At 36.2% G+C, this 62,031-nt stretch overlaps 9 protein-coding genes and 3 non-coding genes across 16 annotated transcripts in view; 8 read left to right on the top strand and 4 right to left on the bottom strand.

The window, feature by feature from the left end:
* LOC18781208 (protein ROOT HAIR DEFECTIVE 3 homolog 2) lies at window positions 1,986-9,650 on the top strand. The gene is made up of 22 exons (XM_007213588.2): window positions 1,986-2,554; window positions 2,640-2,706; window positions 2,781-2,883; window positions 3,061-3,131; window positions 3,649-3,712; window positions 3,794-3,859; window positions 3,972-4,019; window positions 4,100-4,162; window positions 4,270-4,326; window positions 4,530-4,688; window positions 4,786-4,854; window positions 4,949-5,040; window positions 6,230-6,308; window positions 6,813-6,978; window positions 7,059-7,183; window positions 7,301-7,563; window positions 7,643-7,739; window positions 7,833-8,003; window positions 8,088-8,192; window positions 8,709-8,803; window positions 8,911-9,007; window positions 9,091-9,650. The coding sequence occupies exons 1-22, from the start codon at window positions 2,407-2,409 to the stop codon at window positions 9,382-9,384; spliced, it is 2,499 nt and encodes an 832-aa protein (XP_007213650.1). The 5' UTR covers window positions 1,986-2,406; the 3' UTR covers window positions 9,385-9,650.
* Window positions 13,211-18,832, bottom strand: LOC18780396. Its single transcript, XM_020561270.1, has 11 exons — window positions 18,528-18,832; window positions 18,313-18,362; window positions 18,137-18,200; window positions 17,738-17,786; window positions 17,560-17,628; window positions 16,638-16,699; window positions 15,688-15,768; window positions 14,748-14,902; window positions 14,555-14,639; window positions 14,000-14,143; window positions 13,211-13,565 (listed from the first exon to the last, which is right to left on the bottom strand). The coding sequence occupies exons 1-11, from the start codon at window positions 18,797-18,799 to the stop codon at window positions 13,463-13,465; spliced, it is 1,134 nt and encodes a 377-aa protein (XP_020416859.1). The 5' UTR covers window positions 18,800-18,832; the 3' UTR covers window positions 13,211-13,462.
* LOC18780239 (transcription factor JUNGBRUNNEN 1) lies at window positions 21,043-23,535 on the top strand. 2 transcript variants are annotated; one of them, XM_007213376.2, is made up of 4 exons: window positions 21,043-21,263; window positions 21,373-21,677; window positions 21,896-22,299; window positions 23,366-23,535. In XM_007213376.2, exons 1-4 carry the CDS (start codon window positions 21,068-21,070, stop codon window positions 23,445-23,447), a joined length of 987 nt encoding a protein of 328 aa, XP_007213438.2. In that variant the 5' UTR covers window positions 21,043-21,067; the 3' UTR covers window positions 23,448-23,535. The 2 variants fall into 2 exon arrangements, with proteins under 2 accessions (XP_007213438.2, XP_020417773.1); XM_020562184.1 differs by having other exon boundaries at window positions 23,395-23,505.
* LOC18779481 (multiple RNA-binding domain-containing protein 1) lies at window positions 24,380-30,682 on the bottom strand. The gene is made up of 12 exons (XM_007211290.2): window positions 30,433-30,682; window positions 29,312-30,346; window positions 28,797-28,886; window positions 28,534-28,657; window positions 27,918-28,241; window positions 27,337-27,401; window positions 26,507-26,681; window positions 25,687-25,791; window positions 25,500-25,601; window positions 25,244-25,414; window positions 24,732-24,863; window positions 24,380-24,645 (listed from the first exon to the last, which is right to left on the bottom strand). Coding segments are annotated over exons 1-12 (2,481 nt in total). The 5' UTR covers window positions 30,435-30,682; the 3' UTR covers window positions 24,380-24,489.
* On the top strand, window positions 34,581-43,127 carry LOC18778156 (probable phospholipid-transporting ATPase 5). The gene is made up of 12 exons (XM_020561696.1): window positions 34,581-34,739; window positions 36,752-37,303; window positions 38,005-39,458; window positions 39,556-39,666; window positions 39,871-40,147; window positions 40,266-40,354; window positions 40,464-40,548; window positions 40,942-41,151; window positions 41,257-41,322; window positions 41,717-41,815; window positions 41,911-42,102; window positions 42,303-43,127. The coding sequence occupies exons 1-12, from the start codon at window positions 34,581-34,583 to the stop codon at window positions 42,999-43,001; spliced, it is 3,993 nt and encodes a 1,330-aa protein (XP_020417285.1). The 3' UTR covers window positions 43,002-43,127.
* Window positions 43,550-46,684, top strand: LOC18780818. Of its 2 annotated transcripts, none has more exons than XM_020561293.1 (4): window positions 43,550-43,905; window positions 44,072-44,174; window positions 45,386-45,557; window positions 46,354-46,684. In XM_020561293.1, exons 1-4 carry the CDS (start codon window positions 43,834-43,836, stop codon window positions 46,412-46,414), a joined length of 408 nt encoding a protein of 135 aa, XP_020416882.1. In that variant the 5' UTR covers window positions 43,550-43,833; the 3' UTR covers window positions 46,415-46,684. The 2 variants fall into 2 exon arrangements, with proteins under 2 accessions (XP_020416882.1, XP_007214769.2); XM_007214707.2 differs by having other exon boundaries at window positions 46,351-46,684.
* On the top strand, window positions 54,726-57,712 carry LOC18781496 (LOB domain-containing protein 4). The gene is made up of 2 exons (XM_007212090.2): window positions 54,726-55,464; window positions 56,866-57,712. Exons 1-2 carry the CDS (start codon window positions 55,285-55,287, stop codon window positions 57,208-57,210), a joined length of 525 nt encoding a protein of 174 aa, XP_007212152.1. The 5' UTR covers window positions 54,726-55,284; the 3' UTR covers window positions 57,211-57,712.
* TRNAS-AGA lies at window positions 58,672-58,753 on the top strand. The gene has a single exon. It is a non-coding gene; the product is annotated as a tRNA-Ser (tRNA).
* On the top strand, window positions 58,862-58,943 carry TRNAS-AGA. The gene has a single exon. It is a non-coding gene; the product is annotated as a tRNA-Ser (tRNA).
* Window positions 59,059-59,140, top strand: TRNAS-AGA. The gene has a single exon. It is a non-coding gene; the product is annotated as a tRNA-Ser (tRNA).
* Window positions 59,627-60,731, bottom strand: LOC18778914 (photosystem I reaction center subunit III, chloroplastic). The gene has a single exon (XM_007211923.2). The coding sequence runs from the start codon at window positions 60,439-60,441 to the stop codon at window positions 59,752-59,754; it is 690 nt and encodes a 229-aa protein (XP_007211985.1). The 5' UTR covers window positions 60,442-60,731; the 3' UTR covers window positions 59,627-59,751.
* LOC18778761 (transforming growth factor-beta receptor-associated protein 1) overlaps window positions 61,033-62,031 on the bottom strand; it is a 10,928-nt gene continuing 9,929 nt past the window's right edge. For all 3 annotated transcript variants that reach the window (XM_020562690.1, XM_007214491.2, XM_020562692.1), the window contains exon 15: window positions 61,033-61,814. In XM_020562690.1, the coding sequence (XP_020418279.1) occupies window positions 61,722-61,814 (93 nt within the window). In that variant the 3' untranslated portion in view covers window positions 61,033-61,721. The remainder of the gene's footprint in view (window positions 61,815-62,031) is intronic.

The raw sequence follows: 62,031 nt of genomic DNA, 5'->3' as shown, positions 1-62,031 counted from the left end.
ATAACATCTTCTTTCCTCGGTGCAATAATGTCAACACCATTATCATCACTACTTTCACTAACCATATGTTCGACCGACATATGCCCACTCTCTGTTGCCGGTGCCCTGTGACTTGACCTTTCACAACCATCCAAATACCCTGAATCACTATAACCACCCTTTGATGTCTCTCCACCCCTGTCCATCTTACCAGACCTCTCCATGCCTGAGAAACATAATTTCAAACTGAAATTACATTATACTCTATGTGCTAACATACTTTCTCTTAAAAAAAAACTCAAATGAATAATGTCATGCTATTGCACATACTAAGGTCAATAATTGACCACGTATAACTGTTTCGCAACCAAAAACATGCAATTGCATCAACTCAATACCCAAAATACATTCAAGTCCTAAACCAGAAAATAGGGTTCTTTGAAATCTTACTTGATGTTTCCATACTTTCAAAGCCTCCTCCTTTCACTTCCTTTTGCCACCACCTCAAATTTCGTCGTTAACAGCCAAGGATCTTCAAAATCTTTACAACCACATTATTATTACAAATCCATTCCCCTGCAAAATTTTAATTATATATCACACAATGCCAACAGCCCATACTAAATTACTTAAATCCCTCCAATTTGGTGACCATTTCATCATGGAGGTTGGACCCACCATCAATTTGGTATCTGCATTTCAGTTTCGGGCAACTAGAGAGAAGAGTTGAGGACCTCAATTCTATTACCATTACCTTCTTGCAGATGTGTTTTGCCCAAGCACAGACAGGAGTTGCTAAGGATTGAATTTGGGCAAGCACAGAGAAGAGCTCCTGGAGGCGCTACGGATTGGATCGGCTTCATGTACAGTTTCCTCTGGTGCTGTGACTTCTGTAAGCCCCCCTTCACTTCAGATGAAAGGGCTAAAGCCCGAGTCTCTACTGCTCCGAAAACTCAGTATTCACAGAGGTAGACAGAAATGGGGTCTCACAGAGTCCTCTAGTTCCCTATGTTGTGTTCGATTTGGGAAACCAGAATGGAGCGGACTGGTCGCGTCTTCTTCTCCTCCAAACCTGCCTTTCTCTTTCCTCACATGCCACTCACATGCTGAATCACAATGGCTGAAGAGGTCATTAGGTCATTGAATCTCAGCCATCCTTTTTTAACATGGAACCTCAACTGTTGGATAGCTGGCTGTACCGGTACAGCTGAGGCACCACAGAATTTCCCGAAAAGAATATTCACTCTAACCAACTTAGCTAAGCTGAATGTAAGTTTTATTCTTAAGAATGCAGCACGAGCAGAGGACATTGAGCAAATGATAAAACTGGACACAAAATGAAGCTTGAAACTCGAAGGCCGAGCCCATCACTCCCTACTAGGTTTTACCCAAACTGCATCTTGGCCTTGTTACCAACCAGACTTCATGTGGGCTGTAAACAAACCTTTTCATTTTCGAAGAATAAAAAAGTTGAATATACCGTTAGTTACTTCCCTCGCATGATATAATTTCCAATTTCGAGAGGATTTACTTGACACAATTCGACCTAAATTCCAATTATCTAAATACCATCTAAGTTAATTTCATAAATACTAATCACCCTTCCTTTTAAATTCTTTTTCCTTTTTTCTTACATATACTTTAAATATTGAAATTCAAATTTTTTTTTTCTCATATTTACTTAAGCAGACTTGACATATTAAATTAGGTAACATAAAACCAGAAAATATAGTTACATTATATCAGCGTGTCAAAACTTTTATTTATTAAATTCTTTTAATCATGCATACATCAACAATACCTTTTCACAAAAATAATTATTCTTTTTTGTTTGGACACAAAAGTAATTATTGCTTGTGGATGAACAAAAATAATGTGAAAATTATGTAATTATATTTTTTAAACAAATAATATAAATTATACGGCGGTAAAATACACCGAAGTAAAATTTATTTGACAAGTGACCGATAAACACGAAGCTTTCATTGTAGGAGAGAGAGAGAGAGAGAGAGAGAGAGAGAGAGAGGAGTTAGGTGGCGAATCCAATTCTGCCACCAACGATAATACAAACGAATTCAACGACACATCGCCAATTTTCTTGAAACCAGAAAAAAATAAAAAAATAAAAAAATAAATCAAATCAAATAGAAGAAGAAGAAGAGATCTCGATACTATGAAAAATCGAGATTAGAAATTTAGAAGACACCGGTCCCTCTCTCTACTCTTTACTTTTTTATTTACTCTTTTTGCTCTTCAAGCAAGAAGAAGCTTTACTTACTCAGAAGAAGAAGAAGGCTTGAGTTCAAAGGCAGCATAGAATCTGGGTCGTCTTGCTCTCCAAGTTTATATAAGTCGGCGCTTGAAAGTTGGAGCCTTGAAGGCTAGATTTGGGCTCTCAGAGTTGGGGATTTTGAGAGTATTGTATTCATGGAGGAAGATTGCTGCGCCACACAACTCATCTATGGGGATGGTCAGTTTAACTCCTCTGGGCTCGACAGGTTCGTCAAGGAAGTGAAGCTTGCTGAGTGTGGACTCTCCTATGCTGTGGTTGCCATCATGGGTCCTCAGAGCAGCGGTAAAAGAAAGCTTTTTTACTTTAATTAATTTAATTGATTGAGCTTGAGCAATATTGGGGTAATTAATTGCCTATGAAATCACAGGGAAGAGCACTTTATTGAACCATCTGTTCCACACTAAGTTTAGGGAGATGGATGCATACAGTGGAAGGTTAGCTTTTGTCATATACTCAATCTGCTTTAGAATAGATGCTAAATGTATATATGTGTATCTATTTACTCCAGGAGCCAAACAACTAAGGGTGTTTGGATAGCCAAGTGTGTTGGCATTGAGCCTTGCACGATTGCCATGGATTTGGAGGGTACTGATGGCAGGGAGAGAGGCGAGGTAATCAGCTTTCTGTTAAAATCCCATTTGTTCTTTTTTGGCGAGGGATATAATCAGAGCTATATAATGCGTAGTTCTATTCACATTTAAACTTCTCATAACTTCTCTACGTAAAATGTAGTTGTTCTCAGATTTAATCGCTCTTCATGCTTCCTCTGCAATTCTGTTCTTTTCCAGGATGATACTACATTCGAGAAGCAAAGTGCCCTATTTGCCCTGGCAGTTTCAGACATTGTGCTGATAAATATGTAAGCTTGTTTTTTGGTTTATCTTGGAATTACCTGGCTGATAACGTACATTACTTTGCATAGTTGATGGCCATATATGTAGTGGTTACTCCAATTTATTAGTGGGTTGTAACTTGTTCTGGTAAGTGTTACGTCGAATGAGTAGACGTGTCCATCTAAGATTGTCACATGCATTGGTATCTCGTGTCAGTTTGTTTTAGCAAGACAAAATTGGTTTTCAACATCTATATTCCTAGGAAAGAAGCTTCTGATATCATTTCATTCTCAGTGAGTGTTTAATTAGGACTTTGCCCTTCATGAAACGGGGGCTATTCACATTAAGAACTTTTAATTCAGAGTCCTGAAGTTGATTGACATTTGAAGATAACAGTATATACGTAGGCTCATAGTGACAACCATATACTGTCTACATGACTTCTTATCAGGAAAGTCATGTCTATACATATTTTTTGATTGTACATATACATGTAATTTAAAATTAATTTAAGATATTAATTGGAGATTGGATTATATATAGGTGGTGTCATGATATAGGTCGCGAGCAAGCTGCAAACAAACCTTTACTGAAAACAGTTTTTCAGGTACCCTTGAACCATGTCTTTATCTCTACTATCTATTCATTTAATGTCAGTTAATGAAATTCTGGTTTTGAATGTATATAGGTCATGATGCGCTTATTCAGCCCCCGTAAAACGACATTGCTGTTTGTTATACGTGATAAAACAAAGGTCTGGGCATACTTTTTCAGCTTATTAACAGGATCTATCTAATTATGTTACCCTTGTGAAATATTTTCTTGTTCCATATTAATTTTTTTCTTGTTTGTGGCTGTTTGTTTAGACCCCGTTTGAATATCTGGAGCCGGTTTTGAGGGAAGATATACAGAAGGTAATTTTGTCTTCAACATTATGTTGTTTTTATCCCTTAGTTGTTTTTTTCTTATCTCTCAGATATTTTAAATTCTGCAGATATGGGATGGAGTTCCGAAGCCCCAAGCCCATAAAAGTACCCCCTTCAGTGATTTCTTTAGTGTGAGATCTCTTATATCCTTCTCTACTCTCTGACAGCCTGTGTTCTATTTAATGTCCTCATTAGTCAAAGCTTATTGTTGCTGAGTACAACATTCTGTGACGTGAAGGTAGAAGTAGTTGCTTTGTCCAGTTATGAAGAGAAGGAGGAGAAGTTTAAGGAGGAGGTAACCCCTCTACTATCTGGAGCAATTCGTTATGTTCAAAATCATATTGGCCATTATATTTCTCTTTTTGTGGTTTCCAATTTCTGGGGAAACATAATCGTTTGATTTCCTTCACATCAGGGGAAGCATTTCTTATATTCCAAAGTAAATTAGTTAATTGTAAATTTACTGTGATCCTTACTGTTATGGCCTGTATCATGCAGGTTGCTCAACTGAGGCAACGCTTTTTCCATTCTATTTCTCCAGGAGGGCTTGCTGGTGATAGACGGGGTGTTGTCCCTGCCACAGGATTTTCCTTTAGTGCACAACAGATTTGGAAAGTAATCAAAGAGAACAAGGACCTGGATCTTCCCGCTCACAAGGTTTCTTAGTTTCTTTTCTTCCCATTAGAAAATTATTTGTGGTCTTCACTTCTCATATGCCTATGACATATGCATAATACTTAAATGATTAAATTAGGTTATGGTTGCTACTGTTCGGTGTGAAGAGATTGCCAACCAGAAATTTAATCAGTTAGTCTATGATGAGGTATGTACTCGTTTATCTCCATTTTTGAGATGCTTAGCCTTCTAATATGATCTATAAGGTCTTATTGGTCATTGATTGGATGAATGTTATTTAGGATTGGTTGGCATTGGAAGAAGCTGTCCAAACGGGTCCCGTTCAAGGTTTTGGTAAAAGGCTTAGCTCCATCCTAGGCACCTATCTTTCTGAGTAAGTTTCACTATGGTTTAAATATGTTAGTTTAAAATTCGCAACTGTCTCTGTTTGTTATTTTCTTTTAATTCAATGATGAAAGGAGAGGGATTTGGTGGAACATCTAATTAGGAGAAGAAACACTATCTTTCCTTTCTTTTCCCTTTAGACAGCATTTATACTCTGCACCAATTTCGTTTCTAACTTACAAAGCATTGTTCTTCATTTGTTTCATTGTAAAAAAAGAGACTAGGAAAACCTAATACCATTTAGGTGTTGTTACTTTTACTCTCTTAATTTAAAGTTTTCTTTTAATTCAAAAACATGTGTTAAAATTGAATATATATTGGTGGAGAAAGATATGAGGAAGTACATACACTATTAGATGCTTAAGATCATTTTCTCAGGTTGTAGTAGCTTCACGTGATCTGATTATATTTGCTTGTTTTCAGTCATCCCCCCCGGCTCTCTCTCTCTCTCTCTCTCTCTCTCTAAAGTAGTCATGAGGCTTTTTATTTTGCAACACTCTCATTCCCAGCCATATATATTAGATTTTTTGTCCTGAAGAACCAAGCTTGTGTGCCTTATTTAAGAGCTCCATCTTCTGTATTTCCACCAGCAGAAAGTTAATTTTGTCAAAAAAAATAAAACTTCTCCTAATGTTTGTCAAAAAAGATAAAACTTCTCCTAGGTGATAGTACTTATGGCGCGACAATAAGTAAATTGTTTATTATCCATCAACTGCTTGCAAGGAAGCAACCAAATGCTATGAGTATGATGTAAAGTTCTTAATATTTGATAGGCCAGACATTACCCTGTTGGTTATTTCACACTACAATAACAAAGCAACCACTGTAGCCATACTGCTTTTCAGAGAATAATTCTTTTTGTCTGTGTAGTTTTGGGTAGTATAGTGTATCTCCATTTTATGCTGCTATTACCTTATATTTGGAGTAGTTTTACATTGTCATTGGATTGATCACTTCTTCAAAAAAATTTGGATGCATTTTTCACGTGTTACTCTGTCCACTGGTTTTGGCTTGACTACTAAAACTAGCGAGTAGTGTCTCGGCATTGAGGGATTCTTAACGTGTGTATGTGTGCTTATTTTGTGTGTTTACTATGCATAGGAAGTTTAGTTGTTGGTGTTGTACTGTTTTTAGTACTGGCTTTATTTCTATGTCTTGATCTTGCTTATGAATGATAGATATGACATGGAGGCCGTCTACTTTGACGAAGGAGTAAGGAACTCAAAACGACAATTGTTGGAGTCCAAAGCATTGGATGTATGGCTACTCTCTCTCTCTAATTTAACAGAGGTTGTAGTTAGGTTTTCAGTTTCTTAGACAATTCTTGGAAAATAGGGAAGTCGTGATTAGTGGTGGTTTTTTCATTTTTAGAAGCCTCCGAATTAATTTGTATACCGCTCTACTGTTGACCCCAATGTCAAAATGAAGGGCATGATAATGAAGTGTATTGGCAACATAAATTTTCTCCTTCTGGTAGTCCTGTCAAATAATTATGTAAAATAAGCTGCCAAGCATCATTACTGAAGCTTGACTCCATCTAATTACATACGAGAAGTTTAAAGTGACTATAGAGCTTGCTTGTTATGTAATACTCAAACAGTAACATTGCCCAATCTTTATAGTTCAGATTCTCTTCAAACCCAAACTAATTAATGTGCAGGATGAATTTCGTATCGTCGGTTTTGAGGACTCATAGCAGCCACTGATTTCAATTATCATGCTTATTTTAGCTTAAATCTTGTTTTCCTATGAAATTTCCAGTTTGTTTACCCTGCATACACGACCATGCTGGGACACCTACGCTCTAAAGCACTTGAAGATTTTAAAGTGAGGCTGGAGCAATCGTTAAACAAAGGAGGAGAATTTGCTTCATCTGTTCGTACCTCTACCCAGTCTTCCATGCTTGAGTTTGACAAAGGATGTGCAGGTAATAGAATTTTTGCACGTAATTAATATGCTTGTCAACCAAAAAATCTTTGTTATTACTTATCTTTTATGCTCTTTCAGATGCTGCCATACAACAAGCTGATTGGGATGCTTCGAGAGTCAGGGAAAAACTTAAACGTGATATAGATGCTCATGCATCATCCGTTCGTAGTGCAAAGTTGTCAGAACTGAATATCAATTATGAGGTAATTTTCTGATAATGGAGTAAAGTCTTGGTTACACGCCGGATGATACTTTTAAAAGTTATGCTCATATTATTTGTTACTCAAAATACTCAATTCCAATACCCTTTAATTTTGCAGAAACAACTTTCTGCATCTTTAAGTGGACCTGTAGAGGCACTACTTGAAACTGGTGGAAAAGACACTTGGACTTCAATAAGAAAACTTCTTAATCGTGAAACTGAAGTTGCAGTATCGAAGTTCTCAGCTGCAGTTGCTGGTTTTGAGTTGGACAAAGATACATCTACCAAAATGATGCAAAATTTAAGGGATTATGCAAGAAATGTGGTTGAGAAAAAAGCACGAGAAGAGGCTGCAAACATTATGATCCACATGAAGGATCGGTAGAGAACTAATCAACAAATTTTCTCCTTTTTTTCATTGTCAGTTTGGTTGCTTATCACCTTTGTTAACATTTCTCAGGTTCTCGACAGTCTTCAATTATGACAGTGATTCAATGCCTAGGGTTTGGACTGGGAAAGATGACATTAGAAGTATTACCAAGGATGCCCGCTCCGCGGTAATTATTGGAAACTTTTATGGAAGTATAGTTTATCTGTCTATTTGTGTTTTAAGTGATATATTATTGTATTTTATGATCTCTTTCTTGCAGTCTCTAAAGCTTTTGTCAGTCATGGCTGCCATCCGCTTGGAGGAGAAGCCAGATAATATTGAAAAACTTCTCTTTTCTTCTTTGATGGATGGAACTGTTACCGTTTCATCTTCGCAAGATAGGAGGATAGCAGCTTCTACAGATCCTCTTGCCTCAAGCACTTGGGAAGAGGTACACCATTAATGCGTTTTGGTTTCTCTGTATAATGTTTGTATGGTCAAACTGGTTTCTTATTTAAGGTTAACTTTGAACCAGGTTTCATCAAAGGATACTTTAATTACTCCAGTACAGTGCAAATCGTTGTGGAGACAGTTCAAGGCAGAGACTGAGTATAGTGTCACTCAAGCTATTGCAGCCCAGGTATATTTTTAATTTCTTTTATCATAAATCTAACTTCAGCAGTGTAATTGTTCTTATTATCATTAAAATGGTGTTGCATGAAGAATAAATGGATTTTATTTTTCAATGTTTTGCAAAATTTTAAATTAGGAAGATATGGATATTGGAGTATGCTCTCGCTAAAGTAATGGGCAACTAGTTGTAGGTACTTGGAATTAGGATGTGTGCATTGTCTTCAGATGACATTTCTTTGTTCTTATTTATGTAAATTAGATTTTCTTTAGTACTGAGACAAAAGATTGTATATATGATGTTCCAGAACATATGGAAATCTGAATATTGAAAAGTGCACAAATTCTTGACTTTTTAACGGCATAGTCTCATTGGATCAACTTATTTTCAAGTTCAATGCATTCTTGTTCTACAAAGGGGACCCTAGCATCCTAATATTGTTAACAAGCTCCCTACCTTTATGCTTAGTAGCTCAATCTAATCCGGCAATTTTAATTATGCTGCTGTTTGCTTTTGTTTTTTCAGGAGGCTCACAAGCGGAGTAACAACTGGTTGCCTCCTCCATGGGCTATTATGGCGATGATTGTTCTTGGTTTTAATGAATTTATGCTCCTTTTAAAGTAAGTTTATTAAGAGTACTAGGTTCTCCACATTTGTTAATTGTTTGGATGTCCCTAAAGTCTCTCCCATCTGTTAATCACATGGCTTTTCCCTTCAAATGAAACAGGAATCCTCTCTACCTCATGGTTCTATTTGTTGCATTTTTAATTTCAAAGGCCTTATGGGTACAGATGGACATTGCGGGAGAGTTCCAACATGGCACCGTGAGTATATAATTGAGTTTTTACTGGAATTTCCTTGTTTAATCAGGGTTCTAATTTTAGTTTCCTTTTTTTGGTGTTAACAGCTGTCAGGAATACTATCTATTTCATCGAGGTTTCTTCCAACTGTCATGGATCTTCTAAGAAAACTTGCAGAAGAAGCTCAGGGTAATCCAGCACCTGAAGCACCCAGGCGGCCAGTATCTGTTGCTTCCCAGAGTCATAGAAATGAAACACCTCCGCCAAACACAATATCAAGTTCAATTCCTGAGTCATCTGTGTCATCTAATATCTCGTCATCGGATGGTGACGTCGAATACTCAAGCCCTCCCTTGAGACAAAGGCGACCTATGAATGTTCAAGAAGTTGAACCGTTGTGATGTATATGCTCTATGTTGTCTGTAACCTGTGTATCAAATTAGAATTACAACGCTGTTGTCGCGTTAGTTTTCTTACTTTTTTGATTTTATTCTTGTTCGCAGTTGATGAAATAAATGGGGGTTGCTGAATACCGTGGTCTTACAAAATAGTTTAGCTGTTATTGATGTTTCTAGGTGAAGGTAGAAATTAGATTGTAAAATCTGTGCACCACATATTTCTAAATTTATATGGTAATGAAATATCATTTAAAAACCTTTCGTCTGCTTTCTTGAGAACTTTTTGTCTACTTTTTCGTCTAGTTAATAGTTATTATGCAACTGAGCAGGGAACTTTCTCTTGACTAAAACAACTCTAATTTCAAGCTGACCTGAAAATCTTGACCAAAAAATATTGAAAAGACCACTTTCGTGGGGTTTGAGTTGAGCAAGTCTCTACCATTATGCAGTTGGCCAAAAGGAAGCACAAGTTGTTCATTTGTGATAAAAAAATTTATAAAAAAAACATACAGAAGTGAAACTGGCTCATCTCAACTCAATTGCTATTCCTTAGTTCAAGAAGAGACTAGGAAACCAAAACCTGGGCCCGTGGACAACGTTATGGTCTTTGCTCCCTATACAATCATCTAATTATTGTTCAAGGCGTGATACATACGTTTTATATGAACATGAAATACACAATATTAACATTGTGTTATCTGCATGAAGTTCCGGAACATATGGAAACACTTAATATTGAAAAATGAGCAAACTCTTGACTTGGTAACGGCAAGTAAATGTTGTCTTGTTTTTTCCTACAAAGATAAACCAACAAACAAACTACCTATCTTTACGCTTAGAAGCTCAATCTAATCATGCAAACTTATGCATGATGCTGTTCGCTTTTGTATTCTCAGGAGGCTATTATGGCGATAGTGGTTCTTGGTTTCAATGAATTTATGCTCCTTCTAAAGTAATTATAGTCGTTCAGAGTGTACTGATCAGTTTGTGCACACATTTGTTAACTATTTGGAAGTCCCAACTGTCTTGCCCATCCGTTAACCACTGTGCCTTTTCTCTTCAAATGAAACAGGAACACTCCCTATCTCATGGTTCTTTTTGTTGCATCTTCAAATGATACGCAGCTACGCTGTTGTGCGATGGTTTTCTTTCTTTTTGATTTTATTTCTTTTGGCACTTGATGAAATAAATGGGGCTAGCTGAAATACAGTGGTCCAAATAGTTATGTTTCTGGGTGAAGGTACGTAGAAATTAGAATGTAAAATCTGTGGGCTATTTTACCCAGAAAAAATAAAAATAAAAATCTGTGCACTACATATTTCTTTATATTAATTATGAAATATCATTTCGTCTGCTTTCTTGAGAACTTTTTGTCTACTTATAGCTTCCGCAATCCTGTTTTTTATTTTTTAGTTAAAATTTAGTTAAAAATGCACAAAAACTATTTAGAAGCTTTTTATAAAATTCGAACTCCAATCATACTCCCTAATTTAAGGAGTCATAAATATTATAATTATTTTTTAATTCAATATAATTGGTCCATCTCAATAAAAATAATATATATTAAAAAATAGTTAACATTCATTAAAAGTTTTAAAATATGCACAAAACAAAGGAGTAATAAATTATAGGGAGTCACTAGAAGTTCTCTTTCTCCTCCAGATTTAGAAGCTCTTAGAAGTCTTCCTATTTTAGGAGGTGGATAGAGAGCATAGTTGGAATTGTATTTTTCCAATTCCTCCTAAAATTTGTCCAAAAAAGTGGTTTAGAGAGCCTATTACGGATGCTTGTAATTGTCTAGTTATTATACAATTGAGCATTGAAGTTTCTCTGGACTAACACAGCTCAAATTTCAGACTGACCTGAATATGTATCCATGTAGTGGGTATATTTTGACAAATTGCTTTATACGATTGAATATTTTCTTAGTAGTATTGCTGAATATTGGATTTGGCCTTAAGTTTGAAATGATATATTTTGGCCTTGAATTTGAATGTGATTTTGAGTCACATATTGCATGTTGCGATGTCTGTTTGTTGTTTTGGATATTTTGTCTCTTGCGTTGTGAACGATATCCATTATGTATTGTCCGGTCATCGAGCAGTGTAAGTATATAGTGACATTCGGGTAACTCTCCGCCATTGTTGCAACATGCTGGTGTTTTGAGAAATTAATTTATTTTCGTGTATTATAAAATTATAACTATTTTTACTTAGTCGGGAGAGCAATGTCGTACATGTTGCTCATCCCTATAACTGCATTTTCTTATGCATGTGATGTGAGCCTGAGGAGTTGTGTGGTAAGGACCTAACAGTAGCGACACTTGGTTTGATTTTGTGTAATTTTTGATTTCATTGTGACATGACTCGTATTAAATCAAAATCAAAATTTGATTATTTTGGCCCACCTTATGACTTCCGTTTCCGCAATATTTACAATACTTTATTTTTTTAACTCAAATACCTTACGTTCTATTTAGAATTTAGTTTTATGATACTCAGTTCTAGCATTATAACATTGTGTCGTAACTGTTACAGGGGCGACTCTGAGGGTATACAAGCAGTGGCGGATCTATGAATTTTTCAAAGGAGGTGCAATTTTTAAAAGGCTAAAAATTCACAAAGAACTCAAGCAAGGTCCAAAGTTCAAGTCTAAATCCTTGTAGTGTGTTAAAAAAAGGGCTAAAAATTCAAAAATTAATTTAGACAACCAATGCCCTTAGAATTTAAACAATACTAATGTCATTCATAATTCAAACAAATAAGAGTTCTACGTGTATTACTAATTGATTATAGTCTGTATACTGTATGGAATATCAATTAATATGAACAAAATCAATGCCAGTGACACAATTAGTTTACCAAAATTCATATCAAATATGAACAAAATCCATGTCAATTACATAATTAATCTAACCAAAATTAATACCAATTAATCTAACCAAAAGCACATGTGATTTGGAGGTCACGAGATAAAAGTACATGTGATTAAAAGTTTGGAATAATTTTCAGTGAATTGTTTGGCACACATGAGTTTTTTATGAATTTTTTAAGTTAGGCCAATTGGAAATGGACATGTGTCAGCTTGCTATTGGACCATTTAAAAAAGAATCGAAAGTGAGAAGAGCGCAAAGTCAGTCTTCTTCCTTGAAGAACCTCTACAACTCAACTATAGTTCTAGAAAAATTTCGAAAATTCATAACTTTTGTTGTGAAGCTCCGATTGATAAACCGTTTTCTCCTATACACTCGTGGGATCGAGACCAACAATTTAAGGTAAATATTCAGGGTCTCACACAACAACAAACAAAATAACATTTTTGAGGCATTTAGTCGAACAATTTGTGGGCACTAGCAAAGGGGCAAATTCCGACATCCACAAGGAAGTTTCCGGCGAGGGGAGGTGCAGCTGCACCTCCTTGCTCCTCTGTGGATCCGCCAGTGTATGCAAGTAGTGTCATTGCACAGGACCCTTGGTTTTTGAGAACCCCCGAAATTTGTGTATAATATATATATATATATATGTATATACTGAGGAGCAAATTTTTGACACAAAGACGTTTCTTGATGTGTGATATGCTGGTTGGCTTTTGTATTATAAAGAAGAAAGTGGCTTTTGTTTTTGCTAAATGGGGTTATTTAGGCAGTTGTTTCAGTCCCAGTAACAACATAGAGGATCAAATGGGGTTTTCCTCCGCGCAACTCCAAATTTGGTTATTTTTAAGGTGTAATTAACTTGTTTGCTTTTTCTATTTTGGGTGAAAAAATAAAAAATAAAAACCAGTGGTCATGACTCATTCTAATTAAGCCACTGAAGAAATCCCAAGAATCTCAAATTAATGCCCAAGATGCTAAAATTTTACTACTCTTCACTCATCATCAAGCATTCCTGAACAATTGACATCAGAAGTTGACTGCTTTTTATATTGCACGCAGTAGTTATTAAGAAACTAAAACAGCTATTATAAGGTGAAGAAATTACAAGAACGCATGTAATTCTGTTTTAACCCTTTCACAGATCTCTTTGGGAACAAAAATGCCACTCTGTTAATAGGTTCGCAGAAAACAGAACAAGATTCGATTTCATGACCTTCTCTTGTTGCGTAGTTTAGTGATGGTCAGGTCTGCTCCTCCAAACCCATCCATTGTTGCATTTGCTGAAGGGAACTCAGCTCGAGCCGTCAAACTATAGGGATTAAGAAAAATAAATAATATTAATTAGCCAACTAGACAGAGATGGTGAATAAGAAATCAAAATGATATATTGAATAAGAAATCAAACTTCCTTGTGGACTTTGGTCACAGCATGCACATTTCCGTAATGATACTTCAAATCAGAATACGATTGAATAAAAGGATTTAAAGTAATTTGAAACAGGCAGGAATCTGTTCTGAGCAATTCTAAAATTTTCATTCCTTTTGTTTGCACTTTAACCAATTATTCCAATTTTCTAATCAAGTGCTGAGGATGAAATAAGTCATACCTAGTATTTTTATATTTGGAAAGGACTAATACCAAACTTTTTTTCTCCCAACCTAAGTGGCACGGTTTCATACTGAAACCATCCTTTCAAAACATGCATGCAGACTGGTATCATACTGAAATAAATAAGCCTTCACCTGCTTCTTAAAACAACACATGGCATGCCCACTCGCTCAGCTCCTGCTACACCAGACTGGCTTCCTGCAATAAGAACACAATCGCACACTGGTACTCCAGCATTTTCTGCCCCAGCCCGCAATGTAGCAATGACCTTCTCTAAGCTGGAAAACAATTAAAAAGTCAAATAGAGGTTGGAATCAGTACAAGCAGAAAAGTAATTTGGTGATAGAACAGACAATATATTACCCTAATCAATCATATGAGCAAGAATTAATGGGCCATCTGATAGACGCTAAAATACTCAAATTGAGATCAAGATAAGTCATTGCTAAAAAGAAAAAAATAATAAAAGACATGAACTTGCTCAGCATTTCCTACCATAGAAGCAAAAATTAACTATTAAATATATTCATATCATATGGTGCATTATTTCAGGTCCTCAACGCTAATGTAAGCAGAATCAGACATAAAAGTGACAAGTTTCTCTTTTAAACCCTGAACATCAGAAACCCCATAAAACAAAAATAATAGATAGACACAAACCAATCCTTGAAGGGATCAAATTAGCTAACCTTTCAGATGGGGTAGTATCAATCTCTACATTCAGCTTTAGCAATGATGCAACCTCCTCTGCAATCCTTTGTTTCTCAGCAGAAACTGACCCAGAAAGCAAGAAGAGAGCCCTTTAGTACCCAACCTTCTGCACTGAAAAAATGTATATCACAAAACATATACATGACTATTAACGTGAGATAAAGAACCTACCTGCTTTTATTGCCTCCTTAGCTAGTTGCTCATCCATACCAGAGGAAAATTCGTTACTATTTGCTAATTGGCCATACAAACTCTGATCAACCTCCTTATCTCCAACGATCTTTAGCTTTGAAATTCTTTCCTGGCCAAGCCTTTCAGCAATTGATCTAACATTTATAAAGAGATAATTGGAGTATTAGCTTAGTCCTAAACCATGCATAAAGCATGCTGAACTAGAACTGGTAGGATGGTGGTAAGGATTAATAGGTAGTATCGGAAGTCCATCAAAAGAGACTAAATTCATTAAAGTATTTATTAAGCAGTAGAAAATCATATCTTCATGAAGGCTATGAATGGAACTTTATAAACTACTCAGTTTGTCTCAGTTTGCCTGAGACAAGGTGATCCCTCATGAGCAGGGTCTTGAGCCTGTTGCAAACCTCATTGGATAAACTTGTGGATTTTTTTTATATCTATGTTGTAGCAAGGGTAAAAGTTATAAATCAATAAACCTTTTTAGGCTAGCAACAAGACACTAAGTAACTAGTCGCATTTGTCAGTTTAATCTGTGCTAAAAGCTAAAAATTCCCAGCAGCCCTTGGTAGCCAAAGCGCAATTGTTTACCTTTAAAAAAAAAAAGTTATCCAGCTTATACACGTACGTATGTACGTGTATATGTGCCTGTCTGTGTGCTCTTATTTACAATTTTTTGCAAAATATTATAGTATTTAAGTAGTAAACAAGATGACGTCTCCAAAAGCAACAATGGAAAATTGTATATACGGTCAGGCGACTTTAGAAATAGAAATTTGGAAGAAAAACAATTTGCACTTATAGTCATAGCAGCAGTGCATTTATAACGTCTCCAAAAGCCAGAGCATGTTGGTAATCGTCTAGAAACTTATGAACAAAGATAAACATAAAAACGAGAAGAAAAATTGTTTGTCATTACCTGGCAATTTCATCCCCACTCTTACTATAGGCTGTCAGAATGACCACAGGTATTCCTTCGTTGTATGCATCATCGATAAATCTGCAAATGAAAGGAGAAAACGAGTGTAACTGTTAAATACTCATGGAGAAAAAAGAAATTCACAAATGGGCAACCAGACATGGCATTCACGAATATATGAAACCTCATGAAAACTCAAGTGAAATTATTATCTATAGTATGGTTATTCTTACTTTCTCTAGATTTGGGGTTATCAGTTTATCTGGACCATAAACCAAAGTAATTTCAAATCATTTTGATTAGTCATCGAGAAGAATAAGACGCCTGACATGTCTAACACGTTGTCTTAGCCAAACTTCTGAGAACAGAAGTCTGGTAGAGAGTTTTAGAAATAATATAACAGCACTTTGATATGTGGTGGTGGCCAAGCCAGCTTCAATTTCATATCGTTCCTTTGCCAACATTTTAGCAGGATCTTTTAGCATAACTGTTGATCGTGACATTAGGAAAATTTTATGCTCCATGTATTTGAATATTTTGAGAACCAATAAAAAGGTTTAGCACATGGTTTTGGTCTAAGCTATTCATATCTGAAGAAGTAAAATATCATGTCGAAATTTAGTATCAGTAGTATATTTGGTATATGATCATAAAACTTATAAAATATGAAGGAGAAAAATAAGGTAGCATACAGCATAAAACCCGTTGTGACTAATATTTTACGAATTCGAACAATAATTATGATATTCCAGATAACTCTTCACTGCAATAACCTTCAATTTAAGTCTTAGAAAGCAACATTAACCACAGAACCACATTATATTCCTATGATCTTAGAGAATTAATTCGAAATTTAGTAAAGACTTTTTAAGTTTCAAATGGATTAGTGATTTAGAGGGAATACAAAATTAGATGCATAATTTACAATTAACTAGGATGAGAAAACTTACTCTTCAACTCCAGGTCGTAAAGGTAAACTTTCTGACATCAAAAACTCATCCATCGCAATTTTCTGTAAAAAAAACAAACCAATTATTATTAGCTACTTTCATTATAAATAGGGCAGAGCTAAAAGATTGTGTGATCATATCTCAGTAAATTTGAAGCTTTGCATGATTTAACTACATTCTTAGCCATTCTTTCATCACTGGAATAATTATTTGAACTGAGATAATACCCGAACATCCATACAACACATAATGTAGGTCCAACTTCGTCAGATTAAACAAAATAAGCTATCAAGTGTTACCAGACTTTGTAGTTATCTCGGAGAAGCTATTTCTTTTGTGTAAAAATGATATAATTCACAGGTTCAAGAGGAACATAAAAATTCTAATTCTTAATTTTTCCTAAGCTACTTTAAAGCTATGGTTATCTATATTCGGTCTGCAACTTATCTATATAAAAATAAGGTTCTGTTGTTTTTAAATCAGGATTGCAACTTACCTACCCTGGAAAAATATACAAACAGTTCTCTTAACATAGGAAGGGGATTATAACCGAAAGCAGATTTCATCTCAGACCTGCAATTATAAATTCCGCCATATTTTCGTTTCCTCTATAGTATATGCAACTATATGATCAAAATGGTGATTCAAACACTATAACTTCCATTTGTGCATATCCTGCTTGCCAATGGAATCCTCAACATTAAGGAAGCTTTGAAACGATCAGTGATCAAAAGTTTATCAACCTGGTAAACTTGAACCATGCAGCCCAAGTAAAGCTAATTAAATCCTAGTAATATACCTTTTGTGTTAATGACCTAAGTCTAGACTTGAATCTCAGTTGTTAGATCAGACATCAATATGAGATGCATTCCTAAAACCTAACTTAAGCCCTTAATTAGACGTCATCTTAGATATGAAATACCTTGTTTTGCAGAACCTTTTTCACAAATGACGCCTTCTCACTTGTGGGCAATGAACTAGGCCAACCAGTCTGCAAGACAGATCATTGATTTAAAAGATAAAGATACATAATGAAGGAAATTTTCAAAGAACTACCTTAAGCATTCATACTTTTCAAAGACAACACAAGAGTAACACACCCGATTGAAATACAAATTCAGCATCTTTTCCTCATCACCAGCACTCTTCCTGAAAAATTAGCATAAACTACTGTGAACAACCTTAGGCATAAAAGTTGATAAGACCTTAATTAATCCAAACATTTTCAATTCTTTTTTTCAAACCAAATAAGAAGAAAACAAGACAAGGCATAATTGTGCAGCAAAAAAGCAATCTGAGGCAGAACCTTGTGATTTTCCATATGTAAAAAATTTTATGACCCAGTTGCACACACGGCAATGTTATTCGACTCACTCATGTGTAAAAAAAAAAGCTTGAAGCAAGTCAAGATTTCTACTTTACAAGTTAAATAAATAACTTAAAGAAATAAAAGAACCATGTTTACAGAGAATCTTTTACACATAATTTTTATTTCACACCTCAGGAGGTCCAGATAAACAGGTTCTGTCCAACTTGCACAGTCAAGCCCAAGCTTTCGAAATGCTGACAATATATCACAAGAAGGCACGGTGAGATAAACACATAAAACCCATACTCAACAATTAGCTATTGAATTCTTTTACACAATGTGCATATACTGACTGCATTTGCTCACCAGCATTGAAGGTTTGTCGGTTCCCCAAGCGGTATGCATCCATAAGGACCCTGAAATAAAGACAACGCGTCATGGAAAAGTCTTCAAGAAAATCCCAACACCTATCGAAAAAACGATGCAGCAAACAATAGCTCCAAAGAAACAAGAAAACGCGAACGAGAAAACAAATTAAACAAAATGCTTGAACTCGAAGTAAGAGAAAAAGAAAATGTCACCCGTCAACTTCAAGAAGAACTGCGAGTTTCTGAGATGGATTCTGGTCCTGGGAGCCGGAAATCGAGCTGAAAGCAGTGAAACGATCGCAGTGCTGACATTTTCCCGGGAAAGTCGAATTTCTCGGGAAAGTGGAGAAAAATGGAAGGGCCAAGCTGAGATTGTGCTTGGATGAAGGCCATGAAGCACACAAGTGGGTGTTAATGGCGTTGGCGGGAAGAATGAAGGTTGAAAATGGCTGAGCTCTGAGAATTGAACAAGAAGCGAATTCCATGGCAGTTGGTCTGTTGGCGTCCACGGTTTGTTGATTTTCAGCTGACTGTGGAAGGAAATATCAGCTTTATAGAAAAAGCTTTCTTTGCTACGAAATGACTTTTATGCCCTTATACTCGGGCCGGGTCAACCCGGGAAAAGCTTAATTGGAATTGGGCCTTGGACACAAAATGCTAAAACCGTTGCTTAACAGCCTAACCATCTAACGGAATTAAAAACTAACTAAACACGTGGTTAGCACGTGAGCTAACCACCTCCGACTCCAGCTGTCTTCAGTCAGCAGAATATGCCAAGGTGATGATGACGTAAGCAGAAGGTCATAATTATAGAAAATAAAAATAAAATATTGTACGCAATCAACAATCCTTATCTCGCTACTCGTGTGTTGGAATATTGAATTTGCTAACGTAAAAACAAAATAAAATTTTATGGAAATTGGAAAAGTCAAAACGCATGCCGTCGTTGATCACCTGAGTTTTCGGGAGGACTTGAATGTTAATTATTTTATGCAAACTGTCTCAATCCATAGATTGAAAAAGATTTCTTGCACTGTTTTAATAGTTTTGGTCAGCAAAAATTAAGTTTCTTAATTTGGAAATACACTTCTTTAATTAAAAGCCATCACTCCGGAGAGTTTAATATGACTTTACATGCTCACCACATCAATTCATCCATTTTGTCTTACTACAGCTTTTAACCTGCTTGTCTATGTTAACAAAAGAAAATTCTTTCATTAGTTTTTACGTTACTTATTATCACGTGGAAAGTGAGATAGAGAAAAAAATTATTCATTTCTAACCCTACTTAGACGGCCGTATCTTTTGTTTTTTTTGTTTTTCATTTTTTGCCAACATGGAGACTTAGCAATGGAGTACTGTCTATGACGAAGATGGGATGGCAGATGAATTCAAGGTTTAATTTTCCTTATACATTTTTTAAATTTTTAAAAAAAAAAAAAAGGAACATAAATACTTTAGAAGCTTGGACGTGAAAGATAACAATGCCTTACTATAAACTTATATTATTAATCGGTTAATTTGTGTATAAATATGTGATTTAGGTTTACAGTCTATTAATACATTTATCTCATAAAACAAATAAATATAGCAAAAATACATTATAACTTGGCTATATGTAATGTAAGTATGACTTAAACGATTCATGGTGTGTATGCTCCAACTTAGTTAGCTAGCCTACAAACGTACATTGATTTCTAAAATAAGTTATCAAGAAGACAACCCCCAAAAATAAATAAATAAATATATAGATATATATACCATGAATTCTTGTCGGTTGAGTACATACACCGATCAGAGAAATGAAAAACCAATTAACAATCGGTCAAACAATCTTGGCAGCAGCCACCCAAATCACAATTGGCATGCCAATTAAAGGAAATGAAATCTGTGTATGAACCTACAAGTAATGTTTATAGGTTTAGATCAAAAGTCGCTTAAATGTATCTAACAAAGTTGACCTTTTTTGTAAAGATCCTAATCAAGTTAATTTTTCCAGGTGAAAGATTTTATTCTTCGGTTACATGCATGTGTGTGTGTATATACATGAATAAATAATTTTATATACGAAATCCAATTATTGGGCCTTAATTTAAGGATTTCTTTGTACAATTTAAGCATGAATATTGGACATGAATGCATGGGGTGATGAAAATGACATTAACCACATGTATGAGACTTGGTCCAAACAGTTTATAATAAGGTAATACTAGTAAGACGATGTTACCGTCGCGTGATGTTATTAGTTTACTAATATTATACGGTACTCTAATATGTTTGTCATCTACTCATTATAACACCTAAATTAGTACTATACAATAAGTTCTTTAAAGTGTCTACATTGCATGCCCCGAAAATTTGACAAACCGAAAACCAGTTTCTCACTCTCAAATAGGAAATAAACATAGGGTTGCGGTTTACATAATCGCCACAACTAATAAATGGCAAATTTAGTCAAAATTGTTCCTTTCAATGACTACTCTTCCTTTAATTTAGCCAACATTTTCAAAACCAATACGTCACATTGTTTTATTTCTCTTTCACTTGGTCCAAACATCTGACCCAATTGAAGACAATCATGAGATGATAGTCGCAACCTTTTTGTTCTCCACCCAAAAGTGACAAATTCATCTTTGTCAGTCAAGCACACGACTTTGACCAAAACACTCTCTTCACACTATAAGAAGGTTAATTGGCTTTAAGTCCTCAAATAAATGGATCAGAAAACACCAATAGGAAGAAACTATACGGAAATGGAGGTTCAGAATATGATGAGTGATTCAAACAACATTAAGGAAGATACAAATTTGCTTCCTGGGTATCGTTTTCATCCCACTGATGAAGAGCTTGTGAGGTTTTATCTTCGGAGGAAGGTGGAGAACAAACCCATTCGTCTAGAACTCATCAAACTTATTGATATTTACAAATATGACCCTTGGGATCTTCCAAGTATGCTCCTCTCCGTTTCTCTTCATTTATATTTAGATTTTATGTAGACAACTTCTACTCAATGTTTGTTCATATATATGATTTTGGTTCTCCATTGTTGAAAATGCAGAAGCTAGCGGCATTGTTGGGGGCAAGGAGTGGTACTTCTTTTGCAGAAGGGGAAAGAAGTACAGAAATAGCGTAAGACCCAACCGGGTCACAAAATCAGGGTTTTGGAAAGCCACTGGCATTGATAAGCCTGTATATTCTGTTGGTGACTTTCACAGTTGCATTGGCTTAAAGAAATCCCTAGTCTACTACCGGGGAAGTGCCGGAAAGGGTACCAAAACGGACTGGATGATGCACGAATTCCGCCTTCCGGCTAGTTCAAGCAAGGATGACACTTCTAACATCAAGAACTATACTCAAGAAGCTGTACGTTCTCTTTATATAACATATATGTTAAATAGCTATTAGATTCTCTCTTACTTGCCCGTTTCTTAATTATAAGATATTTGGCATGTTATGTTATCAAAATATGAATTTAGACCACACTTTCAATCCACCTATAATCAATACTTCAGATGCATGTTTTTGTTATTCTCTATATATAAGAGATGGTATAACTAACTAGTTCTTCCATATAATTGCAGGAAGTTTGGACACTTTGCAGGATTTTGAAGCGAGATAATAATTATTCTTGCAGAAAGTATGCATCAAATTGGCAAAAGGCAACTTCGAATCCAAAGCAAATTGTGGCTGACTCAAGTTCTAAACCATGCAGTCCTGAATCGGATATAAGTTTTGGTGCTTTGGCTGCTAATAAGGATCAATTTGAAAGGAGCCCTATTTTCTATAACGGTCATATGTACGAAGGAAACCGATTTTCCGCAGGTGATCAGCTGAGCTTAAAAGGTGAAGTTGATCCAATGGTGAACTCATACATAAGCTTTTCGAATCCAAAAGAAGATGAGATGTTAACATCAGATGGAAACTGGGATGAGCTAAGACCAATGGTCGACTGTGTTCTAAATCCATCACTGCTATATAGTTGCAGGTAGTGGAAACTATGCTCTCTAACCTTGTCGTAGTTAGTGGATTAGAGACCCATAAAGCATGAGGACTACGGTAGGGTTTTGTCTCCATGTTTTTCCCTTTTCGCTCTTGGATATGTTAATGCTTCTCTACATGAATAATATTATAACTTTTTCCATTCTATTAAGATATATCCCGGGGCGGCTAGGTATAGACCCGAAGTTGTCATGGTCCGCCTCCATATAGCACTTTCATCATAGCAGTTTGAACACAAAAAAAAAAAAAAAGTAAAAAAAAAAGCCACCCTAACCTCTTCTTCTTGTTCAGAAGAAATTTTATAAAAAAAATTATGTATCAGGGGCACACATAATTAATTATTATGTTGAAGTCAATGTTTCTGTATGTATGACTTGGATGTTTTATATATGGGTGGGTGGCAAAGGTTGGCGGCCTTTTTTTTTTCTTCCTGTTCTTGGTCCTGTATTATTGGCTTTTAACTTTTATGATCATTTGGCATGTAGCTTGGGAGCAGCAGTTTCAGTTGCACCCCTTTAGAATGGGAGAAGTTATTATTTATTCTTTTGATTATTCGTTTTGATTTTGTTGCGTATAACTCAGTCGCTCTCTTTAGTTTGACTAAATTCGTTCAAGCTAAGATAAAATTTCAATGGATGTTTGGTGGTGAAAAGTTACATGGGGCTATTTTCCTCCCTCTATTACTCAATCAATAGCTAGAAAACCGTGAAATGTTTGTCTCAAAGTCTGTTTTATAAAATAAGATAAGATGGAAAGAGAGAGAGAGAAGAAGAAGAAGAAGATACCACACACAAATACCGGCAGATACATTAAAATTTATTCCAAATGAACCAGTAGAATGATTAGAGTCCAACTCTCACCATTGTGAGTAAGAAGAATATATATATATATATATATATATATATAATTAAAGTTTGTGTAACGCTAGATGTCACATGTACTCACCACATTCTCTGACTATGTTTATGAGACTAATTTATATATATAGGTTTTATTCCTGCCAGAGATGTGGTCAATAAACATGATACTTATATATAATTTATTCATGACAGTCGCTTGACAACTTCCTTCATCAAATCAGGGTTGGCACGTTGGAAAGCAAATAGCTCGTCGAGTGAAATGAATCCGTCGTGATCCATGTCGATCTCCTCCATTCTTTTACGGACTTCGTCTGGTGAAAAAGAGCCAAGTGCCGTGAGTGCATCCGCGAGCTCAGTCAATGAAATCTTGCCATCACCATTGACATCAAAGCGCTTAAACACTCGCTCACATTCAGCCTTAGCACTTTCATCAGCCATTATGTTTGAATTGTGATTCTAGTGTCAAATTTTGTTCGGTTTTCTATTGAATTTGACATGAAAACAAATAGCTGAGAGATTTATGTGATCAATTCAGAGTTGGGTTGTCCTTGGACCCGGTATTATTGCTTAGGAAACGGATCATGACCTAAAAAGAAGGAAACCTTATTGATCTTCGACATAATAAGGGTTAAGCATAAATTATAGGTCTTTTGTGGTCATTACACTTTGCATGACATGACGTGTTATGAATATAAATTTAAAAGAAAAAGTGTTATATTTATATGATTAACTAGTTTTATGAAGGCAAAAGTTGTTGAGGGGTATATAACATTTTTTATTTTATCCTGATTAATGGATTTTTAATTATAGCCAATCAAAGTTGAAGATTTATGCAATAAAAAGTAGCATTTGTTGAATTTATGTAAAACATGTATTAACCCCTCCGCACGCGCTTCTGCATCTGCGAAAGGCTTTTTTTTTTAAATTTAAATTTATTTAGAATTAAAAATAATAATGAATAGTTGTGTCCCATAAAAATAAGATTCATTATTTAATATTTCTTTTGATTTTAATTTTTTTAAATATAAAAAAGTGTAAATTTACCATATTATTCTCATTTAATTAATAATTTCAATTCTTAATGTTTGCATTAACCAAAGACATTTTCTGATATTTTAAATGTTTTACTATTCTCTACATTTTGCTTTATATATATAGATTATATAAAGGAGTGTCTAATAACAAAATTATAATAACCAGCTCCCAAAACTATGCAAAACTGGGGCTAGCTTAACAAAATAAAATGAAATATAACCTAAACAAAAAAGAAAATTACAACTCCGATCTAACACGACACACATCAAGCATCTGAAACCCTAATCAGCAGTCCTCTGAAATTTGATTTTGCCATCGTCCACAGTGGTCGTGTGCTTCCTCTTCCTGGAAAACCCAGTTTGCTCATCTGTGAACTGAGCAGCTGTTCGAGCCCGTAGTTCTTCCAAGCTCTCACCTTCCTTTGCTCTCTCAAGAACCTGGAGTTAACAGGAAACAGTTATAGAGGCTGATTTCTACTTTAAAAAGGAGAACTCACTTGTCTCAAATACTGTCAATGCCTTACCAGATGGCGACCGTACAAATGCGTGCTTGAAAGTGCTTTAAGGGCATTTTCTGCCTCTTGCTTTGTGATGAACTCCACAAAAGCAAAGCCTCTATGCTGTCCGAACTTCATCGGCAAGCGTAAGCTTTTAATCTGGAACATAAAAAGAAATAAAGTCAATTATAGAATCACAATATATTGGTGTACTATGTGGAGATTTATCCTCATACTCACAGGCTCAACAGAATTAAACTGTGAGGCAATAACACAGGTTGTCAATCATGCTATAAAAATCATTTGCCAATTGCCCCTTTTGGGGGAACAAGGGCATGCTTGCGATGGCTAAAACGTCATCTTAGAGCTCAAGGGGTAACATATTTATGGTATAAAATTAACTGTGTAGGAATTATAGTTGATAAATAAGTAAAACGAGGTTTGAAATGACATAGTTTATGTCCAAAATACAATATCAGCACGGAAAACATAGAGGATCCGAAATCTAGTAGTTAACTTGTCAAAGTTTGGTAATTCACCTGACCAAATGGGCTAAATAGCTGTCTGAGGTCTTTCTCTGTAGCCTCAAAGGCTACATTTTTCACAAGTAATTTTGTTGAACTTTTATCCTTGTCAACTTTTTTTGGCACTTCATCTTTCTTGGCATGACAAAGTTGCAAAATAAGAGAGTGCCCATCCAAAACAGTTCCCTGGAAAATGGTAAATATTTAGTTGCAGTGAATTTCCGAAATTGCACATTTTATGCAGATAATTTTGACTAGATTCTGGCTTTACCTGTAAATCCCTGCAAGCATTTGTTGCTGTCTCCAGAGAATCAAACTCTATAAAACCAAAACCCATTGAAACATTCTTCCCGTTTTTCAAGTGTTTCTTTACCTGCACATAGAGATAGAGGGGATATAGAGAAGAAAAAATATATCAAGTAAATAAAAGTAATGATTCTGGCCAGCTGAATAATCACCTTGACACTAAATATTTTTCCCTCCTTCACTTGTTCACTAAAATGCTTTTTCAAACTCTCGTCGGAAGTCTTAAAGCTCAGGTTCTTGACATATAGAGATCGTGACTGGAGGATGTTACACAACAAAGACAGAAAAATTATTAAATTGGGTAGACAGAAAAATAGGCAAATGCAACAGAACAACGAAAAATGGGGAAAAAGGACCCACAGGTGTCAACAATCACAAAACAAGAAAAAGCAGCATAAATCAGGAAAAAACCATACACCACCAGCGTTAAGTTTTTAACAGAAGAATCAAGTTTCGTCACGTGGCACACGCTGTGCTAACACTTAAGTTCCGCTCACATTATCGCTTGTTATACCTAAATTGCACACATTCTGTTCTTATTGTCAACAAGCTAGAATTTTGTCTTCTAGAAGTAGCCTGAATGATGTTTGCATGGATTTCCCTTAGAAGATTAAAACCAAATAAAATCAAAATATGAGCTTCCTATTGCAAAATAGTTGCCAAACTACACCATTTTAAAAATGATATCGTATCATGAATTTGGTCCAGTTACTGTTATAAAAACCAAAATAAAACAAGTTTGGTCACTTAGAAGCCAGCCAAAGATGCTAGTCTCCCAACAATACTAATTGTGTCTCATCATGACAAACAACAAAGAGTTGTGTGCAAAGGATTGTGAGTACAGTTTCTTGAACTGCATTTAGAAAGTAAGATGTAGCATACCCAGTTTGTTTGTGATATGGTCAGATGTGTAGACAAAAAGGAAGAGGAGATAAAGCTAATGGGAAAAAAGAAAAGCATATAAAAACTAACCTCCACTCTATCAGGATCAGCATCCACATCAGATATTCCTTCCACATATTGCTCTAACATAACCTTTTTGACATCATGCTCACCAACAACGGCACTGTTGTTTTCAATGCTCTCAGTTTTTGAACTTTGACTAAGAACATTGCCAGGCGCCCATTCCAAATATAAAGGACCATCCCTGTATCATTTAAAATGGTGGGAAAATGTTTAATATGTGACATAACAGTGTAAAAATAAGAAAGTATTCCAGCTATTGGTAGAAAACAAAAACAAAAAGAGTGAACAAGCCCATCAATTGATGATCAAACAAATGTTTCAACGAAGATCACATAAGTTTTACATAGTGTTCTACATAAGCACCTGCTTTTATACAATAGATAACCTACGTAAGAAACCCAAATATTTATCCATGAACATAATAAGTGGCATGAGGAGTGGGGTTACTGAATGATGGGACCAGCTAAGGTGCTTGAATAGACTTGTCTAGTTGTTAACAACTCAACTTCAAATTTAGTAACTGCTGATTCATTTGGTTTCTTCATATTAGTTTTCGAATCAGTAAAATTTTATTTTTGTGGACATGACGTATAGTTCTGGGCCTTATGGCCATTGGGACTCATTTTACATGTTCCTTGTGGTTGTTGGTAAGACTTTGATCTTGACTTCAAGACCAGACAATTGTCCTTTTGAAAACTTTCAAATCATTGAGAAACTTTCTTTAACTAATACTGTAGACTACCTTGTTTTAAACTGGATAACAAGCTTAAGAGAACACAAACATAAAACAAAGGAACCCAAGCTGCATACAACTTACAAGATTTTGCAACACTTACTTGTAACGCTTGTATGCTAAACCTTTAAAAGCAGCTCGTGCGGCAGCAGGTTCAAGAAAAACAACCTGAAGGATAATAATTCAAGGAAAAAATTAGCAAAGAACCACATATTATCAACACAACATCATAGGAAACTAATATCATTGATCATTAGGATATTTCTTCCCCTCTGCAGTATCAAAAGCTTGAGATAATAAAAGTACATAAGACATCTGATCGTCCAAGTGTCAAAGAGGAGAAGAAAACCTCCAACTAATTAAACAAAACCAAAAGCAACGTGTCCAATTTCATAAAACACCACAAAACTACTCTCTTCTAATCCAGGATGGTCGCAAGCCAAGTCTGGCCAGTCATAATAGATCTTAAATCTTAATGACTCATATACCTTGTTACATCCACCCATCCATCTCTGTAGTCTGAATTATCACAGTCAAGCTGTGTTGCACACCCAGGCAAACTACCAGAAACTATCAGACTACAAGGCAAAAACCTCCACTCCTAAACTTAGCAAATCCACATCCTCTATAAAATAAATCAAAACTAACAAATAGTCATTGATGGAAGAACGCATGAATGCATACCAAGGCCAACGTCTTTGTCGGAGGGAGAATGATTTTTTCCAAACCCCCAAATTTCCCGAACATCTTTGCCAGTTCACCATCTGTAGAACCATATGGCAAGTTCTTAACCAGTAAAACATGGTTGCTTCTTTTACTACCATCAGTTTTCCCAGCAGCAAAATTCTCTAAAGATTCTACATTTACTCCAGCATTTGTAAGAGCCTTTTTTGTCTCTGCAATCACTTGAGTTTCTCCCAATGCAATACGTACGGCGAGATCATCAGCTTCCCGGTCAAGCAAATCACTCTTACTCACCCCATACTTCCGAGCTATGTTCTCAATAACCTATTAAATACGACATGAAAATCAGAAATGGAGCATCATCAAACAAAAACCAAAAGTAACTCAATAAAGCAGGGGGCATCAAACATAATGATGCTATTCCTACTAGAATCAGGGAATCAAGATATATAAAAAAACAATGAAGGTTTTCCACGTACAAGAGAAAAGTATTCAAAAATGATAAGTATGGAGGAGGATGGTAGAACAATCTCAGGACCAAAATAAATAAATCAACATGTTCAGATGTCATGTCTTTCTGGAAACTGTGCGTATACTGCAACTGAGTTTAACATACCGTATCAGACCTCATATACAAACTGTTCCATGCTCTTGTATCTCCACTAGCTTCAGATGCTTTCCTCTCATCCTCCCTTCGTTGCTTGAGAGTTTTTGAACCTTGGCTTGCGGAATTATCAGCCCTATACAGTAAGCAAAGCCAAATTCAACCATAGAGTGCAAGTAGAAAGTCAGGATCAATCCCAGTATAAGAGAAATCACAAAAAAAATTCCCTGGCAAATGAAGTTGGGAAAAGAGGCCAATTGAAGATAACCACTTACCCTAGCTTCTCAGTTGGATTTTTTTGTTTTGCTGGCATAACATGCAACAGTCTTCCTTGGAAAATTGAACCATCTAATTCTTCCAGTGCCCTTCACCAAAAATAGAGGAAAGACAAATCAACAAACAAAATCATGTACGAACCTATATACATACAATTTTAAACATGTATGAACTAGCAAACAAAATCATCATGCACAGGCTCAAGCACCATAACAAATATTAGGACACTTGAATGCAGCAATAAAAAACAAGAAAAGTTCAAGGAAGAAAGAACTGTAAATCCTAAATTTTTCTTTTTGAAAAATAACCTGGATAAACCGGAAATTGAAACAGTTATTTCATAAAATTCTACATCTTGTTGATTTATCAGGACTCAAGGCATGACATGAAACTTGAAAAATTGCAGTTTTCACGAAGGTTGAACTTTTTCATGGATGAAATCATTAAGTTATTGCCACAATACCTCCAATGAAAACAAGAAAAAGCATGTAAGCTTTGAAGCAAAAAAGAGTACCTTTCTGCAGATTCCGGAAGCGTGTAAAGAACATAAGAGAATCCCTTGGAACGATTAGTCTCTTTATCAATAATAAGATGGACCTGTGCATCGCCAAATTTACTAAAGACCTCTTCCAACTCATCCTCTGTTGCTGTAAATGGCAGATTACGAACAAATAGACGACCACTCTCAAGCACCTCTTCTTTCTCCTCCTCTTTCGAAGTGGATAACTCATTGTTCTCGTCCAGTACTTGGCCATTAGCATCTTCTGAAGGACCTTCCTCTCCAGCCTCTTCTTCATAAACTTTACTTTGTTCCTTTGTATCTACTTTTTGAGAACCCTTCTCCTTCTCCTTCTCCTTCTCCTCCTCCTCCTCCTCTTCATCATCATCACTGCCACTGCTTTCTGAATCCGACCATTCAGTCTTCACTCTGCTCTTGAAATAATCCATATCCGAAACGGCATCGTCTTTAGCAACATTGTGCAAATCACTCTTCTTAACACCTTTGTCTACCTCCATAAACACTGGAACTGATTTCTCTTCACTTTCCTTCTTGGCTTTGCCAACTTTCTCAGCTACAGGAGTTACCAACGTGTCGTTTGCCCACAATTTCGACTTAGCCCTTGGCTGCATCACCTCCAAAAACTCATGAAGCTGAAGATCACCACTCTCATCTTTTACCGACGGCTCAAGACTCCGACTTTTAGCGACGACACCTTCCTTCTCTTTCTTATTCTTCTTCCCATCTTCACCCCCTTTCGTCTCCTTCTTCTGAGAATGACGACTCCATGGCCGAGGAATCTCTGGATCCCCAACCTTACGAGCAATCTCACAAGTAATCCTACAAGTATCGAGAAATGACCTGTTGTAGTATTTCATGGCCTCCTCAGATTCGCTCTCTGTACGGAACCCAATGAAAGCGAACTGCCTGCTCTTGCCTTCCTTTGTCCGCATCAGCTTCGCGTCTGTAATCTCTCCTTTCTCCGAGAAGAACTCTCGGAGTCGGCTCTCGTTCACATGCTTGGGCAAATTCTTCACGCAAATCCTTGACCTGAAATTGTAAACCTTTTTTCATGTAAGTACCTGTAAATTTTCCTGGAAACCAAACAGAACGTTGGAGAATAAATTGAAACTCACATTTTGTTAGGAAGCTTCAATTACAGGTCCCAGATTCTTCAACCGAATTGGAACGGACGATGGTGCCGTTTTGTGTCTGATTCTGAAAATCGACTCTATTGATAGGGCAGGGTTTAAGGTACTCGAGCTGTGGTGATGGCGGTGAGGTTTTCGGTTTTGCGGCTTTTTGCCCCCAAAATTAAATTATTTTATTTTATTTATTGGAAAAAAAAAATTTCTTTTTATTTTTTTATTTTTGTTAATCGTATAGCCGAGCGGCTATACGCCGTGTTTTTAAAATTTTTATTCAAATTAATAGTATAGCCGTGCGGCTGTACTCCTTGTTTTTATACTCCTTTAATATTCATTCAAATTAATAGTATAGCCGGTCGGCTATACTTCGTTTTTTAAAATTTTTTCAAATTAATTGTATAGCCGAACGGCTATACTGTTGACATATAGTATATGAAAAGCTTATAGCCAGCAGGCTATACCCCGTGTATTTTTAATTTTTATTCAGGTTATTAGTATAGCTACACCCCGTGTTTTTTAATTTTTATTCAAGTTAATAGTATAGCCGAACGGCGTTACCCAGTGTTTTTTTAATTTTTATTCAAATTGATAGTATAGCCATTGGGCTATAGTCCCTTTTTTTTTAAATCAAACTAATAATAAAGCCGTCCGGCAATACTCCGTATTATGAATAATATTATTTCCAGGGTTATTATTCATATAAAGAATTTAGTAGTTTTCATTTCATATTATTCATTTTCTATATAGCCGCCCGGCTATACCCTGTATTTTTTAAATTACTAGTATAGCCGCCTCTGTTTTTTAAAAAAAAATTCAAATTAATAGTATAGCCGCAGGGCTATACGCCGTACATTTTTATTTTTTTTCAAATTAGTAGTATCGCCGCCGGCTATACTCCATTCTTTAATATTTATTCAAATGGCTATACTCCGTGTTTTTTATACTCCTTTTTTAATATTTATTCATATTGATAGTATAGCCGCAGGGCTCTACTCCGTGTTTTTTAAATTTTTTTTCAAACTAATAATATAGCAGCCCGGCTATAATTCCTTTTTTTAATATTTATTCATATTAATAGTATTTCCAGGGTTATTAATCGTATAAATAATTTAGTATTTTTCATTTAATACTCATATTATACATGTACATACTTATTTCTCAATAATACTTTTATTTTCCTTGTAATATTCGGATAATACACGTACGTATGTATTTTTCAATAATACTTCCATTTTCCATACACATCTTAATGACTTGATAAAATACAAGTTTTTTTTTTTCATATATATAAAGCAAACATAAAATATATGTATGTGCTTACCTTATTTCCTTATTTGTATATTTATCTTCCCTAAGTGGATTACCTTGAGTCACCATACATTGCCTCAGCCTAAGCTAAAAAAAATACTATGTAACTAGTCAATGATGACCTTCCATGGATTCGCCTATATAAGCCGCAGCTAAGGTTGCAAAAATAAGAGCTTGAATACCGCTTGTAAATAATCCAAGGAACATGACAAGTATATTTTTCATATTTAATACACTTATGGACCATATGATTGGTTGAAATGGGCCACCAAACCTCAAAGATGCAGACGTTTGAGCACAACGTTTCATGGGACTTGTATGCTTTGAAAGAGGGCAAACCTTCTTGTATATTAATTCTTGGTGTGTTCATGAATTAGTGATCTTTTTGTTGATATGTTATAGCATCTAACTCGAAATTATTAATTGACAATAAATGAAGAGGTTCAAAATATTAAATTTGGTAAAACTTCTTAAATACCAAACTGAATTCACCCAATGAAAATTTTATGATAACACCACATGACAATATTGCATCACACACATAAATGTTACTCCTAAATAAGAGGTATGACTCTTGGTCGAGTGCAGGGACCATGGTACGAAATCTCATGAAAATGTTACATTTATATAGTGAGACTAGATGGCTCAACATGATTTGGGATTGGGAAGCATTTGGTCCTATCATGTATTTAGGTCAAATTTTACAGCCATACAACTTATGGGGGATTCGGGCCTATCAATAGAAAACATACCCTGAACAGATTCAAAACTAGTTTTGAAAGTTTATTCACATTAATTGTTTTAAATCTTTAGCTACTTTTCTTTCCAACCAATATATATAGTCTCCTTCCATTGAGGAATTCCTCAAATAATTTTATATGAGGAACACCATTTAGGGTGCTCTACGATTTTTTTTTAACGATCCAAACCATCTATTTTTTAGTTCTTCATTTATAGATCATCGTTATAAAAAATTAGACAAATTGAAAACCGTTTAGACATCTAATTGTGTCCTACAAAATTAATGAACACGGTGCTTCAAGAAAGTACTAAAATTTCAATAATTTAATTGAGTAGTCAAATGATATCGGATTCAAGTGATTTTTTGTAAAGATTATTTTTGAGTGAATATCTACAAAATAGACGGTTTGAATTAGTAAAATACAATGCGAAGTAGACCCTACAAGAGTGTCCCTCAATGAAAGGGCTCTCTCTCTCTCTCTCTATATATATATATATATATACAGTCCCGATCTCTTGGACCACAGGAGTCCAAGAGATTATGGTCACCCACCATTGGATATTAATCCAATGATTCAAAAAAGTCAGTCCCGATCTCTTGGACCACAGGAGTCCAAGAGATTGTGGTCACCCACCGTTGGATATTAATCTAATGGTTCAAAAAAGTTTTCTAAAAGGAGTGCAAGAGTGAGTGAACCGTTGAATTTACATCCAACGGTGAGTGACCACAAATCTCTTGGACCCCTGTAGTCCAAGAGATCAGGACTGTCAAAAAAATTTCTTAAAAGGAGTGCAAGAGTGAGTGAACCGTTGAATTTACATACAACGGTAAGTGACCACAAATCTCTTGGACCCCTGTAGTCCAAGAGATCAGGACTATATATATACATGAGCAACTTGGTTCGACATGACTGAAGAGTAGTTTAGGATTGATTGAATAATCCCTGCATTGCAAAACTTTGAGAACATGACTAAGAAGGCACACCTGCATTTGTTCTTTATTTCCTGTTCATATTTCTTCTTACAAATGTAGGTTAGTAATCCTTCTACGCACCGCGAGTAAAATTACATTCCAATATTTCATACATATTTTAAGAAAAATGAAGATAAAAGTTCCCAATGCAACCATACATCTTCCCCTCTTTAGAGCTCCAAACTATGTTGAAGGGAGTCAACTCCTTGTGGGCCAAAATACAGTGACTATATCATGGCAACGACATCTTTTCACCGCGGCTGCTTCCACATCACAAAATAAACTAACAATTTTGAGGAAAAATGGAGGGAATGAGAAAAAAAGGGATAAAAGGAAAGGAGAGGAGGTAGGTTAGGAGGCCGCCAACCCCCAAATAGGGTAGCGGCTAAGACTTTTTTATTAGGGTTTTCTCATGTTCCACAATGACTCCATTTAATCCTGAATAATGCAGTCTTAATGAAAAAGAAAAAAAAATGAAACGTGTCTTTATCAATTTTAACAATCAAGATGGTGAAAGAACATACATATTTTCTTTTATTACCTAACCAATGATGCAATAAAAAAAAAATCCATTTTTTTGGGCTACAAAACAAAAGGCGAATATATATGACATCAAATTGTCGCAAGTGCATGATGTGTCGAGCATCCTTCCATTTCTATTGGTAGCAATAGCATTTCCTTCCCTGCAAATGACCATACTCACGAAGGTCTCAACACTTCACACAAATTGTCGAGATCTTCGTGAGTATGGTCATCTGCCGGGAAGGAAATGCTATTGCTACCAACCTACCCTAAGAGCAGTTCCAACGGGCAACCCCTTGTTCGGGAAAGGGGGGCCTAGGCCTAAAAAGTGTTTCCAGCGGGCAAATTCAGCCAGGGTAGTTGGTGGACTCCACAAGCCTGGCCTTGCCCAAAGGCAAGAATAGCCTAGGCTGTTGTCTGGGTTTGCTGATGTCAACAACGAAATTTTTTTAAAAAATCTAAAAAAATACTAAAAATTTTTAGAATTTTTTTTAAATAAAAACTTAGTCATATTTTTTACTTCCCACACCAAAACTTTATACAAATTCATCTCCTCATATCTCATGTGAATAGTGGTTGCCCTTAGGTTGCCATGGCAATGGGTGGAAACACCACAAGCCTTTTGCAAGGGCTGTCACTATTCACGCGAATAGTAACAGCCCTTGCCTTGCCATTGCCCTTTGTCATGGCAAATGAGTGGAAGTGCTCTAAGGAGGATGAGTCATATTGTGATGTTTACCCTGGATTGAAGGTAACACCTACAAGATATTATTATTTTTAGATAAAAAGGCGATCAAATTTTATTAGATAAATAGGAATAATAGTACAAATGACACAAATTGTAAAATGAGCCATCCCAATAACAATATGGCAGACATGAGTAAAACTTCCTCAGTGACCTGAGCCAGAACGATATCTAGAGAGAGTCATTCTCGAAAATAACTTTTCTATAACCCCTCTCAACCGCTGTAATTTCCCCAAACCTACATGACTCTCCTAAAGAGACTAAGAACATCCAGCAAACTCAACTATGTTTCTGAAATCATAAGAGAAAAAAGCATCATTAAACATGACCAACCTTTTTAGCTCTTAGGTAGTTCATGGCTCAATCCTCTGTTGCACCCTTTGTCTTTCTTCACGAGGTTTGGTTTGATCTGTTTGGGACCCTTAGGGTTTGTTTGAATGCAAATTTTATTTTCGAACACAGCACCGAATCTTATAAATTTATATAATTGATGCTCATATATTCTAGTTTGGCTCGACGTGATTTATGAACTTTTTGGTCCTATCAAGTATATATTATAATTCTGCAATTCAATTATGGTATATCAATGCCAAAGGCCAATAAGAGTCTCGGCAATTGTAAGGCAAGATCATTTTCTACTGGGCTGGGCACGTTAGCCAGTGAAATTAATAGTCATTGATGACGATGGGTTCCAATCATCCAGAGCTTTCTCTTTAAACATATAATTGAATAGCTTAGCTGTATAGACCAGTGCTTGGTGGTCAATTGCTTTTTCTATAATTCTTCACGAACTGATTGATTCACAATCACATGATAATGGATAAAATAATGTTGTGACATTTCTTGCTAGAGCGTTCAGCTCCCTTGAGCTAATTATAATTATAGTTGGATTATCCTCAAAAGATTTCAGTTAAGTGGTATAATTTCAGTTGTAATTAAATTGATGTAAACATCAGAACCAGAGGCATCTGGGTAATTGGATATCCATTTAAATATGTATGTACCTGTTGCATTCGTGGTCATTTATGCTGTGTGGTATTTTGGTATTTTGCAAGCACAATGCAATTGCAAATAAAGCCATGTCCTATGCTTGAAAGAAAAACAGATAAGATGTGGATTAGACTAGTTGGTCAGTGTGTCCATCCCCGTGCACCCGAGTTCGATCCATTCCCCGTCCCTAATGTGCAAAGTTCTAAAAGGTGTGTACATTAACAAGGAGGGTTTATTTGTCTACTAAATGAAAATTACACCATGTCCCTCCAAATTTCCAATCTGATGCAGGAGGGAGGGGGACTGAAGAACTGATTATGAAATTCCATAAGAGAGAGCAATTAGCTTCGGACGGTGCCTTATACTTTAATTGAATCCAAAGCAATACTAACATTATTATTATAATACACAGAGAAGAAGGTCATATAAATGAGGAATTAGTTGTTTTTTTTAAATAATGATATTCATTCAAGAAACTTAATGGGTTGTTTGACTTGTATTGTTAGTCCTTTTCTCACGTATCTAGAGGCATTTTTTACACGATTGAGTGAAAACAAATTGATTGCCTTAGTTTAATCTTTGCACATACCACGCAGATAATGTTATTGTAATCAGAGATTACTTAAATGATGAGAGGAATATGGACATGTTCAGCTTATATTTCAAGTCTAGTTTACTTCAACTTTGAATGGAAATTATATATAATTTGATTCAATTCCCAAATCTAGAGGCAATTCGGCAATGGAAATTATATATTATGTTTTATGTATTTTCGGATATCTCAAAGGTGCAAACAAAGGGTGATACTTCTTAGGTGCAGGAAAGGGAATTGTTGTTAGTGTATGGTACGGCTAATGGAAGGCCTGCTTCTATCTACTTGGTTGATCCAAGAAACTGCAAATCTCAGCATTGGAAGACCGCCTTTTAAAAGCTAGAGAAAGCGAAAGAGAAAAAGACAATTCTCTTGTAGCATTGTTTATTTGGATTTTGATGTTTCCTATGATGAAGGCCAATGTTATAACCAACAGTGCTGGTTCTGTTATGAAAGTCTGTTTGATGAGTGGAAGGGACAGAAGCTCCAGCTTCACTCACATTTTCTTATAGTTGAAGAGAAGTTGGTCTGCAAATGTAAAAGAGTGAAGCTCTCAAATTCATTTATTGGTCAGAAAATGACAGGGTCATCTGGAAGAACAAAGAGGAAGATCAGATGGAGCAAACTGTATTCTTTTGCATGCTTGAGGCCTGTCACTGCTGAGCATGATCCTAGCCAGCAGCTTCTTGGTCAGCCAGGATTTTCGCGGGTGGTTTTCTGCAATGAGCCTCTGCAACACAAGGCTAAACCTTACAAGTATCCCAAGAACTATGTTTCCACAACTAAGTACAATGTTGTGACTTTTCTTCCAAAAGCACTTTTCGAGCAGTTTCGGAGGGTTGCCAATCTTTATTTTCTGTTAGCAGCTGTGTTATCCATCACTTCTTTGGCTCCTTTTACTCCAACAAGTTTGATTGCCCCTTTAGTCTTTGTGGTGGGGGTTAGTATGATTAAAGAGGCAGTGGAGGATTGGCACAGATTCTTGCAGGTAAAACAAACAAATTTTTAGTTTTCTTTTCTTCCCATATGTTATCTTGTATTCATGTTTCTTGAAAATTTTAGCTCCCATTTTCCCATTGCAGAAGGAGACTAGTTATGATTGCAAAATTGTAAAGATGTCAACTAAGGGCCCGTTTGATAACCATTTCAATTTTAGTTTTTTGTTTTCATTTTTTGTACTAGAGTATAGAGGAAACTGAGAGTGAGAATGGAGTGAGGATGGATGAGAGGGGAGGATGAGAGGGAGGAGAAACAAAAGTGAAAACAATTTCAAATAGATTTCAGTTTTTAGTTTTGGTTTTCACTTTTGTCACTCCTCCCTCCCATTCTCCTTTCTCATCTTCCCTCTCAATCCCATCTCCACTTTCATTCTCACTTCCATTCTCCCTCTTTTTTCTCTATACTCTAACACAAAAAATGAAAACTAAAAACCAAAATTGAAATGGTTATCAAATGGGCCCTAAATTTTTCGTTTCAAAATCAACTCCCTACTTCATAATCTCCTGCCTGCTTTAAAATTTAGTATGATCAAGAACCCCTTTAGCTTTCCTGTTCTGTTTTGCTAGGAACCTATCATTTTTCGATTTTTCAAAATTGCAAGGGCTATATTGTTTACTTGTGACACTGAAATTCCAAATATGTGTCTCTGCTTCATATAATATTGATGAAACAATTTATTTTGTCTTCAAGGATTTGAATGTGAACTCAAGAACTGTAAAGGCTCATGTTGGAGATGGCAAATTTATTGACAGATCATGGAAACAGCTTTCTGTAGGAGATGTTGTTAAGGTTAACAAGAATGAATATTTTCCCAGTGATCTCCTCTTACTATCTTCCAGCTATGAGGATGGCATATGTTATGTAGAGACAATGAACCTTGATGGAGAAACTAACCTGAAAGTTAAAAGATGCTCAGAAGCCACACTTGGCTTGATCAATGATCAAGCATTTGGTTTATTCAGCGCTACCGTCCGCTGTGAGGACCCAAATCCTCATCTTTACACCTTTGTGGGGAATTTAGAGTTGAAAAATGTATCATTTCCCTTGTGCCCTGCCACACTTCTTCTAAGAGATTCAAAACTTCGGAACACGGATTATATTTATGGAGTTGTGATCTTCAGTGGACCTGACACAAAAGCAGTAAGGAATTCAACAAGATCACCATCTAAGCGTAGTCGGATTGAAAGAAAGATGGATCTTGTTATTTACCTTCTCTTTACAATGCTTCTCTTAATTTCACTGGTCACTGCATCCGGTTTTGCGCGGTTTCTGAAGTCTGAGATGGTTAAGTGGTGGTATCTTTCTCTCGAAGATGATCCATTCTTTAACCCGTCAAAGCCAGAGGTATCTGGTTTCCTACAATTCATAAGGGCCCTTATTTTGTATGGCTACTTGATCCCCATTTCTCTCTATGTCTCTATTGAGGTGGTCAAAGTTTTACAAGCCATGCTCATTAACAAGGATATAGAATTGTATGATGAAGTTACACGTAAGTCAGTTCAAACCCGGACATCAAATTTAAATGAGGAACTCGGTCAGGTAGGGATGATTCTGTCAGATAAAACAGGAACTTTGACATGCAACCAGATGGAATTTAGGAAATGCTCTATTGCTGGAATTTCATATGGGGGTGATATAAATGAAATCGACCGGGCAGCATCTAAGCGAATGAATGTTGATGTTGAGTCTTATCGTTTCAGTACTGATGAATTTGAAACAGCAAGCCAAAGCGGTGAAATGTTTGAGTTCTCAGTGGGGGACATTAGCACTGAAAAAGCTGTGCAAGGAGGACAAAGACATATGCAGAATTCGAGTGCAGAAAATTCAAGAATCTCTTATGTGGAGGAAGAAGCTGTCATCAAGGGTTTCAACTTTAGGGATGATAGACTTCTGAACAAAAAGTGGATTTATAGGTCCAACTTATCTGATGTGACAATGTTCTTTAGAGTCATGGCTCTATGTCACACAGGCATACCTGTTGAGGAGGATGATCAAACTCATAAGCTAAAGTATGAGGCAGAGTCACCAGAAGAAGTATCTTTTTTAATTGCTGCACAAGAATTTGGATTTCAGTTTTTTCAAAGAAGTCAGTCTGTTATGTTTCTTAGGGAGTTTGATCCTTCCACTGGAAATGAGGTTGAGCGGTAAGTCCTATAATTGATTTTTTTCTGGTTAAGACTATACTTCCTTATAAGTTCTTTATGGTAGCATGGCCAAGCATGATGTGATGGTTATTTTCAGGAAGTACAAACTTTTGAACCTTTTAGAGTTCTGTAGCGCTCGGAAGAGGATGTCTGTTATAGTAAGCAACGAAGAGGGTCAAATCTTTCTACTCTGCAAAGGTGCAGATAAGTATGTTTTCTTCTTTAACAATTCATCTACTGATGTGTTTTCTTCTTTAACAATTCATCTACTGATGCCTGCACCTTCTTTTTCTTTTTTCCCTTTTTTGTTAATGGTGTCTTACATTCCTAAGTATCAGTCTTTTTGTTCTAAGTTGGAAAATCTCAATACTATTCCACCAACTAACTTAATAATATTACTTGTGGTTGTCAGCATTATCTTTGACAGGCTTGCAGAAAATGGAAGGACATACCAACAGGCAACAACTCTACACCTTTCAAATTATGCAGAAGATGGATTCCGAACTCTGGCCTTTGCCTACCGGAAACTTGAGGTTACTGAGTATGAACAATGGAACTCAATATTTAAGGTGGCCAAGACCACAATAGGTCCTGAAAGGGAAGAAATACTAGAGAAAGCATCTGAAATGATTGAAAAGGATCTAATTTTACTAGGGGTTGCTGCTGTTGAAGACAAGTTACAAAAAGGGGTTAGTTATCTCTCTTTGACTGAAATACTGGATGGGCTGCATACGTAAGGTGGACTTGTGTGGCATTTGAATGTGAACATGATCTTTCTCATAGTTGATACTTTCTTGTTTATGTCAGGTTCCAGAATGCATAGATAAACTTGCCCAAGCAGGGATAAAAATATGGCTGCTCACTGGTGACAAGAAGGAAACTGCAATAAATATTGGGTAAAGCTTTTGACAATCATTTACTTGGTCACTTCTAAGTCTTAAATCTTCCAAAAAAGAAGCTAAACAGATTTTCTTTTGTTTTCCTTTTCCTACTTCCAATTGGCAGGTTTGCTTGCAGCTTACTTCGGCAGGATATGAAACAATTTCATCTAAGTTTGGGCAGAGAAACTGCAACTACTAACCAACTGAAGGTGGAAATTCACTTCAGAGAGCAGTAATATTAGAAAGCTTGCATTTGAATTTGGTCATCTAATACTGAGGAAACAATGGAAAAGATACTAAATTTCGGAAACTCCCAATTATCATCCATACCCCAGGGGACTTGTATGAATGCCAGATTCTAGTTTCTTATCAAATGCATCACAACAATGGCACACAAGTCAGATCTATTTTGCAGTGGCATTTTTAACTTGTTTCCCAAGAAACTAACATTTTAGTTTAGATGTTTTATAGGGATAAATTGAATTTGAGTTTGAAACAGACTATTGCAGTTTGCAGGTTGTCCACAGTTTTTAAACATCATCTTTTATAGAAGTTGAGTTGGTATTCACAATTTCACATATTTTCTTTTTTCTAGTTTCCAGGCGATGAAAAAAGACATTTTAAACCAACTTGAAAGTTTTCACAAAGTGAAGTCTGAAGAAGGGAATGAAGATGCACCCTTGGCTTTGGTAGTAGATGGAAAAGCTCTTGAAATTGCTCTGAGAAGTGATGTGAAGGACCAGTTCTTACCGTTGGCTGTTAATTGTGCTTCTGTTATATGCTGCCGGGTCTCTCCAAAACAGAAGGCTTTGGTAGGTCATTTCCTGCATCCTATTCATGTTGAGTCCAATGGCTATGCATATTCATTCTTTTCATTTCATCAAATGCGAGTTAATCACACAAATGTGGCGATTCAGATTACACGATTGGTAAAGGAACACACAGGCAGAACAACCTTGGCCATTGGAGATGGGGCAAATGATGTTGGCATGATTCAAGAAGCTGATATTGGAGTAGGAATCAGTGGCATGGAAGGAATGCAGGTAAGCTTCACATATGACTTTTGGCCTATTTCTGGGGAACCTTTCTTGGTTCATCTTGACTTTGCTTTAGGCTTGGTTTCAGATGCTTATTTTTATCAAGTCCTTGTTTCTACTCGAAAAAACGTTTCTTGCCATGGCATCCAAACTATGTCTACTTTCTAAATTCAACATTAGCCATCACAATTTCATTCTACATTGACTGTATCCAACTGTCAAGTATCAAATCTATAGACTATCGTAACATGTTCAGCTAAAACAATATAGAATTAAATAAAAGATGCATAGATTGCACTTCCAATCATAGCTAAACATTTTCCTGGAACACCACCTGCAGGCAGTGATGGCCAGTGACATCTCATTGCCTCAATTCCACTTCTTGGGGCGATTACTTATAGTTCATGGACACTGGTGTTACAAGAGGATCTCAAAAATGGTAAACTCTTCCATCATACTTAAATCAATAGACAATATATTTTTATATGGTAATCTGGATCTATGATGTTAGACTAAACCCTTTTCTCTGTCCAGATTCTGTACTTCGTGTACAAGAACATCGCTTTTGGGCTCACGCTGTTCTACTATGAATTATACACAAGGTTTGCAGGGGAGGTCTTATATGATGACTGGTATATGGCCCTATTCAATGTGATTTTGACGTCTTTGCCTGTTATATCATTGGGAGTGCTTGAGCAAGATGTTTCATCAGAAGTGTGCCTCCAGGTAAACAAATTAGACTAAAACCACACACATAAATAAGAAAACACATAAGATTCTTGTAAACAACTGCTGTATACATAACAATCATAACATATATCAACTCTTTTTTTACTGATTAGTACCATATTGGAGCTGACAGATTCACTCTACATAAATTCTGGATAAGATTCTTGATGGATTTTATTTTTCTCTAAATGGAACAGTTTCCAGCTCTTTATCAACAAGGACAGAAGAACATATATTTCACTTGGAAGCGCATTCTTGGTTGGATATTAAATGGCGTGGTTGCTTCTCTAGTCATATTCCTTTCAAACATATACACTCTCTCCCCTAAAGCATTTCAGAAGAATGGTGCTGTTGCAGACATCACACACCTTGGTGCAATGACATACACCTGCATAATCTGGACCGTCAATTGCCAGATTGCTCTCATCATCAACCACTTCACTTGGATCCAACATCTTTTCATATGGGGTAGCATCTTGATCTGGTATGTGTTCTTGTTGATATACGGTGCACTCCCTCCTGCCTACTCACAACGAGGATTTCGGGTTCTAATCGAAGCTCTTGGCCCTGCACCATTGTACTGGACAGTCACATTGTTTGTTGTAGTTGTTTCTCTTCTTCCCTACTTCATCCACATCATCATCCAACGGTCGTTCTATCCACTTGATGATCATGTGATCCAAGAGATGAAGTATTTCAGGAAAGATGTTGCAGACAATCAAATGTGGGAAAGGGAAAGAAGCAACTCCATTAAGATGACTCAGATTGGATTTTCTGCTAGGGTTGATGCAAGAATCCGTTTTCTAAAAGAACACTTGCACCAGAAGAAACAGTTGATATATAGATCAGTGACAAGCAGTCCAATATTTAAGTCACTGACAAGCAGCCCAGCCTAGTGACAACAATAACTACATTTGCTTTCTTCATCCTCTTGAAGGGGTAAAAAGTCTAGTTCTTTATTCTTTAATTCATTAAACTTGTAAGCATTGTCTGTCTAGAATTCTCAGTTATATAAAAGTGAAGTTGGCTTCTTACATTGATTGACTGTGATCAAATATCAAATATTTCTTTTTGTTTGCCATGAAAAGTACATAAGAATTGCAAGAACACAATGGATTTGGCTTTGCCAAGATCATGGTTATTAAGCTAAGGGTGTTTTTTTTAATTTTTTGTATAAGTGTGGTTCAATGACTGTCAAATACTTAAACAAATCATATATCAAATACTAAAACAAATTATATATTAAAAAAAACAACAAAAGTTACAAATTACAGGAGCCAAGTTTTTAAAATTGGATTGTGGTTTGTGGGCTAGATGTATACTGTGGAATGGATTGTGGTTTTGGGCTGTCGAAACTTGAATGTAGGTTATAAGTTATGTTATAACATAAAATAATAAAATAACATGGCCAAAAAAAATAATAATAATAAGGCCCCCACTTTCCCTCCCAGCCCCCGCCCCCAGCCCCCAGCCCCCAGCCACAACTCCTCTCCTACCCCGACCCCCGGAATCACTCAGCCTACCCGGGCCTCATTCATCCTCGGAATCTCTACAACCACCAACAAGTGTCAGACCCAGAAGCGTTTCTGAAGCGGCTCGACTGCGAGAAGCTCAGACTGTTCTGGCTAGCTCAGCTTAAGCGGTTCGACGGCGGCGGCGGCGACGCCTGCGGCTGCGTCTGAGAAGCCACGGCAGTACCCAGAAAGTAAAATCAATTTTTTTCTGAAGATGGAAGGGATTTTAGGGCAGAACAGGCTTGAAGATGTGAGTTGGCTTTGCTCCCTCTCCGAGTCCGAGCTTGTAAGTTTTCTTTCACCATTGAAGCAACTTAATTTATTGATTTAGTTTGTTGTTTGTGATGGGTCATATCAAATTCTGCATAAAGGTTGAATTTTTTACGTAAAAAATCAGCGGTTTTATGCTTATTGATGTCGGAAATTGGAAGTAAACACACATATTATCGCAGGACATGTTGATTAGCCTAAAAAGCATTGTTCTTCAACGTGCAAGAATGATTGGGCATGAGGAACTAGCCAACAATTTTGATCTCAAGATGCTTCGAGCTCTTGGTATGTATGAGCGTCTCTCGTTCTCTTATTTTCTGCCATTGTTGATAGAATGATAGGTTTATCTGTGTTCTGTTATGTGTTGAGGACTTATGGTTGGGTGTTGTACCAAACTTTAAAGTTTTTCGAGAATCTTAGCTATCTAACTTTGAATTTGGCTTTATATCTAAGCTGTATATACGCATAGCTCTGTGTGTATTACATTCTGGACTTTGATGCACAACAAGGGGATTGGACTTTGATGCAGTTCAGAATATGCTTGAGATTCGAGGTCTGTCATTAGGCTGCAAATGCATATAAAATATGTCTTCCTAGCGTAGTCCCTTGCCACTAGTGAAGCCTAATTCCATTAAAGCGCACATGCACACCCCATGTATTGATAGTTATTGTTATGAGATCCTCTTATCATCCATTGCTGTATCTACATTTATAGGGTTGCAAGCATACTTGTATAGTTTGATTTCAAAGTGGGATGGGTTTGGGATTGAAACAGATAAACGAATGAGTGTTCAGGTTTAAGGTATGTTTTTTTCAGACTAGAAAACTGAATATCTGAACCTGACCCGTTTAGTTTATTTACCAAAGTATACTTTCATTTCTTTTACTACACCAAAATAGGGCTTTTCCTCTCTCGCTCTCTCTCCCACTTGAATATGAACATCTTTTGAACACTTATACAGAAATTTCCATCTCAACCTCAAGACATTGATCTCATTTGCATCTCTCTTTGTTCAAGGTTTTGTCTGCTTGCGCTACTTTCTTGGAGTTGTGGCTTTGAGATTTGCAGCTTGGATTGCCCTTCCTTCTTTTTCAATGGTCCTCTTCATGATATTTAATATTTTTATGCTTTTACAATGCTGAAATTAGTAGAGGAAAAGAAAACATTCTTGTTTATTAGATGTGACTTTGTTTGTTTCAATTGGGAAGGTTTGGTTGTATACCTCAAATCCTAGTCAAATTGGGACGGGGTTTGGTGGGTGGGTGAGGGGGATGTTTTCCGGTTCTGGATTTGGGATGGCCTCACTATCCCAACAAGGTGTTGGAATTCCTCCCTCCTACCTGATTTGTATGCTCTTTAATGTTACACCTGCAGGGCATTTATCAAATTTGAAGTTAGTAATAGCTAGTCAATTTTTGGACTTTTTTATTTGAGTTTCTATGTTTGGCAGCTTAGAATTTTCTCACTTGTATTTCCTCTCTGAGGATTTGTGCAGCATTTGTTCTTATGGAATGTATCAGAGATAAGGTGAAGGATTTGACACTGGCCGAATCTGCTGCATTTATGGAAAGTTGCAATCTATTAAAATACAACCTTGGTGATATTATGAGTCTTGAAGAGATAAGGGCATGTATTGGGATCAATTCGAGAAAGGGTCCAATAAAAAGGTTAGTTGAGGCAACAAGGCTCAATATTGCTTCATTTTGGGTCACAACATGATGTTTGTGAGTTGTACTTGTTTATATGTCTCTGTGAGTTTATCTTTTCTATGTATAGCATGTGTATATGTATTTTTGCATCAGGGTGGCTAATTGTCTTTTCTGTTCCTAGACTGTTCCATTCACTTGTGGTCCTGGTTTTTCATGCATTTGGCATGAATCTATGTCTAAAAATGCAGACAACAATAGGCTTGCAGAAACAACTAATGCTTCTTGGTATTATGCTGTTGATATGGATTTATGCTTTCTTAAGTCTTAGGAACCAGGGATATTCTTGTAAAGTAAAATTTCCAGATTTTCTGGAGATGGGTTCTTGTTTCAGTTGATCTATAAGTAAAGTTTTGAGGGTTCATTGTATGAAATTTTCTTCAGTATCTTATGAAATTTACAATGCATATGGTGGTTGCAAAATTTAATACTGTTTTTAAAGCGAATTTATATTCTTTTTGGCTTGCTATTAAGGGGTCGAAAATGACACCAATTTCCTTCCCCTTGGCTAACTTGTTCACATTACAATGCTGCTCTCTCTCCCAGCACCCATCATTCTTGGAACACTAATCCTTCCCATAGTTGGCATAAACATGATGTTTCTTTACTTTTCCAGAAGTGTTCTTTCCTGCCAAAAAGACATGCAAAGGTTTTCAAAGGTCAAAAATGTGTTGCACATATGCAATGCATCAGGTATTACTTTTAGCTCCTTGCCATCAGTGGATTAACTGTGGTCACCTTTTTTCTGTACCAGAAGCCCACACAAAGAAACAACTATAAATCCGAAGAAACAGAAAAGTGAAACCAGCAAATCATGAAAGCAAGCGGTGCACAGGTAAAGAGGATTAGTCACATATTTGAAACAAAGCATTGAGTTTCCAGAGAGCTACTAAACCCTGCCTCTAGAAAATAGGTTGCAAAATGTACAGCTGTACTTGAGAATATCATTCACATATTTGAAATTCATCATTTTTTTCTTGGTTAGATTACATGTGAAGTCCAAGGTCTAAATTCCTTGGAATTTTGATATTCGTCTCATGTAATTTTACAAATATGAATGCAAGGTTACATTACAATTTACAACTTTAGTCTTGTAGCTGATTCCCATTATTTTCTTAGATGAATGGCTATTGAATAAATATTAAACTCAAGATAGATTCTTTTTTTTCAATTGAAGTCTAATGGGGTCCTGGGATCTTATCCCTCTCACTTTTCTGAGCATGTTTGGTGTGTGGGGGTGTGTCTATGAGAAGCCTTTTGTGCTACATGGCATAATGAACTGAGACCCCATGATGGGGTTCATGGGATTCCTAGGGGACAAAGGAGGAAACTGATGGGCCTGATGGTCGATGAAGCCAATTATAAGCCGTGCTTTGCCTCTACCACCGATACTGAAAGCTCAGGCCTGCGGTTGCAGATCACTGCCTTAAGGGTCATGGCCTTCAGGCTTACTATTATTTTCTTTATACAAGCGATATTGGGAGAGTTGGGAATCGAACCTAGGACCTCGGGTGCATAGGTAAATGTTCGTAACCACTTGCCCAATGCTTCAGGCTTATTACTAAGTCATAGGAGAATGAGGTCCTTGGCTCTTCTCCCTCCTTTTGCGAGACAGTCCATGATAGTTGAGGCCAATGAACCTTTTGTGCTGCATGGCTTAATGAAGTGAAACAACATGATGGAGCTTGGCTCATGGGTTTCCAAGGGGACAAAAGAAAGGAGGTGATGTTTGAAGCCAAAAACTTAAATAAAACGGCTTTTTCAAGATGTGTTAAGTCATTTCTCCACACTATCTTGTGCTCTGGTGACAAGAGCATGATTTGCTTGTTGCCTCATGCTTTTGTTTGTTTGCTAGGCACCGCATGGCATTAAAGGTCCTTTGGGGCCCTCGTGTTCAACAAAATTCTTTCTCGCATGTCCAATCTTCTTCAACCCCATTTGCCTTCCCACTCCATTTGGGTCTTCAACATGCTTCAAAACACACCATATAATTAATTAATCTATAATTATACATAAATATACTTTTCTTTATATACTGGATCAAAGATACAGAGCCTCAATTGTGGAATTTCTTTTTGGAAGCAGTATATAGGTCCACTGAGCAATGCAAATTTCTCCAAAGTCAAACTCATCATGCCATTTACCAAGATATCTCCCATGCTTTGTTTTGTAACCTCCAAAGAAAGAGCATAATATTAAAGTTGTAGTTCATAAAGTGTGATTAAGGCCAAATTCATGATTACAGATATTCCTACTTGTCCCCTTCACCACCCAATTTTTTTTATTTTTTATTTTTCTTCTTCACATGCTCTAACTATGACGTTTTAATTTATCGTATCCATTGCACGTGCATACAATCAACAAGCTATATCCCACTAACTAGCTAATTAGCTTCTCACTGTTTAAGATTGAAAAAAATATATTATATAAGATCGTTATAACACGTCATCATATTTCCCAGACAGTAAACTTAATCTCCAAAATTTTTACAATCACTCCATCTTTGAATGTTTGTCATATCAATTTGGTTTTATATGGAGGAGAATGTCTGTCAAGGAGAGATGCCACAAAAGTACATGTCAACAAGAAGAGACATGCATGGGAATCTTATCGCATCTTAACACTAGAGATTATTATTTGTATATATTATGGTGTCGGTTTGATTACCTAATGGTCCCCTAATCACTTTGAATTAGTGGATAATGGGGCATTATTAGACGCAAAAGATTTGCTTAAGCATCAAGGGACTCGCTCTCAATGATATTATATCTTCCAATAAAAAATCTCCCCACCATGTGATCACTAAACATGGGATGTCTGGACTAAAAAAGGTTCTTTCAAGCAATGGGAGAGTTTCAATTTCTGCTAATTATTTTTCATGATTATTATATATCATACGTGTTTTTATATATGACTTTGGATGAATGACTAAGATGAAGACATTTCAAGGTCAATGTCATAATGGCCAAAGAAAAAGAAATATAATTACTTGAAAAAAAAATATTCGATGAAAGGGTCAGTGTCACCGTGACAATCCTTTGATTTGTTCATGTCAAGCTCCAGGCAGGATCTTCCAACTGTAATCAAGAGAAAATCTTGGTGACATTACTTCACTGTAATTAATTATAATTGTTAAGTATTCTTAAAGTTTTTATTTTTTATTTTTAAAAGGCAATTATATAACATCACTACCATACTCTACCCCTTTTATTGGTGATGAAAAGATTTAGTTGATAATAAATCTGATTACTTAATTACACTGCTTGTTTGTATACTTTGGAAAAGCATGTGATTCAACCGTAGTGCATGTGTGAGTGTTTAAACTATTTTTCTATTAGTGTAGCCTAGTCGATATACAATTGGATGATTTTATGCGTATTTTCCCACACAAGACATGAACGTTTGAAGCACTTCTACTTATAAGTGCTTTAGTAAAAACACATCGAATGCTTTCTGAGAATTGGATGATCTTATATGTATTTTCCCACACAAGACATGAACGTTTGAAGTACTTCTACTCATAAGTGCTTTAGTAAAAACACGTTGAATGCTTTCTGAGAAGATCAGTCCATAAAGAATCCCGAACATAATTTCATATGTAAAGCACGTGTATTTATTAACTATATGCCTTGTCCCGTGCTGCACGTTAGAATTTCTATACCTAGGATGCCTTATATAAATTCACCTTTCTGTTATATATATTGCGAATCACTTTAGCCATGCCATTGAAGATAGTCTAGATAGACATGTGAGAAAGTCAAACACTCATTTTGTGCATGAACCTTAGCCGATGAGGACTTCTGCAGAATTAGCTAGACTGCCTTATAAATTAGGTGGGCAAATTAAACATCTTAGGCTATGCACATGTGCTCCCTCCCTCGTCGTTGGAGCGGCACTGGTCCTTTAGGTTTTAAATGTGATCATGGAAAGCATGAAATCCATATAGTGGAAGGTGCTTTTGGGGACAGAAAGTTGATCATTTCTACCAATTTGGGACCCCTTTGCTTTGAAAACACATGCCTTTTTGGGTTTCTAAATTTGAAATTCTTGTTGCTAATTCCCTCCTTTTCTCTATCTATACCAACCCAAATGGTGTCTTTTTTTCCCATCCAAAGATCCCCAACGAGATGTCCAAGTCCAAATGGATGGAGGTTGACCATCCAATGGCTGTCATGTGATCACTGTACATTGTCTGGAAATATTTTCACCGTTTTGACCAAATAACACCTAATTGCGTGGTCCTCATAGACGGCAGGTAATTGGTTGTTGATTTCTCCACGAGCCAAATGATTGAGACAACCAAACTCACCTGCCAATGGAATACATGTTTCCTCTCTCGTGGCCTATCTACGGATAAGATACTTAATACTCATACGGCACGTTATGTATGTATACCAAATATTAGGTAATCATATCTTGCAAAATAATGTATAAGCGCTCTTTCACATAATATTTCATGTTGAATTCTTCTATGTTGTTAAAATTAACACTCTGATAACATAATAATTCAACAACCGGCTTTATTCGTAAAAAAAGAATAAGTAGTAAATTCGAAGTGATTAACTTTTAACCTCTAACGTTGATTCGAATTCAAAAGGCAAATAGAGTGGACAAAATTACAGCCGTACAAAATTCATTCTCAAATTGGAGCAGCAGAACATTGTCAAAGCAACCACATGATTAATTAGTAGCATATACATAATTATATTTTGAAAATTTACAACAGAACAACCACAATCAGTTCAAGACTTTTCTTGGGCCAGCCATGATTTGTCGTAATAATATGGATTAGACATCAAGAACTCGGGTTTTCGAAGTCAGAAATTTTTTCAAGGTTTAGGAATCCAAAAACAACTTATTATTAAGAATTAGTGATGATTTGCACTAGTTTAATTAATTAATTAATTAATATTTGGATAGAGAATGATTTGCATTATTCAGGTGTGCTATCATTAACTCAACAGTCGCTAACATAAGAGAATTTAAAATTTGCTAATCCCGTTATTAAACGATTCGAAATTCGGGTTGCAATACGGGTTCGGATTAGGGTAGTGGAGATCCATCTCCCCACAAATTTCAACGACCATTGACGTAGTTTTTTTCTTTAACCTTTTCCAATCATATTAGGGTTTACATAGTGGAGCTCTAATCAGTGTTCTTGAAACATAATCATTGACCAACTGCCAGTAGACCCCCTAGTTGACTGTTAAATAATTATTGAAGCCATAAACTAAAAGATCTTCCCATTGAACACCTCATTATGAGTTAGTTTGTTTCTGGGACCATCTGTACACATATCCTCCATTGCCTTGCAAACTTTTTTTGTAAATAAAAATATTGATTTAGGTGTACCTAAAAAAAAGTTCCTGCAAAGATTAATCTTTTTAACATTGTTATTACTCTAGAATATATATGATATATGTGGCTTTAATTTTAGATGTACCTTTAAAAAAAAACAATAAGACTTGAAATTAGAAGCTTGCTTTCTTAATTTTTTTTTAATATTTATTTTTTCTTATTGTGAGTATATAAGCAGGGATTTCGAGCCTCTGTAATTAGGTTCTGTCCATTTATCCGTATTTCGGTAAATCTAAGCCGCTCAACCAATCTAATAACTTAACACACAACACATCATCAAACTTTTAAATCATGTTTTTTTTTATTTTCAAAATTAAAGTAAACTTTGAAGTTAACAGCGTCAAACTTTAACGCGAGCGTGCTTTTTTTTCTTCTTCTTGTGATTGATCTTAGTTTATTATGACTACAACGTCAGAAAGAAGAAGAAGAAAAAAAAAGGTGATTTTCGTGAGTTCAATTTTATCAACTAAAATGTGTACTTTTTTTTTGTCTCAAATGCTCTAAAATTCTTAGCAAGCGTGTTTGATTTTTTGGGAAAGATATGGAATTTAAGATGCATGCGAATCGACTAAGCTGGATATGCTTTTGAAAGAGTCTGAAAAGTATCAAATGATACCCAAAAAAAAAACTTATCACGTGGAAACTCTTATGTGGTTTTAGTGAGCATATGCTTACTGAGTGGCTATAATTTTTTTGGTGAATTCCTGAATATTTTCTAAATTAAATTCTTAATGTAATGGGACAAAAGAAATAAAACAAAATAAAAGAGAGGTGGAGGATGTACCGACACGACAGTTTCCAATGGTACATGTCTATAATTATGTATACATATATATATTCTTCTTTTTCTAAGAGGTTTGTCCTTTTACTTTTATAAATAACATGGTAGTGAAACGTAACAACATGTTATCGATACATTATTATCGCTAATAAAAGAAAAAGTAATAGAATTCTCGGTGCACCTCATTAGAGGTTGACTTGAGTTGTATCATGCAGTGTTGGAAGTTGGTTGTTAGTTACAACATGCTCGTGTTAACATGTGCACACAACACAACCCAGACACCACACATGCTCAGCCGCCACCCGCCGCAGTAAATTATATATGCATGCATGCCTCCCTTGGTGTCCCGATCGAGCCATTAACTTGTCAAACAAAACCATGGAATGATGTCTTACAATGAACAAGAAATTTGCATGCTGTCATGATTTGGGTAAAGATCGCCATCATCTTTAGAACCCGTTAGAGAATTTTCTAATGATTTAACAGCCGTTAATATTTTTTTGCTTTTACACTAGACTTGCTATCTGATGGACCCAATTTGAACACGTGGAAATTTTTCCAATTTCAATAGGGACCACCTAACCACAAACCTGACAAAAGAAATGAGAAGATTAATAAACAACATGCTAGACCTCGTCATGGACCAAACTTGGACTTTGAATATATATATATTTGTCAAATTTTGAATGCACCTAACCAAAACCTAACCAAAAAAAAAAGAAAAAAAAAAAACAGGATAATACTAGGCATAATAACGTAATTGAATGTCTTTATTTGTTCGGATAATTCATCACATACAGTTTCCTTGTCATGAACATTGTCTGGTTTCAATCTAGAGGGGAGAAAATTGTGTGGGGTTATTGCTCCTCATGATTCAATATGATTTACGATTTAACTTCTGTGGTACGATTAATGCAATGATTTAAGTTAATGTGACCATGCCAAGGTTTTCTAGTTTGTAATCATATTGCGTCCCATTGGAATGAGGAGTGGGAGCACTTCGATCCTCTTGCCTTAAGTCAACGGCAATTACTTTTTACTCAAAAATTCACTAGGTTAAAATAAAAACATTCAGCATTTCAATTATTCGGCATATGATTTTTTATTTTTTATTTTTTACAACAAGCAGGATTTCATTAATCTATGGGTAAATACAAGAAGAACACACCTCAATTGGAGGTTCTTGCATACAATAAATCTGGAAAAATTAAATCCATGAAGATAGTGAGTAATAACCGTACAAAATCAAGCTCAGCTCACTCAGAGTTGATAGAACAACATATTCTACACTAACAAGAAACCAAAAGTGAAAGGGCTTCACCGCTCAGCATCTACTTGGGCAGAGAAAGTCACAGTACCTCCAACATCCCACGTGATCCCACAGCCATTAATGAAAGATCCACCCATATCTAACAACTCCACTTCCACAATACAAAGGAACCTTAAAAGTCAGTGCAGAAAGACTAGGCAGAAACAAACCCAACACAAAACTGGGGAGAAACAAAATTCAGCATAAGATTGAGCGAAACGCTCTCTACAACATAACCGGAGAGAAAGACGCCCGGTTTTTTAGCCAAAGGGGTAGATGAAGAAGAAGGGAAAAGGAGGGTCAAGAGAAAATAGTAGGTCTAGAGTAACGGTATATGATTTATTTATTGTACTCAGAGATAGAACATATAGAATGAAGTTATAAAGATAATGACTAAACTATTTTAAGTAGTTTGTAATTTGAACTCATTATTTGTTTGTCACTTCTTTCTCGTAAATAAAAAAAACCACAAAAAACTATTAGAGACTCCCAAAATTCTTTGATTTGGACTTAATTATTACGTCCCAATATACTTTTTCTTTTCCCTTTTCTTAAAGACAACGACTAATCCATGGGGCCGAATTGTATCTTCAAAAAGCAGTACATTTGCAATCTATGCTACCCCCATAAACATTTTACAAATAAGTAAAGAACTTAATTTATCTCATAAGTAAGAAGTGCATGCGTCGAAATCAGTTATACTTTGTTGTAATTAGAGCCCACTAATTGATTAGAAAATATAGCAATTACCATTTTGCTAAAATATGGTTTGTGGAAGTTGGGGACCAAAGTGTCACTCTCCAACTTTTTAGAGCGGAGTGCCTAGAAATTTCCCTTCTAACTTTAAAACATCATCTCCATTCTCCATCTCAAAAGAAAAAGACTTTGGAACATTGGATTTTGATTTTGCTTATGCATGCAAATCTGGATTAATCCACCGTCCAAACTCCTAATCCTCTGATATAGCCCTAGTATGTTCTTATCCAAGAATTGCTATATAAATTTCATGAAGTCACGATTAATCATATCAATCAGTTGTACGTATTTGGTTGGATAATTTCCCAACGGAAATTGCGTTTAGAATTAATTTTGATATGTATGGTTATAAGATCCGTAGAGAATGTACTTTGTAACGTATTTCTCTTTTAGAAGACAACAACTTTAGTATATTCCAAAATTTCCAAGTGTCCCACCACAAAGTCCATAGGTTCACACCAGCATCTGGTTTTTGGTTTTGCTGCTCTCCACCATGCTGCACATAAAGATATACGTCGAAAAGTGGGAAATACAAGGCATATGGTATTGTACATACATTGGATCCTCAACTATATTATATGAGCATAAAATATTTTTCTTCTTCTTATGATTAAGATTTAGAGTAACAGTCGGTGAATAAACATATTTTGTTCAGCCAATGGCACGCTTCACATTCACACTAGTGGTGATGGTTGACATATGTGTAGACCTCAAACGGTACGAAACCAACCATCACTCATCACACACACCAAAAAGCATACTTAATAATTTCAATTTTCATTTTTCTATTCATTACTACATATATTTATTATTTTAATTTTTCAAGTTTATTAAGGGTATGTTTGGGATTGTTTTTAACTGCATTTTCTAACAGTTAAAGTGTTTTATTGATGTACTCATGAATAAAAGTATTTCTAATTAAAGTGTTTACGAGCAGAAGTATTTCCTATATAAGTAAATCCCAGCTAGGCTAATAGTCTAATAGGATTAGTACATTATAAAATTAATTAAGCATGTTATAATCTATGTTATCTATATGAGAAAAAAAAAAAAAATTAAAAATGGCGCCAAATTATTAGTCATGTCAGGATAGAAGTTTTTTGTCGAGCAAAATCTAAAGGAGCTTCAAGTAGAGGACCCACCCCAGATGTAATGCTGCCTAGGCCTCTTCTTGTTATATATTGCCCACCACCTCCCCACTTCACACCTCCTCATCCTTTTTCTATTTCGGTCTTTCAGCCTTTCACTCTCAGCTCTCTCTCTCTCTCTCTCTCTCTCTTTCTCTCTCTCTGCTTTTTCTTCTTCAACCAAATACTAGCTTGCTCTTTGTTTTTGTCTCTCATCAGCTTAGATAGGGGCCTTTGTCTTTTTTATTCAAAGGGCAAAGCAAGCAATTGTACCCTACAAAACTAGGACTATCATCAATTGCCCTACAGTTGGGGTTTGCGTTTTTGCAGCATACAATTGAAGGGACACGTGGCAGCATGAAGGAGAATGGCAGCAGGAAACAGGGCGCCCCCTCACCCTGTGCAGCATGCAAGCTTCTTAGGAGGAGGTGTGCGCAGGATTGTGTGTTTGCTCCCTATTTCCCTGCTGATGAACCCCAGAAGTTTGCCAATGTTCACAAAGTGTTTGGTGCGAGCAATGTCAACAAGATGTTACAGGTAATTCCTCTCACTTCTTTCTCAAATACATGAAAAGGGTAGTTTTGGAAGCAATTTTATAACTTATAAATGACAAGAAGAAATGCATATTTGAAGAAACTATACACCTTATGTTAAGAGATTGTGAATCTGATTCACACATTCGGCAAGAATCAACCGACAACGCAAGTATACGTCTAACAAGGAAACAAAATAGCCTAATTTGCTTCCAAAAACCTTTTAGTCTTGTGGGAGCGTTCATATTTGTCAATTCTAAGTGTTCATATGGAAAAAGAAGTACCGATAAGTATTATCTAGTTGTTTTGACAACACAGGTGCTTACTATTTGGGTCCGGGATGAGCCAAAATTGCTAAACGGTTAACAAGACTTTGAATCTGATAACGGGGTAATAAAGTCAATTTATGGATACGATATATACAACATTAGTTCTCACCAAGTCAGCTTTTTCACTTTCCATTGGGAAGAAAGAAAAATCTATTTTGTATTTTTCTACAAACTTCTTCTAAGGCTGTTTTCTTCATCACGTGAAGTTGTTTCTTGCGTCTTATTATTTTATTCTATGTAAAATTTAAAAAAAAAAACCAAAAATATTTTATATGGGCACTACTTTTCTCATTTGGGTCCATAAAATGTGATAAAGAAAAGATACCAAAATCCAAGATAAACAAAAGAAAGCTTCTTCTTCCTTTTTCTTCTTTGTTTTTTTTTTGGGGGTTCCATTCTTTTTTTTTTTTCAAAAAATACTCTGAAATAGGAGAAAAATTTAGTTATAACGGGAATAACACTATTTTACTATCTCTAGTCAATAATGCTATGTCACGTGGAAGTGTTATCACGCACGTCATAGCGTTATTGATCGGAGATAGCAAAATAGTACTATTCCCGTTTCATAAAAGCCTTTCTCCTCAAATATCACTACTACTTAGTTGTGTGTTTTTGAAACAAAACTATTACTGTAGCAAATTGTCCTTGTATATATATATGGTGTCGATTGTGACATTACATCGATAACAAATAGTCTACATATTGTCAATTTACTTCAGTACTAGTGTTATTTGAGAACATTGCTACAATAATTGTGCTATTTAAGAGTTTTTCGATTCTTCGTTTCGAGTAAGACGTGATGCCTCATAGATTTTTTTTGTTAGTAGGACATGATGCCTCAACAAATAAAGTAACAGACCTTAATTTGAGACCATAAAATTTTGTTAAACCAAAATGAAAAAGCATGGCTGATGACGCATGATTAAGGTCCAGAAAAGAACATGGAGTGATGTGATCATTACATCGAGCCAACTTTGTAGGACCTAGGGCCTTTAATTTGGCACTTGGGTTCAGACCAATATTACAAAATTTTGGAGCCATGGCTAAGACCAAGCTAAACTTTGTGACACTTGCAGGAGCTGCCAGAGCACCAGCGTGGAGATGCAGTCAGCAGCATGGTGTATGAAGCAAATGCCAGGGTGCGAGACCCAGTTTATGGGTGTGTAGGGGCAATTTCGTCTTTACAGCAACAAATTGATGTGCTCCAGACCCAACTGGCTCTGGCTCAGGCAGAGGTGGTGCACCTTAGGGTTAGGCAGACTGCATCTTTCTCCAACCATGGGCTGAGCCCGGCTAGCCCAAGTAACAGCGGCTCGCCGTCTTCGAAGTTCATGGGCTCTCAAAGCCGGCCCATTTTCGACATGGATATGATGGTGGACCATACCAGCTTGGGACTGGGAGAGTCCATGTGGTCATGCTAAGCTTAATTATTTTCTAATGTCTACTACATCTAGAGTAATTAATTTTGGTAATCATGTTTAATTTTGCTTTGATACTTATGTAATCCTTACTAATACACTGAGGGTAAATGTAAGTGACGGTAATGACAGCAAAGCGGTGGCGGGCAACGGAAATGGTGACCGGCGCGATTCGCCCGCTTGGGTATGAGAGGGAGTTTTTTTTTTCTTTCTTCTTTCTAATTAATAACTAGATTGTAAATATTAATTTAACTTTCATCTATTGGGTAATCATATATTTGCTTGTGGGACTTTTTCTTTTTGAATTGGATCAAAGTGAGTTGGTGACTTTGGCTATCCACCAAACCTATTTATAGTTTGGGGAATAGAGTTGGGCACAAAAATTTGAAAGAAGATTGTATTAGTTTGAAGATTGTGGATCATAGTATATGTAAGGATGGCTATATCTATTGGCATGAAGATGTTTGGTGAGCTATTTTTGTCTAAATATATTGTTTCGTTTTTTTATACGTAAAAAGTCATTTCTTTTTACAAACAAATTAGAATACGATACATTTGAAAAATAATTTATTAAAAATAAAGTTTTTGAACACATGTCAAATCGTGATTAGTTTGGAAAATGCAATTACCCTTTACATATTTTCCATATTTTATCAAATCGTTAATTTCCTAATTTGGAAGAAAACTTTGGTCAGTTTCTGAATTGCATACATGCTTTATTTGGGGTCCAATGGGAGGGGCTTGCTTTTTTCCAATGGCTTGCTTGATGGGATTGATTTGTTGAGGTCTTGTCTAAGAATTCCCTTTCGACAAGTGAACAAAATAATCCAATGGACCACATTCAACCAGCATTTGCATGCCTTCGCCGAAAGAAGATGTCTACGTGTAAAACATATTATCCAGTTTTTCTTTGCTAATTAATCATATTAGCAAGCCTTTGCACACAAATGCTTTATGTAATTACATACACACCAATGGTCTCGTATGAGGCTCATGAACATTATGGTGAAATGATTTCCGAATGAGGTATATTTGTTACATTCGTATATGAACAGATTTTTTTTGAAAAAAATTATATACTAAGAGTAGTGATTTTTAGAGGGGTGGAATGTAAATTTTTTTTTTTTTTTTTTTTTGAGTTACAACGATATTCTATTCTAAGAAGAGGAAGAAAGTTTCGAACCCTGACCAATTGGGTGATAAGAGAAAGGGCAAACTACTAGGCCACTTCGCATCCTTTGGAACGTACAATTTATATGTGCACATATGAAAATATATAAATATGGGGCATTTTAGTGCACGGGTCCTTTTAGTGTCTAGATAACTGTGAGTTAGCAAAATAGGGATGAATTTGTAACACTTATTATTTGGTGTGTATGAGAGGTGAAATGTCATGTGAGCGGTAGGAATAAAAGATTAGAAGTTTCCATTAGATAATAAAACATGAACGTCAATGTTCATCGGGTGGTCGTGCCGGAGTGGTTATCGGGCATGACTAGAAATCATGTGGGCTTTGCCCGCGCAGGTTCGAATCCTGCCGACCACGTTTTTTTTTCCGTCGAAAGAAGAAAACACTATTATAATTTTTTATTTTATTGTTTCTCTTGAATGTGTTTATAGCACATAATAAAACATGCACGTTAATGTTCATCGGGTGGTCGTGCCGGAGTGGTTATCGGGCATGACTAGAAATCATGTGGGCTTTGCCCGCGCAGGTTCGAATCCTGCCGACCACGTTTTGTTTTTCCGTCAAAAGAAAAAAACACTATTATAAATTCTTTTTTTTATTGTTTCTCTTGAATGTGTTTATATTATACCACATAATAAAACATGAACGTTAATGTTCATAGGGTGGTCGTGCCGGAGTGGTTATCGGGCATGACTAGAAATCATGTGGGCTTTGCCCGCGCAGGTTCGAATCCTGCCGACCACGATTTGTTTTTCCGTCAAAAGAAGAAAACACTATTATATATATATATATATATATTTTTTTTTTTTTGGTTCTCTTGAATGTGTTTATAGCACTTTTTGGGCTTCTACAAGTTGGGTTCTTGTTGGGTCATATATTGTTCCGATTTCATTGCCCAATTGTTGTGGCTTTGAGGTTGGCAATTTGCTTACAACTGGGACTAACAAAATTCTTTGCTTTTAACTTCTCTGTCCATTTTATATTGTACCATTTTTTGGATCATCAATGAAGTTTTAGACCCCAAAAATAGAAAACTTCTTGATTGTATAAACTCGATTTCTTCATGGTGATTGGAATTTGGAAGCCACTTTAAACCATAAATTTAAGGTGACACATGAATGCATGCATCCTAACTCCTAAATTCGATTCTCCTCTCTCCTAATATCGCTTGTATAAAATAAAAAAAAAGCTATACATGACATGAACACCATATGACTCTAAAGTGTTAGGTACCACAACTAGGACTGTTAAGCGGATCAGTTTGAAACACAAGCATTTGGTACATATAATAATTCCAAGTAAAATTTTACAAATTATACAAGAAATTCAGAACAAATAAAAGCCAACCCAAAAGCTTAAACGTCCTTGGCAATAAGTTCACCGTTCACGAGCTCTCTGTAAGCAGCCACAGGCCAGATGAAGCCTCTGAAAACCAAGCTAGTGGCCAAAGGCACATCAATGATGATCTCCTTCTGCGTTGGCTTCTTGTCATCCCTGATGGCAATCAAGTAGCTCCTGCCAACCCACCCAATCCACCCAGCAATGTACAGGAACAGAATGCCGGGGGTGATAAACTCACCCCAGTGCCTCTGGTCACCGCTGACAATCAAATGGGGAAGCCCATCAGAGCCACAGAGCAAACCCTGCTTGCCATAGTTGGCAAACCTCCTCTGAGTCTTCTCTATGGTGGCGTTGATGGCCAGGGCTGGTGCACTGTCAGGTGCATAGAGCTTCAGTGAAGACTCAAGCTTCTTGATCTGCTGCTTCTCACGTTTGGCAAACTGCTTGGAGTCTTTGCATGGGGTGAGGCCTGCGATGTCTGCAACTGCAGGCATGGGAGCTGAGCCCAGGAGGATGGAGGACAGGGCAAGTGCAGCAGAGAAAGCCTGCATTGGTGATGCAGTGGATATTTTCTCTGGGGTAGGGTTTGGAGTTTGAGAGGCTGAGCAGAAGACCACGGTCCTTGGCAGTTTTGTGGCCAATGGGGAGCTGAATTTTGGCTTCAACATGGGTTTTGAGAGGTTTGTGGGAATTGTGAGAGACATTTTTTTTTTTTCTGTTTTTTTTCCTCTCTATTTTTCTTTGGGTTATGGGATTGTGATGAGGAACAGAGAGGAAGGAGAAGATCTGGAGGGGATAGTGTGGAGGGCAGGTTTTTAGATTCTCGGAGGAGAGATTGGTGGTGTAGGAGAGAAGAGGGAGAGTGGATAAGGTGGAGGGAGTAAGGAGGCTGAGTTGGATGATTGTTATTGGTTGGGGGTTGTTTAGTTGTGGGTTGATTAAGATTTTCTCTCACTCTATCCTACCAGAAAAGCCATCTGCAGATAATGAGAAAGTCTACCGCGACTTGTGGGTATCGTGTGCTTCCCATTAACTTAAAAAAAAAAATTGAAATTTTTTACCCCTTTGGTCCTTCCTAATCTTCAAATTCAAGAACATGTGCATTCCCTATTATCCCAAGAAAAGAAAGTATTACCATTATCTTTAGCATTGCTAATTTATGTTCAACAAAAACATTTTTTATTATATATTTTGTGTCAATATAAACAAGCTTTCTTTCTTTCTTCAATATTTATTACCAATTCGATGAGGCCAAACATCATAAAACAACTTAAAATTTGGAAACACAGCCTACGTATTAACTCTACCATTATTATGATGGGGTCTTGGAAATTCTGTGTTGAGTTATTTGTACACTGTACGTTGGAACATGTTAAAAAAATTTGACAAATTTTTTATGACAGTTATTGGGCAGCCAGGAAGTTTATGTTCAGACTACATACATGACTGCAATGCAGCATCCCAACACCTCAACTCAAATTATACAGTATCTAAGAAACATTTGTCGATTTTAACTTGGACTCTTGAAAACTCAGTATTATTACTGGCCCTGGCTGTAAGGTGCCATAGAGCAGGAAATCGCTAGTCGCATCTCCAACTTCTACGCCTGCATGTTTCTCTAGAGCTTCATCGGGTCACAAACGAATTGGTAACCAAGATATGGTGCTTGAAGTTTCTTTCCCATGACAAAGGTGGGCTTGCTAATGATAAAAAAACTGCACAAGAAACCCTTGTATTCCGTGTAAAGATCATAAAGTTTGCCACATGGAGCTTCTTTTGTCGAATGATTACAAACTTGGGACCCGAGTCCAACATAAAGACGGAAAAATCTCGACTCCCAGAACTTCAGCAATACACTTCAAGATAACTTTTGGATTTGTCAAAAACCTGAAATCTGAGCCTCAAGGAAAATTCATAGAGCATAGACTCAAAGGCAGCCCAGCCCCAAATCTTCAATTTCATTTATCACACATACTCTTTTGGATTATCGGGTCACAAGCCAACCTGGTTTTACTAGGACATCTTGCTTAAAGTTGCGACCAGTGACCGAAGTAGACTCACCCTGACGACGGAAACACTGCACAAGGAAGGAAGTAAAATTTTGAAAATTCTGTGTTTAGCCATGAACAAGTAATATGGATAACTATAAGAACTAGATGTGCTCAAGACTTATGTACTAAAGCAGAATGTTTGAGTACTGGAAGGTTGCATAACACTTCCAAAGATCTTATTGCATGTAGCAGGTCACCGAACTGGTTTGCCTTAATTTCCCTTGCTCAATATTGTATGAACAC

This window comes from Prunus persica, chromosome G4, assembly GCF_000346465.2.
Source record: "Prunus persica cultivar Lovell chromosome G4, Prunus_persica_NCBIv2, whole genome shotgun sequence".
NCBI lineage: Eukaryota > Viridiplantae > Streptophyta > Magnoliopsida > Rosales > Rosaceae > Prunus > Prunus persica.
The sequence above is the reverse complement of the archived record's forward strand: the minus strand, read 5'-3'. Positions and strand labels throughout refer to the sequence as shown.

Coding starts and splice junctions, on each gene's coding strand:
- LOC18781208 (XM_007213588.2), top strand. CDS start 2,407: ATGGAGGAAGATTGCTGCGCCACACAACTCATCTATGGGGATGGTCAG. Junction 4,855..4,948: donor ATCAGTTAGTCTATGATGAG/GTATGTACTCGT, acceptor AATGTTATTTAG/GATTGGTTGGCATTGGAAGA. Junction 6,979..7,058: donor GTTTGACAAAGGATGTGCAG/GTAATAGAATTT, acceptor ATGCTCTTTCAG/ATGCTGCCATACAACAAGCT.
- LOC18780396 (XM_020561270.1), bottom strand. CDS start 18,799: ATGGAATTCGCTTCTTGTTCAATTCTCAGAGCTCAGCCATTTTCAACC. Junction 18,363..18,527: donor GTTCTTCTTGAAGTTGACGG/GTGACATTTTCT, acceptor TCTTTATTTCAG/GGTCCTTATGGATGCATACC. Junction 18,201..18,312: donor CCGACAAACCTTCAATGCTG/GTGAGCAAATGC, acceptor ATATATTGTCAG/CATTTCGAAAGCTTGGGCTT.
- LOC18780239 (XM_007213376.2), top strand. CDS start 21,068: ATGGAGGTTCAGAATATGATGAGTGATTCAAACAACATTAAGGAAGAT. Junction 21,264..21,372: donor TGACCCTTGGGATCTTCCAA/GTATGCTCCTCT, acceptor TTGAAAATGCAG/AAGCTAGCGGCATTGTTGGG. Junction 22,300..23,365: donor TCACTGCTATATAGTTGCAG/GTAGTGGAAACT, acceptor TATTCATGACAG/TCGCTTGACAACTTCCTTCA.
- LOC18779481 (XM_007211290.2), bottom strand. Junction 28,242..28,533: donor TGTATATGAGGTCTGATACG/GTATGTTAAACT, acceptor CGTATTTAATAG/GTTATTGAGAACATAGCTCG. Junction 25,792..26,506: donor CTGATCCTGATAGAGTGGAG/GTTAGTTTTTAT, acceptor AACATCCTCCAG/TCACGATCTCTATATGTCAA.
- LOC18778156 (XM_020561696.1), top strand. CDS start 34,581: ATGGCAATGGGTGGAAACACCACAAGCCTTTTGCAAGGGCTGTCACTA. Junction 37,304..38,004: donor ATTGGCACAGATTCTTGCAG/GTAAAACAAACA, acceptor TTTGTCTTCAAG/GATTTGAATGTGAACTCAAG. Junction 39,459..39,555: donor ACTGGAAATGAGGTTGAGCG/GTAAGTCCTATA, acceptor GGTTATTTTCAG/GAAGTACAAACTTTTGAACC.
- LOC18780818 (XM_007214707.2), top strand. CDS start 43,834: ATGGAAGGGATTTTAGGGCAGAACAGGCTTGAAGATGTGAGTTGGCTT. Junction 44,175..45,385: donor CAAGATGCTTCGAGCTCTTG/GTATGTATGAGC, acceptor GGATTTGTGCAG/CATTTGTTCTTATGGAATGT. Junction 45,558..46,350: donor AGAAAGGGTCCAATAAAAAG/GTTAGTTGAGGC, acceptor TTTCTGTACCAG/AAGCCCACACAAAGAAACAA.
- LOC18781496 (XM_007212090.2), top strand. CDS start 55,285: ATGAAGGAGAATGGCAGCAGGAAACAGGGCGCCCCCTCACCCTGTGCA. Junction 55,465..56,865: donor ATGTCAACAAGATGTTACAG/GTAATTCCTCTC, acceptor TGACACTTGCAG/GAGCTGCCAGAGCACCAGCG.
- LOC18778914 (XM_007211923.2), bottom strand. CDS start 60,441: ATGTCTCTCACAATTCCCACAAACCTCTCAAAACCCATGTTGAAGCCA.